This window comes from Gobio gobio (assembly GCF_949357685.1).
Source record: "Gobio gobio genome assembly, chromosome: 11".
Taxonomy (NCBI): domain Eukaryota; kingdom Metazoa; phylum Chordata; class Actinopteri; order Cypriniformes; family Gobionidae; genus Gobio; species Gobio gobio.
The window spans coordinates 50,630,679-50,702,767 of NC_137104.1; the positions used below are offsets into that span (position 1 = coordinate 50,630,679).

At 41.3% G+C, this 72,089-nt stretch overlaps 2 protein-coding genes across 4 annotated transcripts; both read right to left on the reverse strand.

Moving 5' to 3' along the window:
• Positions 1-3,919: 3,919 nt before the first annotated feature.
• Positions 3,920-37,494, reverse strand: LOC307134292 (E3 ubiquitin-protein ligase TRIM39-like). Of its 3 annotated transcripts, XM_079829910.1 has the most exons (8): positions 37,369-37,466; positions 36,555-36,639; positions 35,532-36,103; positions 35,333-35,419; positions 19,991-20,224; positions 19,761-19,899; positions 4,906-4,941; positions 3,920-4,629 (listed from the first exon to the last, which is right to left on the reverse strand). In XM_079829910.1, exons 2-8 carry the CDS (start codon positions 36,625-36,627, stop codon positions 4,082-4,084), a joined length of 1,689 nt encoding a protein of 562 aa, XP_079686036.1. In that variant the 5' UTR covers positions 36,628-36,639; positions 37,369-37,466; the 3' UTR covers positions 3,920-4,081. The 3 variants fall into 3 exon arrangements, with proteins under 3 accessions (XP_079686036.1, XP_079686034.1, XP_079686035.1); XM_079829908.1 differs by lacking the exon at positions 36,555-36,639 and having other exon boundaries at positions 37,369-37,494; XM_079829909.1 differs by having other exon boundaries at positions 35,532-36,639.
• A 9,644-nt stretch (positions 37,495-47,138) lies between these two features.
• Positions 47,139-61,505, reverse strand: LOC307134294 (E3 ubiquitin-protein ligase TRIM39-like). The gene is made up of 7 exons (XM_079829912.1): positions 61,408-61,505; positions 59,570-60,141; positions 59,371-59,457; positions 58,239-58,472; positions 58,009-58,147; positions 48,425-48,451; positions 47,139-47,944 (listed from the first exon to the last, which is right to left on the reverse strand). The coding sequence occupies exons 2-7, from the start codon at positions 60,137-60,139 to the stop codon at positions 47,397-47,399; spliced, it is 1,605 nt and encodes a 534-aa protein (XP_079686038.1). The 5' UTR covers positions 60,140-60,141; positions 61,408-61,505; the 3' UTR covers positions 47,139-47,396.
• Positions 61,506-72,089: the final 10,584 nt, after the last annotated feature.

Consider the following 72,089-nt stretch of genomic DNA (forward strand, 5'->3'; position numbering starts at 1 on the left):
GACTCGCTCTCCGGCTTGCGCCGTTAGTACTTTAAATGTAATTTGCGCCCACTACACAGTCCGCACCACTGCACATCATTACAATGAATCACAAAAAGAGCTTTTCTATGTAGGAAATGTGCCCACTTTACAGTCTGCACCCCTGCACCCAAGCACTTTTCACACAGGGCACTCGCGCCACGAGCGCAATGAATGTGAGGCGCGCGCCCACAGCAAAATCTGCGTCTCCAAACATAAACACTATCCCCACAGTGTTACAAACACACAGTGTTACAGCACAAAGCAACCGGGTTACTGGGTCCCTATTACTAAGCGGCCCACCCCCGAATCTAATTCAATCCTTGGCTTCATGAGCCCAGGCCTGGCAGGCCCTTCCTGGTATATCAAATTGGGTGTTGAACATAATAAAACGAGGTTACTCACTACAGTTTGCTCGCAGACCCCCGCGTTTTCGCGCCGTGGTCGAAACCTCAGTAAAAAGCAGAGTGAGTCACGTGCTCCGCGCCGAGGTATCGAAGCTGTTGGAAAAGGGAGCGGTGGAAACCGTGCACCTGACATAAAGTGAGTCAGGCTTTTACAGTCGCTACTTCCTCATCACGAAAAATTGGATGGTGGCCTCAGGCCCATCCTAAATCTCAGACATCTGAACAAAGCGCTTATGACTCGCTCGTTCAAGATGCTGACAGTGAAACAAATCCTCGCGCACATTTGCCCAGGGATTGGTTTTTCACAGTCGACCTGAGAGATGCCTACTTTCACATTCAGATAGCACCCCGTCACAGGCCATTCTTGAGATTCGCCTTCGAGGGTCAGGCTTATCAATACACAGTCCAGCCATTCGGGTTATCCCTGGCGCCTCGCACTTTTACGAAGTGCATGGACGCAGCCATAGCCCCACTGAGGCTGAAAGGCATGCGGATACTCAACTACCTCAACGATTGGCTTGTCATAGCCCAATCAGAGGCACAGTTGACGATACACAAGTCCTGGCTCCTCAACCATCTAGAATGTTTAGGTCTCAGGATCAATATCACCAAGAGCTCAATGTCTCCCGCCCAGAATGTATCCTTTCTGGGTACAGTCATAGACTCAATACAGATGAGGGAGCGTCTTACGTCACAGCGTGCCCTCTCTATTCAGAGCATGGCGTCGTCATTCAAAGCTGGCGCGTACGTTCCTCTCAAATGTTTTCAGAGGATGCTAGGTCTTATGGCATCGGCAGTACTGAAACTGGGTCTATTACACATGCGCCCCCTTTAACGCTGGTTGAATTCCCGCAATCCGGCTCGCGCATGGCGATCAGGCCAGTTTCGCATCAAAGTGAACCACAGCTGTGTCAAAGCTCTGGCTCCTTGGAAAGTGACCACTTGTTATCAGACAGGTGTTATTATGGGTACAGTTACGAAAAGGAAAGTGGTCTCGACAGATGCGGGCGCCCTACACGAGGGCAAGCCAGGCTCTGGCCTATGGGCAATTTCAGAGAAAAGGCTTCATATAAACTGTCTATGAAAGCGGAGAGATGAAAGCGGTCATCCTACGCTGAGAGCTTTCCTTCCGTACAGGGTCACCACGTCCTGGTCCGAACGGACAACATGTCAGTGGTATCCTATATAAATCACCATGGCGATCTGAAATCAGGCTCTCTACATTCCATGGCGAAACACCTCCTTTTATGGGCAGAGCACAACCTGAGCTCCCTGAGAGTGGCTCACGTGCCAGGTATCCTGAATCAGGGTCCGGATATGTTATCCAGAGGTGGCATTCCCCCATGGGGAGTGGTCCCTTCACCCACAAACGATTCAGTTGATTTGGAGCACCTTCGGCGAAGCGAAAGTAGATCTTTTCGCCTCAGAAGACAATGCTCACTGCCCAATATTTTTCTCCAAACGCAGAGATGCGCTGGCCCATGCCTGGCCCAGACTCCTTATGTATGCTTTTCCTCCAATTGCGATGTTGCCACAGGCCATCAAAAAGATCAGGGAAACCGAATCCACAGTGCTTTTAATAGCCCCGTTGTGGAAAAACCAAATATGGGTCTCCGAACTGACTCTCATGTCAGACACAGCCCCATGGCCGATTCCGCTGAGGAAAGACCTCCTCACGCAGGCGAGAGGGAAAATCTGGCATCCCCGTCCCGAACTGTGGGCCCTCCACGTATGGCCCATCAACGGATACCCGCGAACCTTTCTGAAACAGTTCTGAATACTATTTCTGAAGCTAGAGCCCCCGCACCAGGCGGCTCTATGCACTGAAATGGTCGGTATTCTCTAACTGGTGTACAGCACGAAACCTTGACGCACACTCGTGTGAGGTAGCAGAAGTGCTCGCCTTCCTTCAAGAGCTAATGGACGCGGGTCGTTCCCCCTCCACGCTCAAAGTATACATTGCCGCCATAGCAGCTTATCACGCTCAGGTCACGGGACAATCACTGGGGAAAAGCGAGCTTATTGTACACTTTCTTAAGGGGCCAGAAGGCTGAACCCGCCTCGCCCCCCCTCAGTCCCTATATGGGACCTTGCCACAGTGTTAGAAGCTATGGAGGGCTATGAGCATAAAGCACCTCTCACTCAAAACCGTTTTTCTGCTGGCGCTGGCCTCAGTCAAGTGAGTGGGTGATTACAAGCACTCTCCGCGAGTGCTTCCTGTCTTGAGTTTGGGCCTAACGACTCCAGGGTTGTACTCAAGCCTAGACATGGTTATGTTCCTAAAGTGCTTTCTACTCCCTTTAGGGTACAGGTCATTTCTCTTTTGGCCCTGCCCGCGTCGCAAGACGAAAAGGACGCAAATCTGCTCTGTACAGTTAGAGTGCTGAGACTTTATCTAGAGCGCTCCGCCCCTTTCAGGCAGTCGGAACAGCTCTTTGTGTGCTTCAGTGGCCGCACTAAAGGATATGTTGTCACGAAGTAGAGACTCTCACACTGGATAGTAGACGCTATCTCAATGGCTTATAAGTCTAAAGATCTCATTTGCCCTATAGGCATTAAAGCCCATTCTACCAGAGGCATGGCCTCGTCGTGGGTATGATCATGTGGCATACCGCAGGAAGATATCTGTGCGGCAGCAGGCTGGGCCTCTCCGTCCACTTTTATCAGATTTTATAAACTGGAAGTCCCCTCTCTACAAGCTGGGATTCTCTCCATTTAATAGGTATTGCCTGTCATTATTAACTAGACCCGATTTCTTCCGGTCTCCCTGTTATTCATATATGAACAGTGTTCACAAGCATGTGTTATACTACATAACTATGAGGCCCGACTATGTCCGGTCATAGTTTCTATAATCATATGGCCCGATTCTATCCGGCCTATATACTCATTATGCCCTTATTAGAGGCTCACTTTGTTGGCCTCCCTGGAACTCACTGTTACCCATCTTATGTGCCTCAGGTTCTCCTCAGGCCACCATTTGGGTCGGTTAAGCACGCACAGCGTTTTAAATTTGGTTCCCATAACGCAATACGAGAGACCTCTCGAAAGGGAACGTACTTGGTTACTCACGTAACCTCGGTTCCCTGAGAGAGGGAACGAGTATTGCGTAACGTGCCGTGCTTGTGCTTCTCAGGGTATCCCTTCAGTCGATTTTAAACCTGAATGGCAGAACACTGCCTTTTATAGCCTCAGATATGCTATTGGTTCGCTTTCTCAGCCGCCTCGCCATAGGTTCCTGCAGTTGCCGCAGCACAGCCAATCAGCGCACTGCTCGCGCTACACTGCGTTTTACATAGACACTTTATAGAATAAAGTGTTTGCTTCATATTCTCGAGAAAAGGAGTTTTCCCATAACGCAATACTCGTTCCCTCTCTCTTACGTGAGTAACCGAGTACGTTACTAGGGTTAGACTTTAATGTTAAACTTTTACACGCAGTTTCACTGTCGAGTAGAGATGAGAGAAAAAATGACATGAAATTATGAAATATTTATGAAAAAAATAATTTATTGAACAAGCATTATATTTTTACATTAAAATATGTAATTATAGCTGACAAATTAAAATAAAAAAATATCAGCACATGCATAATGTTTTCAGATTTAATTATTAAGATCATTACTTTCATCTCCTGTTTCATATTGGGCTGTAAATTCATTTATTGTATCTGACAGGTGTGATGATCAGAGGAGTTGAGTTTTTACCTCCATCATTGTTACACGGGCTAAAATATGGATAGAGTTTCCCAGTGAAAGACTGAGCAGTGAAAGAGTAGATATGAGAGCTGGACTCCACATCATAAAAGGAGACCAGACCCTCCTCATAATCCACAAACACACCGACCCGCTGCAGCTTCACTCTCAGAGACAGAGAGACACGAGGATCAGCACAGGCCCAATATTCATTCCCATCCCTCAGCCACACAGTCCAGAATCCATCACTGGGTCTCAGTGTGATCTTTCCCTTCCTGTTAATGGATTCTCTGGCCACTCCTAAATCCCATTTAGTCTTTCTCTTCACCTGCACCTCAAAATAAAATCTCCCTGAGGAGAATCCCTCCTTTCCTAGGACATTTACACATCTATCAAATCTCTCTGGTTTGTCTGGTAGTTTCTGTCTAATGTCTCCATCTCTCACTTGTTTTCCATCATCAGACAGGATAAGATCAGGATGAGCTGTATCATGATCCAGAGTCACATCCACTGAGAAAACAGAGAATATGAATCATAACTCAATACACACATTCTGTGATGATGTTTGTAATATTTAATCAGTGTTCAAACACTCAAACACTCACTCTCACTCTCACACTCACTCTCAATCTCAAACTCACACACACACTCACACACACACACACACACACTCTCACACACACTCTCTCTCACACTCTCTCACACACACACACACACACACACACACACACACACACACACACACACACACACACACACACACACACACACACACACACACAGTACCTGCATACTGCTGCATCCTCTTCAGATCTGTAGAGACTAATGACAATAAAACATCATCAGATCTTTGACATGTTTATGTGTGGAATTATAGACGAGATTTAAGGTTATATTTAAGAGTTGAGCTCAATATCATGTTTTATCTGATCAATGTGTGTGTCTCTGCTGATATTCAGAGAATCAAACAGAAACTATTGCTTTGAGCTTCTGCTCTTAAGATTCCTCCTTTTCACAAACAGATTTAACTTTACAAATGTTTGGTGAAATGTTTTATTAAAGCTACACTGTGTGATATTTTCCCCCATCTAGCGGTGAAAAGGTATATGACCATCCAGTGAATTTTAGTTTCTTTTCCTCTCAATTCCGATTTTATTTTAACTCCTACGGTGGCCGATTTAGTCCAAGATTAACATGGCTTCCAGTTCGACCTCATCCACATCCAACACGGTGCCATCGAGTGTTAAAACGCGAAAGGCGAAGCTTGAATTTACGGGTATGTCCCTCTTTGGCTAATGTACTTTCAAGATGGAGGGGCAACATGGCGACCCGCATTCAAACCCCTCACCCGTATGTATTTTCAATGGCATATTATAAACTTACGAGAATACTTTATTATTTGAAAGAAGTAAATATACATTAATGAGCACATATTTTTGAAAGAACTAAGTGTTTTTAGCTAAGAATAAACTAAAAAAGTTACACAGTGTAGCTTTAAGTTATTTTTGTGTCTGATGTTATTCAGCAAATATAAATATATAGATATTAAACTTAAATAATATTAAAATTGAAGCTGTTTGAGCAACAGATCTGAAATTCTCTTCTAAAGAAGAACAAATGTGCATCTCAAACCCTTGATGTCCATCAGTTTGATTTTCTTCTGCTGAAATTATTTTTATCTAAAACATATTCACAAACGCCCACTGCTGTGATTGGCTGTTGTGAGACTTCAGTGTAAACACCAGCTGCTGTGATTGGCTGCTGTGAGACTTCAGTGTAAACGCCCACTGCTGTGATTGGCTGCTGTGAGACTTCAGTGTAAACGCCCACTGCTGTGATTGGCTAGTGTGAGACTTCGGTGTAAACACCCACTGCTGTGATTGGCTAGTGTGAGACTTCAGTGTAAACACCAGCTGCTGTGATTGGCTGCTGTGAGACTTCAGTGTAAACGCCCACTGCTGTGATTGGCTAGTGTGAGACTTCAGTGTAAACACCAGCTGCTGTGATTGGCCCGAATTGAGTACAGTCTTTCAACATCCTCCACTGATTGCATATAAACGGGCGAAGAATTTAAAAGATCTTTTAGTCCATGCACGTTTTCAAGGTCACACTCCCAGTCCGTCGCAGAGATTATTGAGTCCATTGCCAAGTGGTAATTATCGGTGTGGTAACTGTGCTCAATGTAATAATACTACAAAAACATCATTCTTTTGTCATCCTAGAACGGGAAAAAAATTCTGGATTAAATCTGTGATAACCTGTGCATCTACGCATGTTGTGTATTTGATTCGTTGTCCTTGTGGATTGGGGTATGTTGGAAAAACTTCACGTCAGTTAAAACAAAGATTTAGTGAACATAAGAGTACCATCAGGAGAAAAGATTTAAATTATCCAGTGGCAGCACATTTCTTATCTCATAACCATGATGTGTCAACCTTACGTTTCTGTGGGATAGAGGAAGTCAGAATGCCACCTAGAGGCGGAAACATTGAACTGCTACTACAGATACGTGAGTTATTTTTGATTTTTTTTATCTCCTTTGGGGATGAATGATGAAGCATTATATAATGTAATGTTATAATCTCATACTGTTAAAAATATTACTTAATGTGATGGAGACTAGTGTATGATGATGTGTTTTACCATTCATTGAGATATGACGAGTTTATGATGATATGTTCTACCATTCATTGTGATATGATGATTGGTTTTTCCATTAATTGTGATATAACGAGTTCATGAGGATGTGATCTACTATTCATTCATGGTAATATGATGAGTTTAAGATGATTTCACGATGATTTCACGATTAATTGTGACGTGACGATTTTATGTTAATGTGTTCTATCATTCATTGTGATTGGTTTACCTTGACCTCGAGATTGTGATTGGTCAACGGTACCTTTTAAAAGAAACGGAAGTTTCTTATGTTTTTTCATGCCTGAGGAAGATTGAAAGATCGAAACGTTGCAATGATAAAATAAATCATTTTTAATTGCAAGTTGATAGTGTGCGGGACTTTTTGCATTGGTTGATAATTTGACTTTTTTGTCCTGCTCTCCTACGCACCTATCACACACAGGTGTGCGACGTTTATGTGATTGTATTTTATATTTTAAAAATCAAAGTTAGTTTGTATTTAAATACAGTTAAGAGGAATGGTTTTGTATTTTAAAAATACTCAAAATACTTTGAGCCAGTTCACCTCTTTATCAGGAGCTGTTTTCCTGCATCATCTAGTTCAGACCAGACACGCCCCTCCCCCCAAACCCCGACATTCATGCACAACTTTTCTGGAATAATAATGTCATGGTCAATTCTACTTGTTGATTAAAGTAGCTTGTCAAATGTATTTGAAGCATTAACGTTACTGCATGTTAGGGATGGGTGATATCATATGACAAGACATATCGTAGATTCGTAGCGATTATATAAATTGTGTATCGATGGAGCTTTTTCTAAATCGTTTACATTGATAGGCCTATCGGGGTAAGCAAATATATCTGTGCAGCTTTTAGTGGACAGGAAAAAGAAGCAAGGGCAAATGAGTTATTGGGTGTGATGTAATTTGTGTTATTATAACTGCCGCGAAAGGAAATTCAAATTCACACTTGCACGTTGGTAGGCAGTTTTTTGCGCGCTCCGAGACGGAGTGGACCGCTGACCAATAGGCCTTCACTTTTGACTTAAAGGCCTTTTTAATGCGGCAAACGATGGAATTAGCACACCTCTATTCTTGTATTTCATTAACTCACTTTTTTTTAGCATGAATACCCCTATTCAGCTAAGTTGAATCTAATTCAATTTCCAAATTTAATTATGTTCAATTGTTTACACGCCTTTCCTTTTAATCTCTAGAAGCTATAAGGAAGGTCTTCTTTACTTTTACCTTATTTCAGTTACCTTACCATCACCATCTTCCTGCTCTGCATAAGATTACAATAGTTCTATCAATCGTTTCTTTAATGAGTTACACAGGTTCAATCTTCACTCCTCAGTGCCTGGCCTAGTCCATGAAGTATGGTTACCGTGCAAAGGCACTATAGACCCCAGATAAAACTAGAAATGCTTCCCAATGTTTCTTTTCTTTTGACCCTGATGTGTTTGGTGTGTCACTGCTAGCTTTGCTACCAGTCTAACCTTAGGATTATGATCTAACGCAGCATCACTAACAAGTGACACCTGTTTAGCCTGTAAGAATCGGTTTTGGTGCCAAGACAAAAGCTGAGATACACACCTCAGCAATTGAACAATAAAAGTCACTAATCTTGAGAGAAAGATCTCACAGAAACTGTGTGACAAACATTCCTCCCCCCTCCCCATTTTGCCCTCTCCTTGCCCTGTTTCCAAGTCACCAAATGCAGATATACCAGTGATGATGTATCTTGTAAATCTATTGTTTTATCCCTTTCATGTTTGATGTCTTTTTAAAGGTCTCGGTACGAATGGTAAAATGGTCTCAGTTTCACTGCAGTCACTAGTATTAGAAAGATTGGAAAACTAATGAGAATTCAGTCCTCCTTTTGAGGAATTTCTTCAAAGATATCTGATCCACTCCCCCAAAACCAGGTGGGGGTGTTGCAAATATTTACAACCCTTTTGTTCTAGTTGAAGTATTTAAGGCTGGATAATCTAACTCTCAGGGGGAATATTCTGTAGTCAGAACCCCCCGTGTGGTGCAAACTGCATGTAGTGTGCCAGACATGATGACTCTTAAATTATTTTCATATTGCTTTGCAATTGTGTTTTATGTTTTTACGCTGATCAGTTGTGTACCATGGATTCTTGTTTACTTATTTACTTTTCCTGTCTGGCCAAAATAAATGTTAATCTTGATTTATCTTGTATGATTTCGAAATCATTATTCTAGTATGGATCGATGTATACTCCTTTATTACCCCAGAATCTAGTGTTATGATAGATCACACCGATGACGCCACGACTGAAGCATGGGGCGCAGCGTGCGCGATATTCCGATTCCTGACTATCGCTGGATTGGCAAGTTGCAGTTCGTAAATATTATTAAAATTACACTTTTTGTTGAGTGAGCATGTGCAACCACTTAAAGGTAAAATATTCACTCTGCATCCTCTGACTATTTACAGAAGTAAACGTTTTGTGCCCGTGAGCGCGCGGTCCGGACGCATCTGTCTCTCTGCGATATTGGGTCTCTCGATGAACGAATATGAAAACTAGGAAGATACAAAGAAAATCAACGATCTAAATTAAATCGCAACTAATCGTAAAATCATCTGATAAACTCTAAATGTAGTCAGATTTAAAATGAGATATCAATAAATTAAGAGAACTTCACCGAAAGGCTGAAAAGGCTTACACGCAGAATTCCTTTTGACCAAGTCATTAGTATCCGGTTTTTGGGCTAATGGATGGAAATTTACAAGCCGTATCTCCTAGTTAAAACTAAATAGGTAAAACACTCCTTTCTTCCTTTCCTTTCCCTTTCTGATCTCATCTTATTGTTTTATTTCAGTTTGTTTATTTTCTGTCACTCACGTTGTGAAAACCTGCCCGAAGAACCATCTGTATTTTGAGTAATAGTTTGACCACACGTACAGCCCAGTCATTAGCTGACTGCTTGTAGCCTGTCAAAAAGACACTCAAATTCACCATTTGTGTTTACCAACACAGAATCTTAACACCCTACCTTACTAGCGGCATCCATCAGCTATTCAACGCCTTAAGTGGCTCACATAACCATTCACGCGGCCCCCATAGCTGTTCTTCTACACAGTTAGCTTACCAGCTCTGTACAAACTTGCATTTTCCTTTGCCATCTCTCTCTTGTGTCTCACAAAGTGTGCCAGTATGCCTCACACATGCAGCCCTGCCACCACCGGGAACCCCCGTAGACCCGGCAGAGCACGCGATAAAACTCTTGAATCTTGAATCTTGATGGGCATCCTTCAGCCTACGGCAGCCAGGAACCTACAACGGCAGAGAAACGAACGGCAAAACTGCAACACAAGTGTGTCCAGACACCCAGACTGAGATACAAAGACTTGACCAGCATCATCATCTCTTCGGCCACACTCCCACAGGCCTCAAAAGGAAGGTGAACGGACTGATGCTGTAAGTCACAGAGTTCCACAGGGAACCATCTCCCGCTCATCATGAGAATGCACAACGTACCTGCAAGGATGCTGACGGGAGGGAGCTACCGTAGGAGATCACTGGTCTTCAGGAGGCTCTGACAGCTGCTGGGCACACAGAGCAGCTGGATAACGCCACTGTACAAGACCCTGAAAGAGAACGGTTTCTCACAAAGACCCTGTTAAAACAGCCAATGTGGAACTTAAAAAGAAAAGATACTAAAGCTAAGGCCCTTGGAGGCCATCTGCATGCAGCCAAAAGCTGAAGTCCAAACACTGACTCAGCAATCTTGCAGCATTAGAGACAAGCTTAATGTGGTGTGGTCCGGAAAAAAAAAAAACTAAACGGCCCAACCAACTGCAAACGAACCCCCACAAGAAAGAGGTACCCTGCTGAACTTCACACCAGCAGCGCTAGCTCCTCCAGCCCTGCACACAGACACAAAGGGGGGAGGAGCCAAAGCCCTCTGCTTAACCTTTCACCAGCCAGTTTCCTGAAAGCCTCTGCAGCCGCAGAAGGAAAAGGATTAATTCAGACAAACCCAGAAATGGCACGTGAAGTGACACTTAAAGACCTCAAGCAAATGGACAGACACATCCCTGCATTCACACCAAAGCTTGCAGGAGACCACAACGTCCATGCCTACCTACGAGACATTGACCTTCACTTGCAGTCTTCTGATAGAGTGAACCACCAGGATAGACTCTATCTGCTCTGGATCACATCCAGCCCAGAGTTGCAATGCTTTCTGGCTCGGCAGCCAGGAAACCTCCACTTGACTACCAGCAGCGTGACCTGGTCAGCCATGAAATTTCCTATGGCTCTACTACAGACTCAGACAAACCTGGAACGGAAGGAGGACACCAGCTTCAAGAACCTTCTCCTATGACACCAGTTAGTCACTGTGTAGGCGACACAGCCTGCCCCACACAATACCATGCAGCTGACTTGACAAAGAAGGCCTTTACGAACACAAGGGCCCCCATGACCCCCATGACTTTGAACTTTGAAACACAAAAGCCAAAGTGGGCACCAGAAGGCACCCAACATGGCCATAATGCAAGACACCCTCTAGCAAAGTTCCTAGTCAGTGTAGGGCATACAAATTTCCAAGTAGATGCAAACGTGTTCACAGAAACACAAAAGCCTGCATTAGTGAAATTTGAATTTGTACTGTTTGAAAGAGAAATCTTCAAAGCCTCACATGTCAACAACCTAGACACAGCATTGAAACTTACAGACCATTGATATACACTATTTGATTTGGCACTGCTGCGCATTGGTTTCCACGACAAATGGCTTGTCAAAGGCAATGCTAAACCCAGACTGTGAGCTTGCATGGCCGAGCGCCATTCGCTTAAACCACTGTCCACCTAAAGGTTTGATTTTGATCATTATGACACATGACATTACATTCAATATACATGCAGATCGCGAGTGCTGGCTTGTTAGATGCAGATAAAACGATAGCTTGAATTGACATCTCTATTGTAACAGAAACTGTAAAACACATCTTAACGTATTTCAAATGGTATTAGCATAAGGCTACTCTGACTTTAGAAAAGAGACTCTAATTTCAGTATTAAAGCGTAATTCTGTTTTGACAAAAGAATCTCAGCTCAGCAGCATATAAACTGTTTAACCTTTTTCTGATGAAGGAATCTCAGTACAGTGTTATGTAGACATAGATTTGGGTGATCATCCCCTGTCGACAGTGTAAAGGCCTTAGAAATTATAGTCAGATTGATGTCATTTATCTAAACTTTAGCTACATTTACAAGCATAGCTACCTGTTGATCAATACTATGTTTCATTCACTGAAAGAAACATCAGTATTAATTCATGAGATGAATGTAATTCCGTGTGCTTAAACAAGTTTTAACTCAAAACTGTTTATTTACTCGAGACAAGTGCAAGAAGCCTACAGTCCAAAATAGAGAGAAGCACTTGCAGATAGAGACTACATGAGTAAAATTCGCAAATAATTACAGCAGACACATTTCCATAGCAAACTATGACAGAAACATCAAGCTGTATGCTTTATCACTAGTTGACCCATTGAACCTTTAGCTTTGAACTCTTTAGGGTCATGCATTGGTCCCTCACCCTACTCTCAACAACAAGTGTGCCAAAATGTTGCAGATGCTCAGCCCATCCTCTCAGACGGGAGACTTAAAGGACTGACTGGCAATTGCGAGGAACATGGTTCCACCCAGGGCTGCGGAAAGCCTACAGTACCAGAGCCAACGCAACTGGACAATGAGAGAAGAGGACTAACAATAAACCGAGCCAGAGTGCAGCGAGACAGGTGATCAAGGGTATCTCCTCCTTAGCGTCCACCTCATGGATCTGAAACAGAAGGTAAAAACAACCTCACACAGCAGATCACAGAGACCAGCAAGAAGCAGACACATGCTCAAAGCCCACCAACTAGCTAGAGACTGAGGCTCAAACCAGAAACAAAGACTTGAAATGGCTCAGGCGGCTGCTGAACCATGAGAGCAGCTGGACAGAGCAAGCACAGGACCTGTGCAGAACTGTCGCTAGGGCAACCGCCCAGGCACCAGACAAGCCATGGAAGACAGCGCACCCAACCTGCGCACACCACAGGACGTCCCACAGCTGTCGACGACAACGTCCTCCGCCAAACCCTTCACACAGGTGTCAAGCGGAGGCTGCATAAAGCAAGGCAAGTTTATTTATATAGCACATTTCATACACAGTGGCAATTCAAAGTGCTTTACACAGAAATGAAATAAAAATATTCGTAAGATAATTAAAACAGTTATAATAGGAATGAAAATAAATAAAAAATAAAGAAAATATTGAAAGATAAAAATAAAGAGTATAATTAAAAATAAAAATAAAAACAGGGTTAAATTTAAGCATATAAATTAAAATGCAAGCAGTTCGGACAAAGCACGTACAGTGGCACAGCTCATTCAGTAAATGCACAGCTGAACAGATGTGTTTTGAGTCTGGATTTGAAAGTGGCTACTGTTGGAGCACATCTGATCTGTTCAGGAAGCTGGTTCCAGCTACAGCTGGCATAATAGCGAAAAGCAGACTCTCCTTGCTTTGAGTGAACCCTTGGTATTTCTAACTGACTTGATCCTGATGATCTGAGTGATCTGTTGGGTTTGCATTTAATCATCATATCTGCAATGTATTGAGGTCCTAGGTCATTGAGTGATTTATATACAAGTAATAGCACTTTAAAATCGATCCTAAATGTAATTGGAAGCCAGTGTAAAGACCTGAGGACTGGTGTGATATGGTCATATTTTCTGGTTCTGCTCAGAATCCTGGCAGCAGCGTTTTGTATGAGCTGCAGCTGTCTAATGGTCTTTTTGGGAAGGCCGGTGAGGAGACCATTACAATACTGCCGTCCAAAGGCAAAGCGCAGTAACTACACATTTGGTCAAAATTGAGTTAAGACTTGAAATGGGCTTTGTGACATCTGTTCTGTCTTGTGACAAAGTTTGCTGGTTCAATTTTGTCCAATTTTAGAGAAACGAGCGTGTCAAAATTGCAGTAACTACAAAATCCAAGCAAATACCAAGGCAAACCGCAGTAAGTGATGTTACTGCGTTCTAGCTTTGTTTCCCCGTTTTTAAAACAGCAGATACTGCGGTTTCAGCCTTGTCACAATGGGGATTGTAACTTATGCGGTTTGCCCCGATCGTAACACACAGAAACAACAAGCCTACCATGGCACAATCCCGCAGCCAAATGATGGTTGAACTCGCGTTAAAACGCAAATATTCAAAGACTGGTAAGGAAGATCATAGTAAGCCAACTGATAGCTTTATATTCAGTTAACATTGACTAGCCAGCCGCTAGCAAATTTTGACTTACCTGTGCTGCTCTATTAAAGGCAATATCCTCTGACAACGTAATGATAATCTGATTTAATCACGTTGGTGTTTGTTGATTCGGACATCTCTCCGTTTCAGGCAGCTAACGTTAATCCAATTGTATTGACAGGGGTTACTTCTTCAAAAGTTAGCTGGGTCTGGTAAAGTTATCTTGTTAGACAAAGTTACTCTAAAAGTCAGCAGGTGACAACCGGACGAGCGCAGCCGGGCCGACAGCAAGCACACTAGGTGAAAAAGTACACTTGCATAATGTACTGAAAGTACTCTATTTTCACGCACTAATTTCGTAGGCTACTTAATATACAAAAAAAAGGGCCAATCAGTTTTTTGGATTTCACAGATAGGCTAGCTAAGAATACATAATAATTATATTTTAATTATTAATTATAGTTTTAAGGGTGTAGATAGCATAAACAGGAAATTTACATGTTTGAGAAAAGCTTAGAAGTTAGGCTAAAGGGAGAAGAAGCATACGTAAGTTAACTTACTCTCTAACCTCTAATTCTAGGAAATGATGTATGGCCATATTAAAGGGATAGTTCAACCGAAAATGAAAATTCTGTATTATATAAAGTTTATTATTACCATAAACATGTATTAAGAAGCATGAAAAAAGTTGGATGAACACATTTAGTTTGTAGATACTGCACTTTGCCTTTGCAATAGTGTTTTAGTTGTTTAAGGTCATCCAAAGGCAGAGTGCAGTATCTGCATTTTGGGGGTCAAAGATCACATCGGTGGTCATGGTTTTTATCTATTAAAAATTTCTTCCTAAGAAGGCAATACATGAATGCATTACCACTAATCTACCCACAACATGTTTGACTGGCTGGTGTAAAAACTTTAAAGCCAATTTTCTCAGTTTCAGTGTTTGCGTAGTTACTGCACTTAGCCTTTGTAGGGCAGAATAGTCCACCCTACTGGTAATAAAAGCATGAACGAGTTTCTCTAAGTCTTGCCTGGAAACAAAGCATCTAATTCTTGATATATTTTTGAGATGATAGTAAGCTGATTTAGTTATTGCTTTAACATGACTATTGAAACTCAGGTCTGACTCCAAAATCACACCAAGATTCCTGACTTGATTTTTTGATTTTAGACCTTCAGCCTCAAGATATGCGTTCACCTTGAGAATTTCATCTTTGTTTCCAAATGTAGTAATTTCAGTTTTGTCTTTGTTTAACTGAAGAAAGTTTTGGCACATCCAACTGTTAACTTCATCAATGCATTTACAGAGAGAGTCAATGGGGCTGTAGTCATTAGGTGATAGGGCTAAGTAGATCTGGGTGTCGTCAGCATAGCTGTGGTAAGCCATTTTGATATTTTTCATTATTTGGCTGAGTGGCAGCATATACAGGTTGAATAGGAGTGGTGCAAGAATTGACCCTTGTAAGGACAGCTGGACACGACTATTTCACAGTTACAGGAGCTGCTGACACCAGCAGAATAGCTCCCTGAACAGGACTCACCAGAGGAGTACTGCACAGGAAAGATACCAACTCCTTGCCCACACAGCTCAGGCAAGCTCACATCAGCACTGCAACAAGAGCAGAGCAGAACTCAATCCTTCAGACTTCTCGTGGCTGAGAGGCTAACAACCACCTGCTGCCCTCCTGCCACCAGCACTAGGTCAGTCTCAAACCCTCTCACGCCACACAGACCTATAACCACTTTCTGAAACCACTTCCTGAAACCACAAGCAGACACCTGCGCCACACAAACAGACTTCAGGATGACAGGTGACACACCGTCAAGGCACCTGCTGCTTCTACACCTGCTGCACCAGAGACCTGAACTCGGCTACTGTCTGCCTTATCTGCTGTGGAACGACCATCACTCCAGGGGACACAAACAACCAGAGCCCAACACTGCTGGGGTGTGTCTGATCTTTCTGCACCTCCGATATCGCCCGCTGTTGTCCATAGGAGGGGCAACAACTATAGAAAGGGGGGATTATGTAGTGATTGAGGCGAATCGGACACTTAAATTCCTGTTACATTTAACAAATATGTTTTAAATACTTTGTGCTGAATAACAGACCTTCCCCCAACACCCAGAGAAGGATCCTCGGTTACCATGGAAACAAGACTGATAAGATGTTTTACGACACCAAAGGAATGTGGCCACATGGAAAGTCCACAGGGGAAAGACACAGCCTGTAAAACACACGCTTTTGCCTCAAATTATAGACAAACCATCTATAAATAAACAAGCACTCTAGGACCTTGTATGTACACACATAACTGTCTTGTAAAGGTGCATTGTATGTCACTTGTGAATGTCTTATGAACAACTTACTATTTAAGGTAACCTTAAGGCCTGTACACACCGGGACGAATATCGCGCGCGCTTATCGCCAGCGTTTTTCGTGCCGTTTTTCGGCGCATCTTGAGTGTTCACACCCAAGCGATTTTCACTGGCGCTGCGCCGAGTGAACGTGCACATTCAGTCGATGCGCTCGCGGTACACAAGATGGTGCTGCGGCACTTTAAGCCTCTGACACTCGCTTGTCACACAGAAGGAGAAGAGAGACCGTATTTACGTGCTTGCCAAAACCATAGACATATTATGTATATGGACAAAACCATTCACACACTTTTTGCTAACTGGCAAGCAGCATTAGCAGTTCATCTTCTTCTTTGTCTACTTACTACTTCTTCGTCGTATCAATGTGTGCTCGGCAAGACCGTTTTTTGCTTGAGCGCCACCAAGTCGTGTTTTACTCTCACTTCAGCAGCTCCAGGCACGTGAACAAAAGCGCCGATCTCATTGGTCGGACAGTTTTTTACGCGCCGCGTCAAAATAAAAAAACGAACACGAGGCGTTTTTTTTAAAAATGACGCTTTTACGCCTGCCGTTTTGCGCGTCGGTGTGAACACTCACATTGGCGCCCATTGTTTAGTCCCGAGGCGTTAAACGTTGGCGATAAACGCGTGCGAAAATCGTCCCGGTGTGAACAGGCCTTTATATATGTCGTGTCTCCTATCAAATTAATGCTCGCTTCACAACTTACACTTTCATGTTTGTCACGTTCTCGTAAGAGTCAATATGTGTTTGTTGCATTAATTAGAGTATAAATGGGCACAGACCCTTTTGAATCCGGTTTGAAACAAAGACCCATAAATCTCCAGAGGAGATTTTCCCTGCTTGGAAATCCCAACAATCTCATTGGTCAAGTCTACTTCAGGAGGTGGTGACCTCCTGCAGACTTCTTAAGGAGCAAGACACTCGTCCCTCCTCCCTCTCTTCTTCTGTATCACGGACACAACAGGCTGTGACTGTGGGCTCCTGCCCCGCAGGCCGCTCACATGGCAGGCCTCTACCCACACCGAACCAAAGGCCTCACAAGGCCATGGACCAGAAGGCCCAAATTCTGCATGCCACGTGCAACTTCTTCCGCGGATTCGAAGCAACCACGCAAGCTCATCATTTCTTCTTCATCCAATACAGAAGAACTTGACCGCCACATCAAAGCCATCGGACGGAACCCACAAACTTTCTCCTCTGATTTCAGCTCGGACGGTCTTCTACAGCTCAGGCTAAATGCAAGTAAAGTACGAAACAGAAATCGCTGTGTAGTTAGTAAAACTGTAAACTCTTTGTTCAGACAAAGAAGTTTATTAACGATGGTTCTTCCAAAGGTTTAGACTTTCTGCAAGCTAGACTTTCTGAGTTATTTTTCTATAACTCCATCAATCTGTTCTGACCCTTTTCCCTCCGACCACTTTAACCTTACCTCTTATCATGTGTGTATGTCATGTTTGTCTTATGTTAGTTATAGTCTTGTACCGTGATTTAGTTATTAAAGTTTGTGCACAATATATGTTGGTCCTGACTCCGTGCCTGCAAACATATTGTCCCTTTAATGATCGATCTTGCTAATGCGCTCTAAGTGCTTAGGTAAATTAAAAGAAATAACTATTTTTCTGTGACCATGAAAAATATCCTTTTCTAAGAATTAAATTAATAACCAATACTGAATGATTGTAATGTAAATGTAGGTACATCAGTTAATCTAGTTAACTGATTCAAATATTCATAATCAATCATAATGAATAATCATAATGAGGTATGAATAATTATTAATATTTCCCCTAATATTAATTCGCTAATTAATAGCTAATTCGTTACAGAGCTCTCCGTTGTATAATTCTGTGAAACGACAGAGGACGACTGAGTAATTGTTCTCCAAACCATCAAAAAGCAGCGATGAGAGGAAGTAGTTTGCCGAATAATTTGTCAAACACTCGTGATAAGTTTGTGAATAAATGGATTTCTTCAAGTATAAACTCATTTTGAAGATACGTGTGAAAGTTTTTTAGTAGGCCTACACTTCTTAAACCCTAACCAAATAATCAAGTTAAACCCAGTAAACTTGAAATTGTGACTTGTTGTGACATTAGAACAAAACATATTAATGAATAGGCCCAGACAGATTTCAGCCTGATAGGGATGCCTGCACTGAATCGCCAATTTCACATGTATTTTGAGTATTTTCAAAATACAAAATATTGTATTTGTATTTAAATACATTTTCCCACACAGTATTTTGTATTTGTATTTTAAATACATTTCCATGTATTTACGCCCATCTCTGAATTTCACTGCCATTACCGGTTTACAAATGAAATGCGTTACTTACAGTTTGCGATTTGCTGGTTCCAGAACAGTTGGCACAGCCTGATCTTTGAGCAAAAGTTTTGTGTTGTGACTTGTTCTCAAAACAAGTCGCTGATAAATGTACGGTATAAACATGCAAGTCAGCAGTGACGGGACTAGGACATTCGTTGAAAATAAACTCAATAAATGTTTCTCTGACATCGGGATCCTTCAGCCGCAAAGATTATGTTTTTCCACAGCACAACGTCTGCGTGGCATCGCAATCTTGTTATTATTACAAAATTATTATCACAATCTTATCGTAAACAACTACTTTAGATCCACTAGCTGCTCATCGACTGAACACCAGTGGGTTGGACAATGATGTGATGATGTAAAAGTCAGCGTTGTTATCTTCAAACGAAGCTTTTTTAGAGATTGATTATATAAATGCTTTTCTATTGAAGGTTTTCAGTTATGGATCTTGCAGGATGTATTAATGATACAAAGACCTCTTATATGCCAAAAGAAAAAGGAAAATTAGATTTCTCATGTCAATGCCCCTTTAAATAAGTGAGGTATTTAATCTCACTTTATTAAGCAATATATTTGCTGCTGACCTTCGATGATCCATTTCAACTATCATTATAAGCAAAATTACTTTAGATAAACATCACATTTGTGTTTCATTTTATGTTATTTTCTTCTCCTGCGTTCGCAGCACAGCTGAAAGGTTAGTTTGAGCCTCTACTGTACAGACATGAATCTGCATTTCCTTCAGCCTGAGGCTTATTATTACACTTTAGTTGTGAAAATGCCTTTACATTTGCCAAAAATAGATCTCTTGTTTTTTTGTTATTAAAAACAAACAAGCAAGAAAATGTAATGCAATTTGTTTTTCCATAAAAATGAACTAAGTAACAATTAGTTACTTTTTTAGAGACTAATGCAATATTGTAACGCATTACTTTTAAAGCTAACGTTCCCCAACACTGCTGATGTTTAAAGATGATGAATATATGTATCTGTATAGTGTATTTGATATTGTCGCACCAGTTTGTGTGAGTTTCTCCTGTAGAGTGTCCTGCAGTTGAGTCAGAGCTCTCCTCAGAGTCTCCAGACTCTCATCAGTCTTCACACTGATCTCAGGCCAGTTCCTGGTGTTTCTAGAGCTGCACAGGGATGAGTAAATCTACAGCAGGAGAGAGGAGAAATCCTTCAGCATGGGTAGTGTTATGGTGTCATATACTGCATTATCATTGATCAGAGAGATGTTGACTGACCTGTAGGAGGTGGAGGTGATCTTCAGTGTGTGAGAGCTGCTCCAGCTCAGTGTTTCTCATCTTTAACTCAGTGATCTCCTGCTCCAGCTCTTCAATGAGCTCTTCCTCCTGTTTCTCTGCTGCTTTCTGCTGCTCCTCCATCATCTCCAGCAGTTCAGTCTGACATCTCTCAATGGAGCGGATGAGATCAGTGAAGAGCTCAACACGGGCTGCTTTCTCCTCCTCTGTGTTTCTCTGCTCAACCAGGACAATCAACGAATGATTAGTGGTGTTTAATAAGACAAGAGTCAGTGTTACTATTGCTCATACTATACTATAGAGCTCCTGAGGTCACGTGACCCATTCTGTTTACGACGCCATTTAGGCAGGCAAGAACAGCCGCGCCAGCATGAGTTTCAAGACAACGGAGTTCACTGCGCACTTCAATTCAAAAGACATAGATTTTTACATAGCAAAACTTAATAGATTAAACATAACAGATCCCTATAATGCCCCCGGGGTGCTTTTCACGTGTATTGATAAACACTGCATGAAAACACTGAAATCCGGCACTATCCGGGCATGGTATACTCCTGTGTAATTTGATGTTTACCGGATGTATGTGGGAAAAAGCGGATCAGAGTAACACGGAACAGTATATTTCCAGAAAAACCCAGAAACCTCACGTATGCGGACGTATACAGGAATCCGTGAAATTTCACGGACATATACAGCTGAAACACTGCTGGGTGTGCTAGGACTGAAGACTGTTAGGTGTGAAGAAGACCTTTCATATGTTAATGACTGACACTAGGTGCTGGCTGTTCTCAGAGGGAGGGGGGGCAGGGGACGACTTTAGGATTGAGAATTATCTCTGGGCTACTGTAGGCTACAGCAAACAAGCTTTTTGCACAGAAAAAAGAATTCTTAAGGCCCTGAAACACTAAACTGAACTAGCAATGACTAAAGCCGACTGTGGGGTTGGTTCACGTTGCCTGGGTCTGGGCCAAACCATCAGAATGGTGTGTCAGGGCCTTAAAACCACTGCATGAAAAGAGTCTCTTAATCAAATATTTTTTATAAAAACAGTACAAAATAAAAACCCTGTCTGAACATATACGTTCACAAAAAAATCTGAATATGTAATGAAATAAACAAAGAAATGTAATGGAATTAACAAAGGATAATTAACCAAACATTTTAGACTATCCCCAAACAATTTTTGCAAAGTTTTACAAATTGTAGGCAATAATAGAATTAAATAAAGAGGAGATGAAATGTGGAAAATGAAAAAGTTTGTTTTAAAAACACCAAAAACTGATATGCTCAAAATAAAAATATGGAATAAAAAAGAGCAGGGATTCACTTACTCAAGAAACACAGAAACACAAGCAGATCTTTCAGCTCTGCAACTGTTCACAAAAAGTGTCACTCCAAGATTCTTAACTTTAACACGCTGCAAAAAAGTTGGGTTTTGAGGTTTGAAATCCACCACTCACAATAGATGTAGGTGCAACCAATAAGGTTACCAATAAAAATAAGGCAACCAATAAAAATAATCCTAATTTTACAGAAAAAAACTTCAGTTTATTTACAGTATTTTCTTGTAATTTTGAATTATGTTTAAAACGATGTAAAATTACAAACAATATCTAAATAAACAACTTGACTGTTATTTTAAGGATTATATAATTAATGACAAACTACAGTAATTCTCATTTTTTTATACAGGAACATAACTGTATTATTTTTCTGTTTTCATAAATAACAAATTCATGCAAAATTACAAACAATATCTGTAAATTAACAACTGTAATACAATATTTAGCTCATTATATTAAAGATTTATGTTTATGTCCATACTAACAATTTAACATTATTCTTTGTCATTTTGAAGTAAATCTTATTAGTTTTATATTTACACTGTAAAAATAAAAACCTAAAAAAACAGCAGCTACAGCTGCAAAACAAAAACCGTAAAATTAAAGTCAAATATCTTAAGTCAAATAAAGTTAAAAAACTTCACAGAAATTTACATTAAACGTTTTAGAGAAAACACTATTAGTTTACAGATTTTTCCTTATTTAAATTAAGATATTTTAATTTAATTTTCTGTTTTACAGTGAAGGTGTATTTTTACATTCAATTCTGGATACAAATATAACAAAATATATAGCAAACTAAATATCAAACAATAATTGTTTTTAAAGAGTACAAATCTGCACTGCTCTCCAGGTTGAAACTTCTGCCCATACCACAAAACACCATTTGACCAATTAATTAAATATAACAGCAAATAAAAATAAATATACACATTTTCTAACTGTTGTTTAAAACAAGTTTTTTCTATATTTGCAAGGCTATTTGCTGTCTTTCCGTGTTCTTTTGAGCGTGATTGGTCAATCTGAACGTCATCCAGAAATCTGGCCAATGACAGTGCGCGCCTTCAGTTTGAATTATACACCCGTTGGAGTTGGAGTTGATCGTGGCTCGCGGGGACGCGACGCGATCGCGGCTTCTAATCTTCACGTCGGTCTATTAATGGCATTGCATGGACCATTTAAACCTGTTAAAATCTTATTTTGGACGAATTTTGATGGTGGGATGTCGACTGAGAACGAAAAAACATGAATACGAACAGACTAAGGTTTCAATGGCGGACAGCAGACGGCAGAAGGTAACGTAAATCCCTTTATATTGTTTCTACTGCTCATCAAGATATAACGTTAGTGCATTAAAGTCATATGCTAATCGTGATTAACTTACATATTCTGTTTCTGTGTTTTGTTGTGTTGTAATATTGTTAAGATAGGGCTGGGTGTTATGGCGATCTGATGATACTGACTATTGTTAGCGATTTTGCTGTAAACGTTAACATTACCTTTTTATATTGCGGAATGGGAATATAGCGTATATAACGCAGCACTGACTGTACTAAAACTTTTTGACATTTTGACAAGGAAACATGCATGAATGTAGAATAATGAACGGGACATGCATGTGTTTAAATAAGCCTCTCTCAGACAGCATGCGATCCCGAAATCAATTATCTTTCTGTAAAATGCACACAGTTATCTCACACTGCATGAAAACACTGAAATCCGGCACTATCCGGGCATGGTATACTCCTGTGTAATTTGATGTTTACCGGATGTATGTGGGAAAAAGCGGATCAGAGTAACACGGAACAGTATATTTCCAGAAAAACCCGGAAACCTCACGTATGCGGACGTATACAGGAATCCGTGAAATTTCACGGACATATACAGCTGAAACACTGCTGGGTGTGCTAGGACTGAAGACTGTTAGGTGTGAAGAAGACCTTTCATATGTTAATGACTGACACTTGTGCTGGCTGTTCTCAGAGGGAGGGGGGCAGGGGAGGACTTCAGGATTGAGAATTATCTCTGGTCTACTGTAGGCTACAGCAAACAAGCTTTTTGCACAGAAAAAAGAATTCTTAAGGCCCTGAAACACTAAACTGAACTAGCAATGACTAAAGCCGACTGTGGGGTTGGTTCACGTCTGGGTCTGGGCCAAACCATCAGAATGGTGTGTCAGGGCCTTAAAACCACTGCATGAAAAGAGTCTCTTAATCAAATATTTTTTATAAAAACAGTACAAAATAAAAACCCTGTCTGAACATATACGTTCACCAAAAAATCTGAATATGTAATGAAATAAACAAAGAAATGTAATGGAATTAACAAAGGATAATTAACCAAACATTTTAGACTATCCCCAAACAATTTTTGCAAAGTTTTACAAATTGTAGGCAATAATAACATTAAATAAAAAGGAGATGAAATGTGGAAAATGAAAAAGTTTGTTTTAAAAACACCAAAAACTGATATGCTCAAAATAAAAATATGGAATAAAAAAGAGCAGGGATTCACTTGCTCAAGAAACACAGAAACACAAGCAGATCTTTCAGCTCTGCAACTGTTAACAAAAAGTGTCACTCCAAGATTCTTAACTTTAACACGCTGCAAAAGAGGGGCGTTTTGAGGTTTGAAATCCACTACTCACAATAGATGTAGGTGCAACCAATAAGGTTACCAATAAAAATAAGGCAACCAATAAAAATAATCCTAATTTTACAGAAAAAAACTTCAGTTTTTTACAGTATTTTCTTGTAATTTTGAATTATGTTTAAAACGATGTAAAATTACAAACAATATCTAAATAAACAACTTGACTGTTATTTTAAGGATTATATCATTAATGACAAATTGCAGTAATTCTCATTTTTTTATACAGGAACATCACTGTATTATTTTTCTGTTTTCATAAATAACAAATTCATGCAAAATTACAAACAATATCTGTAAATTAACAACTGTAATACAATATTTAGCTCATTATATTAAAGGTTTATGTTTGTGTCCATACTAACAATTTAACATTATTCTTTGTCATTTTAAAGTAAATCTTATTAGTTTTATATTTACACTGTAAAAATAAAAACCTAAAAAAAACAGCAGCTACAGCTGCAAAACAAAAACCGTAAAATAAGTCAAATATCTTAAGTCAAATAAAGTTTAAAAACTTCACAGAAATTTACATTAAACGTTTTAGAGAAAACACTATTAGTTTACAGATTTTTCCTTATTTAAATTAAGATATTTTACTTTAATTTTCTGTTTTACAGTGAAGGTGTATTTTTACATTCAAACTGGTTTTACATTCAATTCTGGATACAAATATAACAAAATATATAGCAAACTAAATATCAAACAATTATTGTTTTTAAAGAGTACAAATCTGCACTGCTCTCCAGGTTGAAACTTCCAGGCATCTGCCCACACCACAAAACACCATTTGACCAATTAATTAAATATAACAGCAAATAAAAATAAATATACACATTTTCTAACTGTTGTTTAAAACAAGTTTTTTTCTATATTTGCAAGGCTATTTGCTGTCTTTCCGTGTTCTTTTGAGCGTGATTGGTCAATCTGAACGTCATCCAGAAATCTGGCCAATGACAGTGCGCGCCTTCAGTTTGAATTATACACCCGTTGTCTTTGGAGTTGCTCGTGGCTCGCGGGGACGCGACGCGATCGCGGGTTCTAATCTTCAACAGGACGGCTTCTTCTGTCCATTAATTGCATTGCATGGATCATTTAAACCTGTTAAAATCTTATTTTGGACGAATTTTGATTGTGGGATGTCGACTGAGAGAACAGACTAAGTTTCCAATGGCGGACAGCAGACGGCAGAAGGTAACGTAAATCCCTTTATATTTTTTCTACTGCTTATCAAGATATAACGTTAGTGCATTAAAGTAATATGCTAATCGTGATTAACTTACATATTCTGTTTCTGTGTTTTGTTGTAACATTGTTAAAATAGGGCTGGGTGTTATGGCGATCTGATGATACTGGCTATTGTTAGCGATTTTGCTGTAAACGTTAACATTACCTTTTTATATCGCGGAATGGGAATATAGCGTATATAACGCAGCACTGACTTTACTAAAACTTTTTGACATTTTGACAAGGAAACATGCATGAATGTAGAATAATGAACGGGACATGCATGTGTTAAAATAAGCCTCTCTCAGACAGCAGGTGATCCGGAAATCAATTATCTTTCTGTAAAATGCGCACAATTATCTCAGAAACCCTGTCATGTGAGGTATTCACTTGATTTAAATAGTCAGTTATGTCTAAAGTAAAGTCAAACAGTTTAAGTTAACTTGGGGAAACCCGGATGAGTGTCATTCTGTGCATCAGTTCTTAAAGGGGCTGCAGCTTTGTCATAATTTTAATAAAACAAAAGAATAGAGAAGACCTTCTACTTCTTTAAGAATCATGTGATATTAATTAATTGAATATCATACAGTGAAGACTTTTAAAGCAGTATTATTCTGTAGCATTTTAATAAAATATCCATCAAAATAAATATATTGTGATATCGTTATTGTAAAATAAAATTTCTCATGTATGTATAATTATATGGTCATAATGCCCATCCCTACTGTCAGCTAGTTTTAAGATCAAGCTTGTCATAAAATGTAACAGTTTTGGAATGAGTAATCTGAGAACACTGTCATGTACACTTGTTCAACAGAGAGGACAGGAAAACACCATACTTGGACTCTGAAAGATTATAGGCAAACCAGGATTTTGGATCTACTGTGAAGTTTTTGTATGGGCCTGGTGAGTATGTTTTGCAAGTCCATGTCCGTAAGTTGATAATTAATATTAATGTTTTATCAAACAAATTAATATTCATTTGTGTGTGTGCATGTTTCTTCCCCCCTCATGATACAGAAGTTTTGGATCCATGATCCTGAAGAACTTTTACAGATGTTGACCCTGAATGTGTAAAAGGTAATCTTAAAAATGTTGTCATTATTTTAATGTTCTCTGTTTTTTTCTGTAATGTAGACACATGCATTTTCTGTGAAGTTGCTTTGAAACAATATCAGGGTTTTTCCTACATTGAACTAGGGCTGCAACGACGCGTCGACGTCGTCGATGACGTCGACTACGAAAATACGTCGACGTGCGTGAAATGCGTCGACGCGTTGGCGGCACATTATTTACGTTCTAGAATGGAACAGAAGATCTAGAATAATGGCAGCTTCTGCTCCCGGGCATAGTGAAAATGATCATTTATCATATAAAGCCAGACCGCGACATTCAAAAGTGTGGGAGTACTTTAAACAGAAGCCGAATAAAACTGTGCTTTGTTCGCTCTGTAACGCCGGTTTCACACTGCGCGCGGTGGCAGAGCCGAAGCTGTACGCGTGGAGAGCGGGAGCTTTCACACTGCCAGTCCGTGTTGCCAAGTCGCTTTTTTCCGCGAAATTGGGCTACTTCTACACTGTTGCCGCGGGCTGTGTCTCATGTCCGCGGGTTGAAGCAAAAAAACACACATATTTAACCCCCCGAACGCGATGTTTACCAGAGAACCTCCCCGAAACGCGATTGGGCTTGTTTTGGGCTAGTTTTGAGTAACGAATGGGTGGGTTTTGTTGTTTAAACCTGGCAACCCTTCCAGTGTTCTCTCCATGGTTCTCTCGCGCAGCTGAACCGTGGCGCGTGTATTGCAACAGACGGTCACATTTTCCGGGGTTCTTCTCCGACCCCAGTACGTCTCGTGCTTTTATTTATTATGGGCTGCATATATCTCCTGTTAATGCGACCTGGTTCCGCTCTGTCCCAAACACATATGCATAATAACTTGTTGTATATAGGTAGTTTACATGATTAAAGTAACATTAAAGTTAAGATATGCCTCTAGCTTTAATAATTTAAATGTGTCTTTGAAGTTTGGGCAAAAACTTCTGGCAGCTTTAGTCGTTGTTTATGCACAAGTATATCTTCAAAATAGACGACTAGTTATACATTAACACTATGCTGAAAGCTCCTGTGTGTGAACCTTTTGCAGACAAATACAAGTGCATTTTCGTTTACTAAGTAAATCATACTCAACTACTATAGTAAACAACTTTTCCTAATTAGGCCTACTCTGTATACATTTTATGATGAATAGTATCATTATATATTATGTTTAAAAAGCTTCTTTTGTTCATATATTTCATTATAAAATGGCATACTATGTACACTACCCTTCCTGAAATACAATTAATATTGTCATCATTCATTGATTTCATGTTAAAATAATATACAAATTCACTACCCTCTTTGAAATACAATAATCAGTAAAAAAGAATAATAAGATTAATCTGGAAAAATAATCGTTAGATTAGTCGACTAATCGAAAAAATAATCGTTAGATTAGTCGACAGAAAAAATAATCGTTAGTTGCAGCTCTACATTGAACATTTTTTGCCGGCCGCCAAAACAAATTTTTGTCCCGCCAAAGCCTTATTTGATGAGTTATTGTGATTTATGAGTGATGTAGAACAGATGAGTGCTGCACTTGAGTTAACTGAGTGACAGAGAGAACGACCAGTGAGCTCCTACCCCGCTCGCACGCTCTCTGTCTTCAAAATAAGCATTCTTAGCTTTCTACTGTTTCACATTTTACGTTAATCAAAATCAAAAGGTCGGAAGACCGAATCCATGTTGCACGTGGCGCTATCAGACGTCTTCCTTTAATTACCGCTGGGTGTGAAATGCGCTCAAAAAACATTGACTGATTCTCTGACCAGCTGACATAAAGCATACTTTAAATAAACAGGAAACAAATCCTATCCGGTTATGAAGTGTTTTCTGTGTCTTGACAAATCTTTCGCGATGTTCTAAAGACGGGATTCACACACAACGCGTCTGCTAATGTCCGATTCGCGACCTAATGACTCCTTTGAACCAAATCATTTTAACGACTGGTTAGAACTGATCTGTCCAACACTGAACTCACGAATTAGTTTAATAATTTACTCAGAACAACACCTGAAATGAGAACACAAGTGTGCTTACACAATTTAGCAAGAGTGGATAGTAAGAATTATTTTTAATTATCAACAGTCTTTCAGCTTATTTATGTGGACAATGTGTAGTAAAATAAATAGCCTAAAATCATTTAGTTTAGACTGGAGTGAGGTGAACCCAGAACAAATTTGTTGTTAGCTAGCTGATTGTATATGGCAGAAAATTGGGCTATTTGTTAATTTTTTTAATACTATTTTTTTAATATTGATATGATTACCAAAACAATTATCAGTAAATAGTGTAAAAATAGTGTAAAAAACAAACATCAAGGTATCAAAATAAGATAAGCAAAAGTTACAAACTTTCTTTGAATTTATTTCAAATTTATTGTCAGTATTGCGCTTGCAGATCAAGTGGGTAGGGTATTTTTTTTTTACCGTGCGTATGTGTGTGTATGGATGACCATGTCTGTCAGCCACCACCGAAGACCATTTTTGACCCAGGAGAAACCCTGAATATGTATTGTGAAAAGCGCTATACAAATACATTTTAATTGAATTGTTTTACTTACTTTTATTGGCATTAACTATATATTATTAATGTATTATTTGGCAGGTCGCAAGATGTATTTTATTTTGTGAGACTTTGCTGAGGAAGTATTCTTTGGCTCAGTCTGAAAAGGCCCAGAAAAGAAACACTATGAAGAACATCACACAGAACCGTCAGAGAAAGAGACGGGTAAGTTAAGAAACCGGTTAAGCTTTTTCCCTCCAGAATGTTACTATACTCCTCTCTGAGTTTTAGTGGTTAATTTACTGTCATGTTTTGCAGTTGCTGGAGACCAGGTCCAGGGTTGCACAAACCAACACAGAACCTGTGGAAGACCGCAACTATAGACCTGATGAAGATGAAGATGAAGATGCTGCTGTTGTTGATGGAAGGCCAGTGTGGATGGTTAGGCTAGCTACTACAAACCAGACTAGACTGACCCACACTACGTGTCACATCACCAGCCCATCATGCCAGTTTGAAAAAATGTTCAAAACTCAAACAACATTGTGTTAGAGTTGGTCACAATTCTTTTATAATTATAAATTTAATATTCAATTGTTCCATATTAGATTGTCTTTATTCCTATGTTTATATACTTATACTTTTATTGGTTCCCATATAAAGAACATTTACATATATTTTATATACACTTTTTAATTTATAGATTTCTTTGTCTCGTTTTATATTGTATACTTTGTATGTTTGTAACTTTTTAGATGTCCATGTTGCTTTTGATCTCCACGTTTTGTATTGTTGTTCCTTTTACGTCGCCTTCCTTTAGAAACATTTTGTTCACTTATCTTTTCCCTCATTCATTTTAATGCATGTTTATAATCTTTTTATTTGGTTATATTGTTTACTTGGAATATTTATGTGTATTTTATATGCACTTTTTTTGTCTTATAAATGTATTGTTCTCATTTTATATTGTTTAATTTGTATATTTATTCTTTTCCTTTTTATGTTCACTGTGTATTTTATTCCTTTACATCTCTGTCTTTTAAATGCATTTTATTCATTTTTTTCCCTTTTTGTTTCTTTACCAATTCATTTTAATGTATATTTATGTTCTTTGGACTGTTTATATTTTTACATTTGTTCCTTTACATTTTCATCCCTTTTAAATACATTTAGTTCACTTGTTTTTGTTTCACCATTGTTTTAATGTTTGTTTATAATGCTGTTATGAATGTTTTTTTTTAATTATACCTTTTTAATAAATATTTCAGACTTTCTCAAATTGTTTTGTGTGTATTTTTCTTTTGGGAGGGAGAGGGGATTATTTTTTATATATTATATATTAATGAGCAAAATCTGCATAGCTGGCCTATAACCAATCAAGTCCCTATGCTACAAAACCTAGCCCACCCTTAGCCTTAGAAGTAACCAATAAAGTCACTTGACTGGGTTTTCAATCCGTCCTGTCCTCCAATAGCAGTCTGGGTTTTGGGAGTGGTTTAAAAAAAACAACCAATCCAGTTTGAGATGAAGGACTAATAGGGGGTGGAAGGCAAAGCTGTTTAGAGGTGTGAAAATGTCTCCTGGGAAAAACTTGATGGGATTATTTGCCATGGCAACAAATGGCTGTAGCATGGGAGTATACGGGCACAACATACATCCGATTTGGTACCATTTCGGATGAATACGGACATATACGGATCCATGGAATTTGACCTATCCGGCCAGTATACTCCTGGATTCTTCCGAATTTCAGCAGTGTATACAGGAGTATCCTGGTCCGGATACACCTTTTTTCATGCAGTGTCAGTAAGCCTCTCATGTGAGGTATTCACTTGATTTAAACAGTCAGTTATGTCTAAAGTAAAGTCAAACAGTTCAAGTTAATGTGGGGAAACCCCCCCGGATGCGTGTCATTCTGTGCATCAGTTCTTAAAGGGGCTGCAGCTTTGTCATCATTTTAATAAAACAAAAGAATAGAGAAGACCTTCTGCTTCTTTAAGAATCAAGTGATATTAATTAATTGAATATCATACAGTGAAGACTTTTAAAGCAGTATTATTCTGTAGCATTTTAATAAAATATCCATCAAAATATATATATTGTGATATCGTTATTGTAAAATAAAATTTCTCATGTATGTATAATTATATGGTCATAATGCCCATCCCTACTGTCAGCTAGTTTTAAGATCAAGCTTGTCATAAAATGTAACAGAGTTTTGGAATGAGTAATCTGAGAACACTGTCATGTACACTTGTTCAACAGAGAGGACAGGAATCCACCATACTTGGACTCTGAAGAATTATAGGCAAACCAGGATTTTGGATCTACTGTAAAGTTTTTGTATGGGCCTGGTGAGTATGTTTTGCAAGTCCTTGTCCGTAAGTTGATAATTAATATTAATGTTTTATCAAACAAATTAATATTCATTTGTTTGTGTGCATGTTTCTTCCCCCCTCATGATCCAGAAGTTTTGGATCCATGATCCTGAAGAACTTTTACAGATGTTGACCCTGAATGTGTAAAAGGTAATCTTAAAAATGTTGTCATTATTTTAATGTTCTCTGTTTTTTTTCTGTAATGTAGACGCATGCATTTTCTGTGAAGTTGCTTTGAAACAATATCAGGGTTTTTCCTACATTGAAAATTTTTTGCCGGCCGCCAAAATTTTTTTTGTCCCGCCAAAGCCTTATTTGATGAGTTATTGTGATTTATGAGTGATGTAGAACAGATGACTGCTGCACTTGAGTTAACTGAGTGACAGAGAGAACGACCAGTGAGCTCCTCCCGCTCGCACGCTCTCTGTCTTCAAAATAAGCATTCTTAGCTTTCTAATGTTTCACATTTTACGTTAATCAAAATCAAAAGGTCGGAAGACCGAATCCATGTTGCACGTGGCGCTATCAGACGTCTTCCTTTAATTACCGCTGGGTGTGAAATGCGCTCAAAAAACATTGACTGATTCTCTGACCAGCTGACATAAAGCATACTTTAAATAAACAGGAAACAAATCCTATCCGGTTATGAAGTGTTTTCTGTGTGTTGACAAATCTTTCGCGATGTTCTAAAGACGGGATTCACACACAACGCGTCTGCTAATGTCCGATTCGCCACCTAATGACTCCTTTGAACTGAATCATTTTAACAACTGGTTAGAACAACTGATCTGTCCAACACTGAACTCACAAAGCAGTTTAATCATTTACTCAGAACAACACCTGAAATGAGAACACAAGTGTGCTTACCCACTTTAGCAAGAGTGGATAGTAAGAATTAGTTTTAATTATCAACAGTCTTTCAGCTTATTTATGTTCATAATGTGTAGTAAAATAAATCGCCTAAAATCATTTAGTTTAGACTGGAGTGAGGTGAACCCAGAACAAAGTTGTTGTTAGCTAGCTGATTGTATATGGCAGAAAATTAGGCTATTTGTTCATTTTTTTAATATTGATATGATTACCAAAACAAACAATTATCAGTAAATAGTGTAAAAATGAGGGAAAAAAAACAAACATCAAGGTATCAAAATAAGATAAGCAAAAGTTACAAACTTTCTTTGAATTTATTTCAAATTTATTGTCAGTTTTGTGCTTGCAGATCAAGTGGGTAGGGTATTTTTTTTTGTGTGTGTGTGTGTGTGTGTGTGTGTGTGTGTGTGTGTGTGTGTGTGTGTGTGTGTGTGTGTGTGTGTGTGTGTGTGTGTGTGTGTGTGTGTGTGTGTGTGTGTGGACTGGTAATCATCACGTTATGGGGACAAAATGTCCCCACAAAGATAGCAATATCCGAAATCCTCATCCTTGTGGGGACATTTTTAGGTCCCCATGAGGAAAACATCTTATAAATCAGACTAAGTGATGTTTTTTGAAAATGTAAAATTGCAGAATGTCTCCTGTGAGGGTTAGGTTTAGGGGTAGGGGCAGTGTAGGGGGATAGAATATACGGTATGTACGGTATAAAAACCATTACGCCTATGGAAAGTCCCCATAAAAGATGAAAACCAAACATGTGTGTGTGTGTGTGTGTGTGTGTGTGTGTGTGTGTGTGTGTGTGTGTGTGTGTGTGTGTGTGTGTGTGTGTGTGTGTATGACCATGTCTGTCAGCCACCACCGAAGACCATTTTTGACCCAGGAAAAACCCTGAATATGTATTGTGAAAAGCGCTATACAAATACATTTTAATTGAATTGTTTTACTTACTTTTATTGGCATTAACTATATATTATTAATGTATTATTTGGCAGGTCGCAAGATGTATTTTATTTTGTGAGACTTTGCTGAGGAAGTATTCTTTGGCTCAGTCTGAAAAGGCCCAGAAAAGAAACACTATGAAGAACATCACACAGAACCGTCAGAGAAAGAGACGGGTAAGTTAAGAAACCGGTTAAGCTTTTTCCCTCCAGAATGTTGCTATACTCCTCTCTGAGTTTTAGTGGTTAATTTACTGTCATGTTTTGCAGTTGCTGGAGACCAGGTCCAGGGTTGCACAAACCAACACAGAACCTGTGGAAGACCGCAACTATAGACCTGATGAAGATGATGATGATGCTGTTGTTGATGGAAGGCCAGTGTGGATGGTTAGGCTAGCTCAAACAACATTGTGTTAGAGTTGGTCACAATTCTTTTATAATTATAATTTTAATATTCAATTGTTCCATTTTATATTTTCTTTATTCCTATGTTTATATACTTATACTTTTATTGGTTCCCATATATAGAACATTTACATATATTTTATATACACTTTTTAATTTATAGATTTCTTTGTCTCGTTTTATAATGTATACTTTGTATGTTTGTTCCTTTTTAGATGTCCATGTTGCTTTTGATCTCCACGTTTTGTATTGTTGTTCCTCTTACGTCGCCTTCCTTTAGAAACATTTTGTTCACTTATCTTTTCCCCCATTCATTTGAATGTATGTTTATAATGCTCTTTGTTCTTTTTATTTGGTTATATTGTTTACTTGGAATATTTATGTGTATTTTATATACACTTTTTTTTGTCTTATAAATTTATTGTTCTCATTTTATATTGTTTAATTTGTATATTTATTCTTTTCCTTTTTATGTTCACTGTGTATTTTATTCCTTTACATCTGTCTTTTAAATGCATTTTGTTAATTTTTTTTCCCTTTTTGTTTCTTTACCAATTCAATTTCACGTATATTTATGTTCTTTGGACTGTTTATATTTTTACATTTGTTCCTTTACATTTTCATCCCTTTTAAATACATTTAGTTCACTTGTTTTTGTTTCACCATTGTTTTAATGTTCGTTTATAATGCTGTTAAGAATGTTTTTTTTTTTTATATATACCTTTTTAATAAATATTTCAGACTTTCTCAAATTGTTTTGTGTGTATTTTTCTTTTGGGAGGGAGAGGGGATTATTTTTTATATATATATATATTATATATTAATTAGCAAAATCTGCATAGCTGGCCTATAACCAATCAAGTCCCTATGCTACAAAACCTAGCCCACCCTTAGCCTTAGAAGTAACCAATAAAGTCACTTGACTGGGTTTTCAATGCGTCCTGTCCTCCAATAGCAGTCTGGGTTTTGGGAGTGGTTTTAAAAAAAAAACCCAATCCAGTTTGAGATGAAGGACCAATAGGGGGTGGAAGGCAAAGCTGTTTAGAGGTGTGAAAATGTCTCCTGGGAAAAACTTGATGGGATTATATGCCATGGCAACAAATGGCTGTAGCATGGGAGTATACGGCCACAACATACATCCGATTTGGTACCATTTCGGATGAATACGGACATATACGGATCCATGGAATTTGACCTATCCGGCCAGTATACTCCTGGATTCTTCCGAATTTCAGCAGTGTATACAGGAGTATCCTGGTCCGGATACACCTTTTTTCATGCAGTGAAAGGAACGGATAGCTTTCCTGTCAGGACACCTGTAGCACCAGCTGTGCGCAAGTTACAACTAGCCTAGTTTTGATGTAAATGGGCACTAAGTTACAACTTATGCACTCATAAATATTTTTGCGTTGCACCATTAAACTTAGTTGAAGCCTAAATCTACGTATAAACTAAATATTTACAGAAGCCTCCGATCAGGAGTAACATTAACTGATATTATAGCAGGCAGACTGAACTGCATCAATACGCTCTTGTTTTACATGACAGACTTCGGGTGCGTCTCAATCAGCTCCTGGTTCAGTAGTCAGGACACTGATCAGGGATCAGCCCATTGCCTTATGTCCTGATGAGTGCCCTGACTACTGAACCAGGAGCTGATTGAGACGCACCCTTCATATGATAATGCTGACATACAGGCCTACATGCGCTTACATTTTAAGAGAGAAAACATGTGAATGGATTAACGTTATATGCTTGCGTTAACACAAACCCGTCCAAAACAAATGGGAACTTATTTTTATAACGGCGCAATGACGGCTGCTTATATACATTCATAATGATGATCGACAGGACTGGCTCCTCCTGGATCTGTGTAGAGAACTTCATATAATGACATTATTTTAAACTCACTTTTCTGACTTCTGCTGAGTGTTTGACGTCTTGAATCCTGTCCTGGATCATCTGCTGCACGTCTTTCTGTGTCTTCATCAGTTGAGTCTATAGACACAGAACAACACAATATGTTTTCAAAACTGATTCATTTATATTAAAGAACATGTGATTCTTCATGATAAGAGCATTTAAAATCAGTTTTGTCAGTAACTTCTACCTTCTTCTCTTCACACTCCTCTTCTATAGGAACAGTGTTGTGGTTCTTGTGATCTGTCACGTCACACATTAGACACACACACGTCTGATCATCTCTACAGAACAGCTCCAGAGGTCTCTCATGTTTCTTACAGATATAGTCCTCCAGATTACTCACAGGATTGATCAGTTTGTGTTTCTTTAAACCTGCCACTCTCAAATGACGCTCCAGGTGAGTTTCACAGTAAGAGCTCTGACACACCAGACACGACTTCAGGGCTTTCAGCATTCTTTCCTCACAGAGGTCACACACAACTTCAGGTTTTTCCAGAACTTCAGGTTTTTTCTCAGGATTTTTCTTTCTATAGTCATCTACAACTTCTCTGAGTGTGGTGTTAATCTTGAGATCAGGTCTGTGCTTGAATGTTTCTTTACAATATGGACAGTTGCAGGTCTGGCTGTTGTCCCAGCACTTATTCAGACAGGTCTTGCAGAAGTTGTGTCCACATGAAGTGCTGACTGGATCAGTGAACACGTCCAGACATATAGAGCACTGAAGCTCCTCCGTCAGTCGCCCGCTGGAGGAAGACATCGCTGGAGAGAGAAATGAAGAAGAGAAATCACTACTAGTCTAAAGTTTGGAGACACTTGAAAAACACAGAATTCAAGTTTCTCATGCAGAGACATTTTGTTTGAATTAAGGATTCTGTGTAAATTATTGAAACGATGATGATGATGATGATGATGATGATGATTTTATTATAGGCAACGGATGAGTTAGAGCAGATAGAGAAGGAAAATAATCAACAAGTTTAAAAGAATCCCATGATTCACCTCATGAATTTGGTCAAATATGATTTCTCAAATATATAAGAGATCATGTATAAGCTGGTCATTACTGCAAAATGAACCCAGACAAGCTGATCAGAGCCTTAATGTGCAGTAGTACTGTATATTACTGAACTGTATATTTTAAATATCACCATATGAGAAGAGTTAAAGTTATTCATGCACTAATTCATTATTTTCTGGGTTATTGATTTACATGGAGGATCAGACTCAATACTGCGTCTCCTGGTTTTTCTTGCTTTTGTTGATGTTGGTGTAGATTCTGCCATTGTTCTTTCCCTCTTCAAGCCATTTCAAGAAATAAAAAAAAAAAAACATATTGTATTTCAAAATATAAATTATGACCAATAGACTGATAAGATCAATCTAAGCCCATTCGCTCCTGTATTTGTTCACTGAAGTTTAAATGAAATCTCACCTCAAAAGTCAGATTTGGAGTTATACTTCATATTCTCTCATGAGCATTTAATAAATATTTCTATTTAAGTGTTAAAATCTCATTGATTGTGAGGGAAACACAATCACTCATACAGCGAGAGACTCATAAACTCACTGAACAATCTGAACTATGACCTTCTGTTTACATCAGAAACAGCAAATAGGTCATATAGGTCATATGAATAAATATATATCTCCACAAAATAAACATAAATATTGTGTGACCAAGTGTAGCTTGAATGAATAAGTGTAGTTTTAATCTTTAATATAAATGTGATTTTAGCAGGTTTGTCAAGTCTGTTTGCAGTTAATTTTACTTCCTGCTTCTTTAGTCTTTATGTAATGTGACAATCACAGAAACACCAAACTTTGCTTTACAACCAATCAAATTACTAACTTTTAATACAATTCTGATACCATTTCAGTGCAGTAAACAACTAAAGAGGTCGAGTATTTGACATGATTAAACCTGGTTCTGTTCAACTTATCCCAGTTTGACATAAACCCACTAAACCAGATCACTTCCATTAGAAACCTGTTCAGCTCAATCTCTCTTATATTTCTATCATTACCTGTGAGGATCAGATGTGTCCACAAGACTCTTTGAGTGGATCAATAAATATTCTGTTGTTTGAAGAGGTTGATCGTCTCAGGCGTCCATATTGTGACTGATCAAGTTGGTTTACTTTCTCTGAATCTCTATCTGAACTACAGTGATGTCAGAGCTCCTCCTGTATTTCACACATTTACATTAGTCCCTGTATTCGGTGTGTTGGGTTCATGTGTGTCTGTTTGTTGTGGCCACTGTTGTTTGTCCTTAAGGGGAAGGGTACGGAGCATGTTACCCAAAGTGCGATTAAATCGCTCTGTTCCCCCATTGCCCATGCGGTGGTAGGCTGTCGTATGGGATTTTGCCACACCGGCCAGACGAAGAAGCTCTGCAATCAAATTGCTCTCGAGATTGGTGCCCTGATCGGAATGTATTCTCTCAGGGAAACCGTAAACACAGAACACAGTGTCCCAGAGCTTCTTGGCGACTTGCTTTGCCATCTGATTGGCACAAGGGAATGCATGGGCAAGTTTGGTGAAATGGTTGGTGACCACTAGGACATGCACAGAATGCTGCTTACTGTCCTCCGCCGACCATAAATCCATGCAAACTAACTCCATCGGGGCAGAGCTCTTGATGCTTTCTAGGGGCGCACGAGCAGCAGGTTTCAGCGACTTCCCAAACACACACCTCTGACAGCATCTGACATGTGTCCTAACATCCCTCTCCATATCAGGCCAGTAAAATCGCTGCCTTGCCAGTTAGAGAGTCCTGAGCGGTCCTGAGCTTGATGACCTGCCAGATTGTGTATGCCCAAAAATATTTTTTCCTCTAGACTCAGACGCAACACATATTTAGATCTTCTCTGTTTGGACACGGGATCTCTCGTCACTCAATACAACATCCCATCACAGATTTCCAACGTCCCATTGCTTGAACAATCTGAGGACCTTCGAATCTTCACCATGCCTTTCCCACCTAGATGGTCGCTTCCTGGCTGCAAAAAAAGGTAACACCTTAGAAATGTTGAGAACATGGGCGTAACATCCTGACCACTCGACAGGTGTTGAACGTGTTGGGTCAGATAGAGTGCCCTGGATTCCACTGCATCAATCCAGTCACAGTGGGCCTGACAAAGAGCTCTGATCTCGGCAGATTCACACGCCACCTTGAACATTTGATGGTCCCCAGATCTGTAGCTTTGAGACTGGCAGCTGACCCTGAAAGCATCCTGCACAGAATCCTCCTCTATCCCATTAGCTTCCTGAATCAGGGTGGGATATGGTTCCTTCAGCAGCCTCTGACAAATCTCAGCAGACTTGAACTTGAAAAGACTTGCAAGAGACTGGTCTGGGCAGTATTTGATGAACATCATACTGACTTCATGGCCCGGGTCATAAATGCCACGGCCTTGCCTTTTCAGATACTCATCCGCTACATCAACTGTTTTGTTTAGCCGTATCCAGTATTCCATAGCATCTTCACCTGGCATGGGCAATGTATTGTAGAAATCTGCTAAAGGCATTTTTGAGTAAGTCAGTTCGCTGAAGTGTTGTTTCAGAATGTCAAAAATCACATGGGGATTAGCAGTATGGTTAATAGAAGTGTCGTTACGCAGCTTTATCCTCACCACATCCCCTGCTTTGCCAGGACTTTTTGTGAATGCTCAATCAGCAATCAATTGCACATCAGCAAAGCACTCTCTTAAATGCTGTTATATTGAAGACAAAAAAAAAAAAAAAAAATCAGGTTGCAGTCCAAGGGAATACCTGACCACGGTAAAAGGAGAGTGAATGCAGCTTCCCACGGTGAACGAGCTGACGTCGATCTTCTGACCAATCCTTGAAAGGTCACGGCACCATTGTAACGGACGTTCTTTGTCTTTAACAGTTTGTTAGGTTGGATGCACGTCCATTAACCCTTGTATATTCTGCGTTGTGTTCTTGTTGTGTTGAATGAAGGAAAGACGCAGACCACAACCAACTGCTGGTTTCTCTTTTAATGAAGGCGAAACAGCAAATTTGTTTCCTCTCAGCGAGCCTGGTGCAGACTGTACAAATCAACAAAAAAAATACATAAGGCTCTATCACATGCAGTCTCCTCCACACAACACACAACACACAGGTCTCAAGCTCCTGTTAGCAGATAAACATACAGAAAATCCTGTAGACTAGCACGTGGAAACATGTCTACTTTAAAGCTTGCAAAAAGTCTGTTTACAAGGTTTACGTTCAATTGACACTAACTGCATGTTCGCAACTTCAAAACTAACATTTATACATGCATAAAACAAGGTTTGCATCGTACAAAAACCGAAATAAATGTTTAAAACTGATGAGCAAAATAATACATTACCTCCTCTCAGCTAGTCTGGCGCAAACTGAAAGAAGCGCGTGAATGACGCCACAAAGCCTGCGACACTCTTAAAGTGACAGTACAGGTATTAACACTATTATCTGAATACAACATCCAGCCATAAATATTGGCAATAGAACACATCTTAAACGTAAAGAAAACAATGTTCATTTTGATGGATTTGGTGACATTTCAACCGTAAAAGTAAAGATATAATTTCAACCTGGTTACATTTACACAAATTATGTTGGTACCCAGCTAAAATACAGTAATTGCAACCATAGCTTTTGTATGATAATTGCTTACTGATTACACTGTATAAAAGTGAAGTTATTGATTTTTTTTTAACAACAGTGAAGGTATTGATTTTAATTCATAATAATCATAATATTGTAAGTGTAATATTGTTATTGCCTATTTTGTAGTAACGCTTTTCGGGTTTTGCACTTTGCAGACGGTCCCTTCGCACTTATCTCTCATATTATAAGGCTGGTTTTGAGGAACATTAGGTTGCGGCTCGTTGTCTACGTTATAGAGGTGTCATTTGTGTTTTAACAACGTATAGCTCAAGTTATTCAATCAGGAAGTTCAAATATGTGAATATTGCCAACTTTACTGAACTTATTGAAGTAGCACTGATTTATTTATAGGGTATGAGCTCTGAAGGTTGTGCTGTAATAAGGATTACAATTTTTGCTCTTACTTTTCTTAAAGTGTTCATTGTTTTGTTTTGTTTTTTTTTCAGATAAAAATATGCCACCTTATCCCTTTTTTAGTGCTATATAGCACCAATTTTGGTGCTTCAGTGGTGCTTCAGTGGTTCTTCAGAGGTTCTTCACCGGTTCTTTGACTAAGGTGCTATATAGCACCTCTGACGAACCACTGAAGCACTTTTTTTAGAGTGTAGTGATAAATAAAATAACTCAGAAGCTTTATTTTTAAACAATAATAAAGCTGGAATATACTTACAAAAAAACAGAATTAATGGTAGATTGTTAACAAAATTGAAAACGCGTCGCAGCAGCATTCTCCACCCAAGCGATGTCGTGGAGCCGGGCACAAGCAGGCCGCCCCGCCCATCCAGGCTCCTGCCAAGAGAGGTGGCAAAGGCAGGGGCAAGGGCAAGCGGCCCTGAGACGGGCGACCCGGAGATGGGGAGGACTGCTCTTCTGGAGACGGTGACCGCACCGCTCCATCCCCCGGAGGAGGGCCGGGAGGAGAATCTTGTGTTCCATTTTGTTTCTGTTCCCAAATTTTCAATAAAAGAGCAGTTTCCTCCATCTCCGGGTCCTCAGGGGGCTCGGAGAGTTGTGGCCGGTCAAACGCCGGACCACACTCATCCTCCCCCTTCGCCAGCGGGCAGCAGTGGACGACCTCCTCACGTTCCTCCTGCCCACCTGTGGACCGTTGCGTATATCAACCGACAAGGTGGTCTGTGCTCCCGTCGCATGTCGCAATTCGCCCGCCATCTCCTCCTCTGGAGTCAGAAGTGTCTGAGGTCGCTTCGGGCCATTCATGTCCCTGGTGTGCACAACCGTGTGGCCGACGAGCTTTCACGAGCTACGCTCCCAGGCGAGTGGCGACTCCACCCCCAGGTGGTTCAGCTGATTTGGAGACAGTTCGGGGTGGCACAGGTCGACCTGTTTGCCTCCCCAGAAACGTCCCACTGCCAGTGGTTCTATTCAGGTCAGGGAGGACGAGGAGCAGGTCCTGCTGGTGGCGCCGTACTGGCCCAACCGGACCTGGTTTCCAGAACATATGCTCCTCGCGACAGCCCCTCCTTGGCCGATTCCTCTGAGGAAGGACCTTCTGACTCAGAGACGGGGCACCCTTTGGCACCCGCGTCCAGACCTGTGGAAGCTTCATGTCTGGCCCCTGGACCTGTGACTTACCCCAAGAGGTAGTTAACACCATCACTTCGGCACGAGCGCCGTCTACAAGACAGGCTTATGGCTTGAAGTGGAACCTGTTCATCGAGTGGTGTTCTTCTCGCCGAGAAGACCCCCGAAGATGTTCGATCGCGTCTGTGCTTTCCTTCCTGCAACAGGGGTTGGAGCGTAGGCTGTCGCCCTCCACCCTCAAGGTTATGTTGCTGCAATATCCGCCTATCACAACCATGTAGAAGGTAAGACGGTTGGGAAGCACGACCTGGTCGTCAGGTTCCTTAGGGGGGCGAGACGGTTAAATCCTCCTCGCCCTCCCTCCATACCCGCTTGGGATCTTGCTCTGGTGCTCCGAGCACTTCAGAATGCCCCATTTTAGCCTTTGCAGTCAGCAGAGCTAAAGATTCTGTCTATGAAGACCTCCATCAAGAGGGTAGGGGACCTGCAGGCATTTTCGGTCGACGAATCGTGCCTAGAGTTCGGGCCGGGTGATACCCACGTGGTGTTGAGACCCCGGCCTGGCTATGTGCCCAAGGTTCCTACCACTCCCTTCAGGGACCAGGTGGTGAACCTGCAAGCGCTGCCCCCGGACGAGGCAGACCCAGCCCTAGCTTTGCTCTGTCCCATCCGCGCTCTGCGGGTTTACGTGGATAGAACTCAAAGCTTCAGAACCTCAGATCAGCTCTTTGTCTGTCACGGAGGCCAGCAGAAGGGAAAGGCTGTCTCCAAGCAGAAGATGGCCCACTGGTTAGTTACCAAGCACAAGGTGTGCCCTGTCCGCTCAGGGTGCGAGCACACTCTACTAGAAGTGTTGCATCCTCCTGGGCGCTGGCATGTGGCGCCTCGCTGTCAGACATCTGTAGAGCTGCGGGCTGGGCGACACCCAACACGTTCGCTAGATTCTAAAGCCTACGTGTAGAGCCGGTCTCCTCCTGTGTTCTCACCTCAAACGGGTAGAAGCACTGAGAGGCCCCGGCTCTTGTCGGCTTGCTGCGCTACGGCGCTTATATTCTCCAGAAGCAAACTCTGTGAGTCCTCCCCCGCTTTCGGTGCCGGACATGGCGGAACGTCTGGCATCAGGCCCCTTGCCGCTGAATCCTTGAGAACCGGTATTGGGCTTGGGCCATATGAGTGACCCTGCGGGGATCCCATATTTTCTTCCACGGTCGCTCCTACGGGAAGCCTGTGTCTTTCCCTTGGGAGAGCCTCCTTCGGGGTACGATGTGGGCTCCGCAGCGTTCCCTACTCTAGGGCACGCTTTCCCAGTGTTATCCAATAATCACTGAGCGGGTCATGCGGAACAGCAGTGATGGACTTCCCGGTGTTAGCCCCGTCTCATCAGGTAAGAGAGCTCAGGCGGCTCACACAGGGGCAGAAGCCATGGCGCTTTGGTAGGGATTCCTATTCGTCGGTACTCCGACGTGGCGTCGAGAGTGACCGACTGAATGGGAACGTCTCGGTTACGTATGTAACCCTCGTTCCCTGAAGGAGGGAACGGAGACGCCACGTCCCGTCGCCATGTCCTCTGTACCCTGCTGGGGTGTCTGTCTACCTACACGGCTCCTCAGCAAAAGGAATCACCTTTGTCTCATTTATACCCGCACGGCGTGGCATGAGCACCTGGTGCAATCATTGCATGCCAATGTGCATTGGCTCGTTTAGTTATACTCGAAGTAGACTGGCTCTCGCGAGCGAGATTCCTATTCGTCGGTACTCCGACGTGGCGTCTCCGTTCCCTCCTTCAGGGAACGAGGGTTACATACGTAACCGAGACGTTACATTTGTTTATTTGCTTTGCTGCAACAACGCAACAAAGAAAAAGAACAAATGGTCACGTTAACTTGTGAATGAAATCTTGTGAGTAGATGAGCTAAAATATCATTGAAAAGATCTCACTGGAATCCTTTTTGTGTAAAATGTGAAGGTGGACAAAACTGGTTTAGGTCTGATGTCACAATTATAAAGGTCTTATAAAATATAGCGTTTTACTATGGTCTTACTTCAGACTTTGCAATCACTGCACTTTTGTGTGTTTATTAGTGTCTCAGAAGAGACACTAACAGACCAAAAGAGAATCTTTGTATTTCTCCATCAGACCTGTGTTTGTCAAACCATTATTTTTATATGCAAATAGATTCTCCAAAGAATGCAATTGATAACTTCTCAGCCCAATTGTGCCCAATTCTATATTGTGTAGTTACAAAAATCTTTGAATTGAGCAATGATTTGACCCGTGCTCTCAGTGTTTGCAGTTTATTGAACGTCCACAGCAACTAAGTTTATAACTGGTTTCCAGTTTGGTCTTGTTGCTGGGTACTCAATGATCAGGCCAGCACAGCAGTAGCTGCAGGGCCAATCTAAAGATCAGTGAGATGATTCTGGACAAATGACTCAGCAGAGACCCTCTTGAGACCAGCAAATACAATTATTTTTTAATTCATACTATTTTAATATAATATGATTTCTATTATGATTATAATGTAAATTATATTATAATGGCCAGGAATAGTTTTTAATCTCATGATGATTCAGCATTATTTAGAAGAGGAAAGAATGTTGGGAAAGTATGAGAAGGATTAGAAGGTAGAAATATGGGATGTGCAAGAAGGGAAACAAGACTGCAAAAGCACTATTAGTGTTGAAATGATGGGAAGCAGAATATAAATGGTTAAAGAAAGAATTGTTGAGGAAGAAAACTGAAGTGAAAAAACCTAAAGAGAAAGAACTTCTTTACCTTCTATTTGTGCAAGAATTTAAATGAGAAAAATTACAATGCCCAGTTAAACGAAACCTGATTGCTGTAACTTGAATAGGCTGAATTCAGTCAAGGCCTAACAATTTACATTTCATTGATCTGCAACCCAATGAGAAAGGGGAGGTACAAGTTTTCCATTGCAATGAACCTTGCAAGTGTTAGCGAAATTCCTCTCTGGGAGCGTCAGATTACATGGGACCTGATTGGGGAAGTTATTTTACTGGGAATGTAATGAAAGTTGTGTGTGATGTTAACTCCAGGCATTCACTCTACAGGGGTCACACACCACAGAGATCCAAATGGTCAAGAGTTCAAATGGCACCATAAATACCAAATGACCTGATGCTCTAAACACAGATCTGGCTTGTATAAACAGCATCATTTAAAGAGATTGCCCCAGGGGACCTGGGTGTGATAATGATCATAATACAGCAGATTGTGTAAACACAACTGCAACAGCAACTTAAGGAGCAACTGATCTAGCTGTATTTACACAGTCAGATCTGACCATTATAAATCAGTTTATCTGACCTTTTTCTTTACAGAAACATGATCATGATAATGATACATGTCTTTGTAAACTACAACAAATTTTCTCATAATGGCAGAAACCCTTAACAGGTTAAAGCCATCTACAACAACTATCTGGCTAAAACCATTACATAAAAAATAAGAAAACACCATCTATCTTAATTAAATTTGTGTGAAGTTTCAATATTAAACTATATTTCTCTCTGTGTGTTTGTTTTCCTTTCAGGTGAATGGCTGCCACCCTTCAGACCCAGATTCCACTGGGTCTGAAGCTCAGGACACACTCACACAACTTAACATGTAGGAGATGGGAGTGAAGAGACTTCATGAAGCCATTCACAGCACCTCACAGCACACATAGTTACATGGCCAGTGTAAAAACTGGAACAAAATTATACAACACAGATTATGGTAGGATAGACACCACCCATCTCCTAAACATTTATTTTGGCCAGACAGGAAAAGTAAATAAGTAAACAAGAATCCATGGTCCACAACTGATCAGCGTAAAAACATAAAACACAATTGCAAAGCAATATGAAAATAATTTAAAAGAGCCATCTTGTCTGGCTCATAATCTACATGCAGTGTGTGTGTGTGTGTGTGTGTGTGTGTGTGTGTGTGTGTGTGTGTGTGTGTGTGTGTGTGTGTGTGTGTGTGTGTGTGTGTGTGCCCCAAAGACACTGACACAGCACCACATGGGGGTTCTGGCTACAGAAAGCTCCCCCTCGGCAGCTCTGTTATCCTTCCTTAAATACTCCAACTAGAACAAAAGGGTTGTAAATATTTGCAACACAAACACCTGGTTTTGGGGCAGAGGATCAGATATCTTTGAAGAGACCACTCAAAAGGAGAAAGGAATTCTCATTAGTTTTCGATCTTTCTAATACTACTAGTGACTGCAGTGAAACTGAGACCATTTTACCATTCGCACCGAGACCTTTAAAAGGACACCAAACATGAAAGGGATAAAACAATAGATTTACAAGATACACCATCATTAGTATATCTGCATTTGATGACTTGAAAACAGGGCAAGGAGAGGGCAAAATGGGGAAGGGGTGAAATGTTTGATCAGGGTGGTGTCGCACAGTTTCTGTGAGATCTTCTCTCAAGATTAGTGACTTTTATTGTTCTATTGCTCGGGTGTGGATCTTTTATCTTAGCAGCAAAACCGATCCTTACAAAAACATCTGAGAATTGTGTGTGTAGTGTTTTGAGAAAACGGTTCACATAATTTGCAATTTGTGTGAAATGAATTAAAACGTACAATCTCTTCAGGCGTCACAGAACTTCCCAAAAAGGATGAAGACGAGGATGATGAGGTTTAAATAAAGACGTTAACTTCAGTAAAACAAATGAAAGACGTGTATAATCAGGATTAAACGCAACAGTGTGAACGATACACACACAACACCAGACCGAGAACTGACAGGAACTGAAAGCTGAAGTGGAGCTGATGAAGGTGAAGGATGGCAGGTGTGTGTGATTGTGGAGTGTGTGCAGGTGGAGCCAGGAGGGATCATGGGAAATGTAGTGGAGGTGACAAAGTAGAAAATGACAATGAAACGAAATCAAACAGAAGAACAAACAGAACAGACATAACGCTGACATGAGGACCATTACAAAGTGTTCAGATCACTGAGTTCACTGTTTGGAGAAATGTGTCAAATCGATTGAGAAAAACTGTAATGCCGTGCTGAAGTGACATTTAAAATGTGTCGTATCGTGAAGGTGTGTGTGTGTGTGTGTGTCCATGAGGGCCACCAGCGAGCCAAAAGACACACACCTCTCAACACACATCATGTGTGAAAGTTCAGATGATTGTAGTGATGTCACAGTTGTGTAGAAGATGTTGATTGTGTTGTTGAGCTGTGAGAAAGCATCATTTCACTGTTATTGCAGCTCAACGCTTTAAATATTTACCCAGAGATAGGAAATGTTTTGTAACATTTTATTTTATTTAGTGAGGGAGGATGTGATGACCTCAAAGAATTCACAAGTGAAAAAGACGTAATATTAAATATTATTAAAAATATTCTTGAAATTCAAGTAGTATGCATTTTAATATATTTATATATATAAGTACTTTAGTGATAAATATATTCTTAGTTAAGCTTTTAAGAAATATGCTAAACACAAGCATAATTTAAGTGAAGGTTTAGTGTATTTACAGAACACATTCTTATTTTACTCTTACTCAAAGTATATTTGATGTGTATTTTGTGTAAGAACAGTAAAATGATTGAGCTCAAGCTGCTGCGTAACACTGGTTACTAGAGTTAGACTTTAATGTTCAACTTTTACAGGCAGTTTCACTGTCGAGTAGAGATGAGAGAAAATGCCAGGAAATTATGAAATATTTATGAAAAAAAAATTTATTGAACAAGCATTATATTTTACATTAAAATATGTAATTATAGCTGACGAATTACAATAAAAAAAATATCAGCACATACATAATGTTTTCAGATTTAATTATTAAGATCATTACTTTCATCTCCTGTTTCATATTGGGCTGTAAATTCATTTATTGTATCTGATAGGTGTGATGATCAGAGGAGTTGAGTTTTTACCTTTATTGTTTGGATATGGGCAAAAATATGGATAGAGTTTCCCAGTAAAAGACTGAGCAGTGAAAGAGTAGATATGAGAGCTGGACTTCACATCATAAAAGGAGACCAGACCCTCCTTATAATCCACAAACACACCGACCCGCTGCGGCTTCACTCTCAGAGACAGAGAGACAGCAGGACCAGCAAAGGCCCAATATTTATTCCCATCCCTCAGAGCCACAGTCCAGAATCCATTACTGGGACTCAGTGTGATCTTTCCCTTCCTCTCAATGGATTCTCTGGCCACTCCGGAATTCCAGTCAGTTTTTCCCTTCACCTGCACCTCAAAATAAAATCTCCCAGAGGAGAATCCCTCCTTTCCCAGGACAATTGAATATCTATCAAATCTCAGTGGTTTGTCTGGGAGTTTCTGTCTAATGTCTCCATGTCTCACTTGTTTTCCATCATCAGACAGGATGAGTTGAGGATGAGCTGTATCAGGATCCAGAGTCACATCCACTGAGAAAACAGAGAATATGAATCATAACTCAATACACACATTCTGTGATGAGGTTTGTAATATTTAATCAGTGTTTAATCACACACACACACACACACACACACACACACACACACACACACACACACACACACACACACACACACACACACACACACACACACACACACTCACACTCACTCTCACTCTCACTCTCACTCTCACACTCACACTCACTCTCACACACACACACAAACACACACACAAACACACACACACACACACACACACACACACACACACACACACACACACACACACACACACACACACACACACACACACACACTCAAACACTCACACTCACTCTCACACTCACTCTCACACACACACACACACACAAACACACACTCAAACACTCACACTCACTCTCACACTCACTCTCACACTCACACTCACACTCACACACAAACACACACACACACACACACACACTGTACCTGCATACTGCTGCATCCTCTTCAGATCTGTAGAGACACATGACAATAAAACATAATCAGATCTTTGACATGTTTATGTGTGGAATTATAGACGAGATTTAAGGTTATATTTAAAGAGTTGAGCTCAATATCATGTTTTATCTGATCAATGTGTGTGTCTCTGCTGATATTCAGAGAATCAAACAGAAACTATTGCTTTGAGCTTCAGCTCTTAATATTCCTCCTTTCCACAAACAGATTTAACTTTACAAATGTTTGGTGAAATGTTTTATTAAGTTATTTTTGTGTCTGGTGTTATTCAGCAAATATAAATCTATAAATATTCAACTTAAATAATCTTAAAATTAAAGCTGTTTGAGCAACAGATCTGAAATTCTCCTCTAAAGAAGAACAAATGTGCATCTCAAACCCTTGATGTCTATCAGTTTGATTTTCTTCTGCTAAAATGATTTTTATCTAAAACATATTCACAAACACCCACTGCTGTGATTGGCTGCTGTGAGACTCCAGTGTAAACGCCCACTGCTGTGATTGGCTGCTGTGAGACTCCAGTGTAAACGCCCACTGCTGTGATTGGCTGCTGTGAGACTCCAGTGTAAACGCCCACTGCTGTGATTGGCTTCAGTGAGACTTCAGTGTAAACGCCCACTGCTGTGATTGGATTCAGTGAGACTTCAGTTTAAACGCCCACTGCTGTGATTGGCTGCAGTGAGACTTCAGTGTAAACACCCACTGCTGTGATTGGCTGCTGTGAGACTCCAGTGTAAACACCCACTGCTGTGATTGGCTGCTGTGAGACTTCAGTGTAAACGCCCACTGCCCACAAATGCTTTCATCATTACTAACAATGCAAACACGATGTAAATACAGCAAGTATGTATTTTGTGAGTATTTTGGCAAGTGTCCAGATAAACTTGTGATCGACAGATTCATCCATTATAAAGAGAGCGTTCTTTGAAGTAAAAATACTAGGATTATTCCTCATGAATTTAACCAGGGATGGGCAGTATTTCAGATACATGTATTTAATACTATTTTGTATTTTGTATTTTAAAGCCTTTGGAAAAAATCTAAGTTAATTTGTATTTAAATACAGTTAAGAGGAATGTTTTTGTATTTTCAAAATACTCAAAATACTTTGAGCCAGTCAACCTCTTTATCAGGAGCTGTTTTCCTGCATCATCTAGTTCAGACCAGACACGCTCCTCCCCCAAACCCAACATTCATGCACAACTTTTCTAGAATAATAATGTCATGGTCAATTCTACTTGTTGATTAAAGTATTTTGTCAAATATGTTTGAAGCATTAACGTTACTGCATGTTAGGGATGGGTGATATCATATGACAATACATATCGTAGATTCGTAGCGATGATATAAATTGTGAATCGATGGAACTTTTTCTAAATCGTTTACATAGATAGGCCTATCGGGGTAAGCAAATATATCTGAGAAGCTTTTAGTGGACAGGAAAAAGAAGCAAAGGCGAATGAGTTATTGGGTGTGATGTGATTCGTGTTATTATAACTACCGCGAAAGGAAATTCAAATTCACACTTGCACGTTGGCAGGCAGTTTTTGTGCGCGCTCCGAGACAGAGTGGACCGCTGACAAATAGGTACAGCCCGGTCATTAGCTGACTGCTTGTAGCCCGTCAAAAAGACACTCAAATTCACCATTTGTGTTTACCAACACAAAATCTTAACTTCTTAAGCTTCTAAAATCTTAAGCCTTACTAGCGGCATCCATCAGCTATTCAACGCCTTAAGTGGCTCACATAACAGTTAGCTTACCAGCTCTGTACAAACTTGCATTTTCCTTTGCCATCTCTCTCTTGTGTCCCACAAAGTGTGCCAGTATGCCTCACAATGCAGCCCTGCAGCCCTGCCACCACCGGGAACCCCCATAGACCCGGCAGAGCACGCGATGGGCATCCTTCAGCCTACAGTAGCCAGCAACCTACAACGGCAGAGAAACAAACGGCAAAACTGCAACACAAGTGTGTCCAGACACCCAGACTGAGATACAAAGACTTGACCAGCATCATCATCTCCTCGGCCACACTCCCACAGGCCTCAAAAGGAAGGTGAACGGACTGATGCTGTAAGTCACACAGGGAACCATCTCCCGCTCATCATGAGAATGCACAGCGTACCTGCAATGATGCTGACGGGAGGGAGCTACCGTAGGAGATCACTGGTCTTCAGGAGGCTCTGACAGCTGCTGGGCACACAGAGCAACTGGATAACGCCACTGTACAAGACCCTGAAAGAGAACTGTTTCTCACAAAGACCCTGTTAAAACCGCCAATGTGGACCTTAAAGAGAAAAGATACTAAAGCTAAGGCCCTTGGAGGCCATCTGCATGCAGCCAAAAGCTGAAGTCCAAACACTGACTCAGCAATCCTGCAGCATTAGAGACAAGCTTAATGTGGTGTGGTCCGAAGAAAAAAAAAAAACTAAACGGCCTACCCAACTGCAAACGAACCCCCACAAGAAAGAGGTACCCTGCTGAACTTCACACCAGCAGCGTTAGCTCCTCCAGCCCTGCACACAGACACAAAGGGGGGAGGAGCCAAAGCCCTCTGCTTAACCTTTCACCAGCCAGTTTCCTGAAAGCCTCTGCAGCCACAGAAGGAAAAGGATTAATTCAGACAAACCCTGAAATGGCACGTGAAGTGACACTTAAAGACCTCAAGCAAATGGACAGACACATCCCTGCATTCACACCAAAGCTTGCAGGAGACCACGACGTCCATGCCTACCTACGAGACATTGACCTTCACTTGCAGTCTTCTGATAGAGTGAACCACCAGGATAGACTCTATCTGCTCTGGATCACATCCAGCCCAGAGTTGCGATGCTTTCTGGCTCGGCAGCCAGGAAACCTCCACTCGACTACCAGCAGCGTGACCAGGTCAGACATGAAATTTCCTATGTTTCTACTACAGACTCAGACAAACCTGGAACGGAAGGAGGACACCAGCTTCAAGAACCTTCTCCTATGACACCAGTTAGTCACCGTGTAGGCGACACAGCCTGCCACACACAATACCATGCAGGTGACTTGACAAAGAAGGCCTTTACGAACACAAGGGCCCCCTCCGAAGGGGTTCTCAAACCCCCATGACTTTGAACCTTGAAACACAGAAGCCAAAGTGGGCACAGAAGGCACCAAACATGGCCATAATGCAAGACACCCTCTAGCAAAGTTCCTAGTCAGCGTAGGGCATACAAATTTCCAAGTAGATGCAAACGTGTTCACAGAAACACAAAAGCCTGCATTAGTGAAATTTGAATTTGTACTGTTTGTAAGAGAAATCTTCAAAGCCTCACATGTCAACAACCTAGACACAGCATTGAAACTTACAGACCATTGATTGAATAACATTGACCATTGAATTACATTCGATATACATGCAGACCGCGAGTGCTGGCTTTTTAGATGCAGATAAAACGATAGCTTGAATTGACATCTCTACTGTAACAGAAATAGTCTTAACACATCTTAACTTATGTCAAATGGTATTAGCATAAGGCTACTCTGACTTTAGAAAAGAAACTCTAATTTCAGTATTAAAGCGTAATTCTGTTTTGACAAAAGAATCTCAGCTCAGCAGCATATAAACTGTTTAACCTGTTTCTGATGAAGGAATCTCAGTACAGTGTTATGTAGACATAGATTTGGGTGATGCTCCCCTGTCGACAGTGTAAAGGCCTTAGAAATTATAGTCAGATTGATGTCATTCATCTAAACTTTAGCTGCATTTACAAGCATAGCTACCTGTTGATCAATACTATGTTTCATTCACTGAAAGAAACATCAGTATTCATTCATGAGACGAATGTAATTCCGTGTGCTTAAACAAGTTTTAACTCAAAACTGTTAGATAGAGACTACATGAGTAAAATTCGCAAATAATTACAGCAGACACATTTCCATAGCAAACTATGACAGAAACATCAAGCTGTATGCTTTATCACTAGTTGACCCATTGAACCTTTAGCTTTGAACTCTTTAGGGTCATGCATTGGTCCCTCACCCTACTCTCAACAACAAGTGTGCCAAAATGTTGCAGATGCTCAGCCCATCCTCCCAGACGGGAGACTTAAAGGACTGACTGGCAATTGCGAGGAACATGGTTCCACCCAGGACTGCGAAAAGCCTACAGTACCAGAGCCAACGCAACTGGACAATGAGAGAAGAGGACTAACAATAAATGACCCGAGCCAGAGTGCAGCGAGACAGGTGATCAAGGGTATCTCCTCCTTAGCTTTCACCTCATGGATCTGAAACAGAAGGTAAAAACAACCTCACACAGCAGATCACAGAGACCAGCAAGAAGCAGACACATGCTCAAAGCCTCACCAACTAGCTAGAGACTGAGGCTCAAACCAGAAACAAAGACTTGAAATGGCTCAGGCGGCTGCTGAACCATGAGAGCAGCTGGACAGAGCAAGCACAGGACCTGTGCAGAACTGTCACTAGGGCAACCGCCCAGGCACCAGACAAGCCATGGAAGACATAGGTGTCAAGCGGAGGCTGCATAAGGACAGCTGGACACGACTATTTCACAGTTACAGGAGCTGCTGACACCAGCAGAATAGCTCCCTGAAGAGGACTCACCAGAGGAGTACTGCACAGGAAAGATACCAACTCCTTGCCCACACAGCTCAGACAAGCTCACATCAGCACTACAACAAGAACAGAGCAGAACTCAATCCTTCAGACTTCTCGTGGCTGAGAGGCTAACAACCACCTGCTGCCCTCCTGCCACCAGCACTAGGTCAGTCTCAAACCCTCTTCACGCCACACAGACCTATAACCACTTTCTGAAACCACTTCCTGAAACCACAAGCAGACACCTGCGCCACACAAACAGACTTCAGGATGACAGGTGACACACCGTCAAGGCACCTGCTGCACCAGAGAATTGAACTCGGCTACTGCCTGCCTTATCTGCTGTGGAACGACCATCACTCCAGGGGACACAAACAACCAGAGCCCAACACTGCTGGGGTGTGTCTGATCTTTCTGCACCTCCTATATCGCCCGCTGTTGTCCATAGGAGGGGCAACAACTATCGAAAGGGGGGATTATGTAGTGATTGAGGCGAATCAGACACTTAAATTCCTGTTACATTTAACAAATATGTTTTAAATACTTTGTGCTGAATAACAGACCTTCCCCCAACACCCAGAGAAGGATCCTCGGTTACCCTGGAAACAAGACTGATAAAATGTTTTACGACACCAAAGGAATGTGGCCACATGGAAAGTCCACAGGGGAAAGACACAGCCTGTAAAACACACACTTTTGCCTCAAATTATAGACAAACCGTCTATAAATGAACAAGCACCCTAGGCCCTTTTATGTACACACATAACTGTCTTGTAAAGGTGCATTGTTTGTCACTTATGAATGTCTTATGAACAACTTACTATTTAAGGTAACCTTATATATGTCGTGTCTCCTATCAAATTAATGCTCGCTTCACAACTTACACTTTCATGTATGTCACGTTCTCTTAATAGTCAATATGTGTTTGTTGCATTAATTAGAGTATAAATGGGCACAGACCCTTTTGAATCCGGTTTGAAACAAAGACCCATAAATCTCCAGAGGAGATTTTCCCTGCTTGGAAATCCCAACAATCTCATAGGTCAAGTCTACTTCAGGAGGTGGTGACCTCCTGCAGACTTCTTAAGGAGCAAGACACTCGTCCCTCCTCCCTCTCTTCTTCTGTGTCACGGACACAACAGGCTGTGACTGTGGGCTCCTGCCCCGCAGGCCGCTCACATGGCAGGCCTCTACCCACACCTAACCAAAGGCCTCACAAGGCCATGGACCAGAAGGCCCAAATTCTGCATGCCACGTGCAACTTCTTCCACGGATTCGAAGGAACCACGCAAGCTCATAATTTCTTCTTCATCCAATACAGAAGAACTTGACCACCACATCAAAGCCATCGGACGGAACCCACAAACTTTCTCCTGTGATTTCAGCTCGGACGGTCTTCTACAGCTCAGGCTAAATGCAAGTAAAGTACGAAACAGAAATCGCTGTGTAGTTAGTAAAACTGTAAACTCTTTGTTCAGACAAAGAAGTTTATTAACGATGGTTCTTCCAAAGGTTTAGACTTTCTGCAAGCTAGACTTTCTGAGTTATTTTTCTATAACTCCATCAATCTGTTCTGACCCTTTTCCCTCCGACCACTTTAACCTTACCTCTTATCATGTGTGTATGTCATGTTTGTCTTATGTTAGTTATAGTCTTGTACCGTGATTTAGTTATTAAAGTTTGTGCACAATATTTGTTGGTCCTGACTCCGTGCCTGCAAACATATTGTCCCTTTAATGATCGATCTTGCTAATGCGCTCTAAGCGCTTAGGTAAATTCAAAGAAATAATTATTTTTCTGTGACCATGAAAAATATCCTTTTCTAAGAATTAAATTAATAACCAATACTGAATGATTGTAATGTAAATGTAGCTACATCAGTTAATCTAGTTAACTGATTCAAATATTCATAATCAATCATAATGAATAATCATAATGAGGTATGAATAATTATTAATATTTCCCCTCAGAGCTAATTCGTTAAAGAGCTCTCCGTTGTATAATTCTGTGAAACGACAGAGGACAACTGAGTAATTGTTCTCCAAACCATCAAAAAGCAGCGATGAGAGGAAGTAGTTTGCCGAATAATTTGTCAAACACTCATGATAAGTTTGTGAATAAATAGATTTTTTCACGTATAAACTGATTAGGTTATGGGTCATTTTGAAGATACGTGTGAAAGTTTTTTAGTAGGCCTACATTTCTTAAACCCTAACCAAATAATCAAGTTAAACCCAGTAAACTTGAAATTGTGACTTGTTGTGACATTAGAACAAAACATATTAATGAATAGGCCCAGACAGATTTCAGCCTAATAGGGATGCCTGCACTGAATCGCCAATTTCACATGTATTTTGTGTATTTTCAAAATACAAAATATTGTATTTGTATTTAAATACATTTTCCCACACAGTATTTTGTATTTGTATTTTAAATACATTTCCAGGTATTTACGCCCATCTCTGAATTTAACTGCCATTACCGGTTTACAAATTAAATGCGTTACTTACAGTTTGCGGTTTGCTGGTTCCAGAACAGTTGGCACAGCCTGATCTAGGGATGAAACGATTACCGGTTTCACAATAAACCACGATAAAATTTAATGACGGTTAGTAATATCGTATAAAATTTTATTATCATTAAAACCGCGTGTGATTATCACGGTTGTGAAAACTCGCGGTAAATCTTGTCCAGTCAGCGTCAGTCTGGCGCACCGCTGTTTTCTGAATGAGGAGAAATGGCAGAAGGCAGTGACAGCACTCGGGGGATTGTTCTGCCTTCTAAAAGGACCAAATCTGAGGTGTGGTCATATTTTGGCTTTTACAATAGTCCTGAGGGAAACTTAATCGCAGATGGTCACCCTGTCTGCAGAACATGCCTGAAGAAAGTCGCTGTAATGGGGAAAACACTTCAAAACTACGAACGCAAGGCAAGTGGACTTTGACCTCAATACCAAAACTACGTCTGGGAAATAATAACGTGAAGCGAACGAACAAATTCAGACAAGACTAGGGTGACATTTAAGGGATAATAATCAGGGTTTGACATTAACAACCGCCATTTGCGAGTGTAACGTTATTTCGGCTGCACACTAGCCACTCTGGCTGTTGAACTTATAATAGTCTTCTCAAAAGCCATCTGTTATAATCGCGTTGCGCATTATAAGCACTTACACGTGCTTCTATTGAGTTTATGAATGCAATGTCTCATTATCAGAGGCGTTCAGATTAGCGGAGTTTAGTTCAGAGCGCGCGCCGCTCTCACGCTGAAATCTGCACTCAAAGCAGAGATAAACGTGTGCTGTACGCAGGAGATTCACTCATCATACAGTGGATGACTGTTTCTGTTCTATTTCAGCAGCGAAAATGGTTTAAAACAAACACAGCAGAATCACAGCGCATCTGATATGACTGGCATAACGCAGGCGAATTTAGGGACCGTCTCTAAAGTTACATACAACATTGGTAACGTTATACACGTTTTAAACTTCAATAGCATTTGAAGAGAATGACAGTCATAAAAAGACTGTAAAGTGTTCATCTGGGTGTCAGGTATGATGCACACATTTTGATATTTAATAAAATAAACTGTCAAATCATATGGAAATATGGATATGCATTATTTCACTTGGATACTGTTTGGGCTCTAACACAAAATATGCTAGATTTAAATGTGTCTGATAGAACACTGATGAGAATATTGCTTGGGAATATATTTACAGTGATAATATTAGAGATTATATTTACGACAAATTATTATTATTTATGTGTTATGCGTTGCTATTGATGACGGCCATTAAGGAAGGAAATCCCACAGAATCTAGCTTAAAAAAGTGCTTAGAGCTGCTTTAGTTATTTGTTGTTTGTTGAATTTCAAATATAAAACTTGTTGAAATGTTTTAAGTGTGTGCATCTGTTCTTTTTGAACACTTTCATTTCGTTTGAACAAAACCATGATAATATTGATAACCGTGATAATTTGGGTCACTATAATCGTGATGTTAAATTTCCATACCGTTTCATCCCTAGCCTGATCTTTGAGCTAAAGTTTTGTGTTGTGACTTGTTCTCAAAACAAGTCGCTGATAAATGTACGGTATAAACATGCAAGTCAGCAGTGACGTGACTAGGACATTCGTTGAAAATAAACTCAATAAATGTTTCTCTGACATCGGGATCCTTCAGCCGCAAAGATTATGTTTTTCCACAGCACAACTTCTGCATGGCATCGCAATCTTGTTATTATTACAATCTTATTATCACAATCTTATCGTAAACAACTACTTTAGATCCACTCGCTGCTCATCGACTGAACACCAGTGGGCGGGACAACGATGTGATGATGTAAAAGTCAGCGTTGTTGTCTTCAAACAAAGCTTTTTTTTAGAGATAGAGATCTTGCAGGATGTATTCATGATACAAAGACCTCTTATGTGCCAAAAGAAAAAGGAAAAATAGATTTCTCATGTCATGACCCCTTTAAATAAGTGAGGTATTTAATCTCACTTTATTAAGCAATATATTTGCTGCTGACCTTCGATGATCCATTTCAACTATCATTATAAGCAAAATTACTTTAGATAAACATCACATTTGTGTTTCATTTTATGTTATTTTCTTCTCCTGCGTTCGCAGCACAGCTGAAAGGTTAGTTTGAGCCTCTACTGTACAGACGTGAATCTGCATTTCCTTCAGGCTGAGGATTATTATTACACTTTAGTTGTGAAAAGGCCTTTACATTTGCCAAAAATAGATCTCCTGTTTTTTTGTTATTAAAAACAAACAAGCAAGAAAATGTAATGCAATTTGTTTTTCCATAAAAATTAACTATGTAACAATTAGTTACTTTTTTAGAGACTAACTCAATATTGTAAAGCATTACTTTTAAAGCTAACGTTCCCCAACACTGCTGATGTTTAAAGATGATGAATATATGTATCTGTATAGTGTATTTGATATTGTCGCACCAGTTTGTGTGAGTTTCTCCTGTAGAGTGTCCTGCAGTTGAGTCAGAGCTCTCCTCAGAGTCTCCAGACTCTCATCAGTCTTCATACTGATCTCAGGCCAGTTCCTGGTGTTTCTAGAGCTGCACAGGGATGAGTAAATCTACAGCAGGAGAGAGGAGAAATCCTTCAGCATGGGGAGTGTTATGGTGTCATATACTGCATTATCATTGATCAGAGAGACGTTGACTGACCTGTAGGAGGTGGAGGTGATCTTCAGTGTGTGAGAGCTGCTCCAGCTCAGTGTTTCTCATCTTTAGCTCAGTGATCTCCTGCTCCAGCTCTTCAATGAGCTCTTCCTCCTGTTTCTCTGCTGCTTTCTGCTGCTCCTCCATCATCTCCAGCAGTTCAGTCTGACATCTCTCAATGGAGCGGATGAGATCAGTGAAGAGCTCAACACGGGCTGCTTTCTCCTCCTCTGTGTTTCTCTGCTCAACCAGGACAATCAACGAATGATTAGTGGAGTTTGATAAGACAAGAGTCAGTGTTACTATTGCTCATACTATACTATAGAGCTCCGGAGGTCACGTGACCCATTCTGTTTACGACGCCATTTTGGCAGGCAAGAACAGCCGCGCCAGCATGAGTTTCAAGATAACGGAGTTCACTGCGCACTTCAATTCAAAAGACATATACTTGTACATAGTAAAACTTAATAGATTAAACATAACAGATCCCTATAATGCCCCCGGGGTGCTTTTCACGTGTATCGATAAAGGAACGGATAGCTTTCCTGTCAGGACACCTGTAGCACCAGCTGTGCGCAAGTTACAAATAGCCTAGTTTTGACGTAAATACTAAGTTACAACTTATGCACTCATAAATATTTTTGCGTTGCACCACTTAGTTGAAGCCTAAATCTACGTATAAACTAAATATTTACGGAAGCCTCCGATCAGGAGTAACATTAACTGATATTATAGCAGGCAGACTGAACTGCATCAATACGCTCTTGTTTTACATTACAGACTTCGAGTGCGTCTCAATCAGCTCCTGGTTAAGTAGTCAGGACACTGATCAGGGATCAGCCCATTGCCTTATGTCCTGATGAGTGCCCTGACTACTGAACCAGGAGCTGATTGAGACGCACCCTTCATATGATAATGCTGACATACAGGCCTACATGCGCTTACATTTTAAGAGAGAAAACATGTGAATGGATTAACGTTATATGCTTGCGGTTAACACAAACCCATCGAAAACAAATGGGAACTTTTTTTATAACGGCGCAATGACGGCTGCTTATATACATTCATAATGATGATCGACGGGTCTGGCTCCTCCTGGATCTGTGTAGAGAACTTCATGACATTATTTTAAACTCACTTTTCTGACTTCTGCTGAGTGTTTGACGTCTTGAATCCTGTCCTGGATCATCTGCTGCACGTCTTTCTGTGTCTTCATCAGTTGAGTCTATAGACACAGAACAACACAATATGTTTTCAAAACTGATTCATTTATATTAAAGAACATGTGATTCTTCATGATAAGAGCATTTAAAATCAGTTTTGTCAGTAACTTCTACCTTCTTCTCTTCACACTCCTCTTCTATGGGAACAGTGTTGTGGTTCTTGTGATCTGTCACGTCACACATCAGACACACACACGTCTGATCATCTCTACAGAACAGCTCCAGAGGTCTCTCATGTTTCTGACAGATATAGTCCTCCAGATTACTCACAGGATTGATCAGTTTGTGTTTCTTTAAACCTGCCACTCTCAAATGACGCTCCAGGTGAGTTTCACAGTAAGAGCTCTGACACACCAGACACGACTTCAGGGCTTTCATCTTTCTTTCCTCACAGAGGTCACACACAACTTCAGGTTTTTTCAGAACTTCAGGTTTTTTCTCTGGATTTTTCTTTCTATAGTCATCTACAACTTCTCTGAGTGTGTTGTTAATCTTGAGATCAGGTCTGTGCTTGAATGTTTCTTTACAATATGGACAGTTGCAGGTCTGGCTGTTGTCCCAGCACTTATTCAGACAGGTCTTGCAGAAGTTGTGTCCACAGGAAGTGCTGACTGGATCAGTGAACACGTCCAGACATATAGAGCACTGAAGCTCCTCCGTCAGTCGACCGCTGGAGGAAGACATTGCTGGAGAGAGAAATGAAGAAGAGAAATCACTACTAGTCTAAAGTTTGGAGACACTTGAAAAACACAAAATTCAAGTTCCTCATGCAGAGACATTTTGTTTGAATTAAGGATTCTGTGTAAATTATTGAAACGATGATGATGATGATGATGATGATTTTATTATAGGCAACGGATGAGTCAGAGCAGATATAAAAGGAAAATAATCAACAAGTTTAAAAGAATCCCATGTTTCACCTCATGATTTTGGTCAAATATGATTTCTCAAATATATAAGAGATCATGTATAAGCTGGTCATTACTGCAAAATGAACCCAGACAAGCTGATCAGAGCCTTAATGTGCAGTAGTACTGTATATTCCTTAACTGTATATTTTAAATATCACCATATGAGAAGAGTTAAAGTCATTCATGCACTAATTCATTATTTTCTGGGTTATTGATTTACATGGAGGATCAGACTCAATACTGCGTCTCCTGGTTTTTCTTGCTTTTGTTGATGTTGGTGAAGATTCTGCCATTGTTCTTTCCCTCTTCAAGCCTTTTTAAGAAAAAAAAAAAAAAACATATTGTATTTCAAAATATAAATTATGACCAATAGACTGATAAGATCGATCTAAGCCCATTTGCTCCTGTATTTGTTCACTGAAGTTTAAATGAAATCTCACCTCAAAAGTCAGATTTGGAGTTATACTTCATATTCTCTCATGACCATTTAATAAATATTTCTATTAAAGTGTTAAAATCTCATTGATAGTGAGGGAAACACAATCACTCATACAACGAGAGACTCATAAACTCACTGAACAATCTGAACTATGACCTTCTGTTTACATCAGAAAAAGCAAATACAAAGTAGGTCATATAGGTCATATGAATAAATATATATCTTCACAAAATAAACATAAATATTGTGTGACCAAGTGTAGCTTGAATGAATAAGTGTAGTTTTAATCTTTAATATAAATGTGATTTTAGCAGGTTTGTCAAGTCTGTCAGCAGTTAATTTTACTTCCTGCTTCTTTAGTCTTTATGTAATGTGACAAAATGACAGAAACACCAAACTTTGCTTTACAACCAATCAAATGACTTACTTTTAATACAATTCTGATACCATTTCAGTGCAGTAAACAACTAAAGTAGTTGAGTATTTGACATGATTAAACCTGGTTCTGTTCAACTTATCCCAGTTTGACATAAACCCACTAAACCAGATCACTTCCATTAGAAACCTGTTCAGCTCAATCTCTCTTATATTTCTATCATTACCTGTGAGGATCAGATGTGTCCACAAGACTCTTTGAGCGGATCAATAAATATTCTGTTGTTTGAAGAGGTTGATCGTCTCAGGCGTCCATATTGTGACTGATCAAGTTGGTTTACTTTCCCTGAATCTCTATCTGAACTACAGTTCTGCCAGAAAGACTCGGGAGAATAAATACTGTGACAATTATCCATTTATTAACAACCCAGCAAGCAATAAAGTATATTGGCATAGGCCCCGTCCGTAGCTCGCAATCTGAGGGTCCGGACTCTGCATATCCTGCCTGAAGACGAAGGCAGAGGCGCAGCCGACCCCCACGTGAGGTATGGAAGGGACCATCCTGGTGGTGGTGGGGTGGATGTAGGGAAGGATTTGACTTGGAGGTGGTGGGGAGGATGGCGGTGAATGGGAGCGTCAGCATCTGCGAACTCAGACATGAGTAAGTACCGATCTTTTATACCCAGGTATTTAGCATGTGATTGGATAGATAAAATTAAAGTGACATGACAATTAAGTCTTCCTGGCAGAACTTACGCTAAAGCTTCCATTTCTGCCAGAAAGACTCGGGAGAATAAATACTGTGACAATTATCCATTTATTAACAACCCAGCAAGCAATAAAGTATATTGGCATAGGCCCCGTCCGTAGCTCGCAATCTGAGGGTCCGGACTCTGCATATCCTGCCTGAAGACGAAGGCAGAGGCGCAGCCGACCCCCACGTGAGGTATGGAAGGGACCATCCTGGTGGTGGTGGGGTGGATGTAGGGAAGGATTTGACTTGGAGGTGGTGGGGAGGATGGCGGTGAATGGGAGCGTCAGCATCTGCGAACTCAGACATGAGTAAGTACCGATCTTTTATACCCAGGTATTTAGCATGTGATTGGATAGATAAAATTAAAGTGACATGACAATTAAGTCTTCCTGGCAGAACTTACGCTAAAGCTTCCATTTCTGCCAGAAAGACTCGGGAGAATAAATACTGTGACAATTATCCATTTATTAACAACCCAGCAAGCAATAAAGTATATTGGCATAGGCCCCGTCCGTAGCTCGCAATCTGAGGGTCCGGACTCTGCATATCCTGCCTGAAGACGAAGGCAGAGGCGCAGCCGACCCCCAAGAATAAGTGGAAGAATACTTCCACCTGGACGGAGCCTATCCTACCCCCAAAAATGGTGAAAAATAAAAATAGACCCACCGGTCTTGTATCCTGGGATTCCTACAAAGAAGAAGAATAAGAGTTAACATGTTAAGCGTGAACATGGAACGCCAACTGCTGATGGCTAAAGCCGCTTCATGATTAAACAGAACTTGAATTTATAGTTGTAGATGAGTACTACACGTGAGCAATTCATATCTGCTGCTGCATAACTGTACATTTGGCCATTTTTGTTTTATATAATATATATTTATATATAAAACATGTATAACCACAGAGACAAGGCCGCAGGGCCACGAAGACAAGGCCGCAGGGCCACAAAGACGAGGCCGCAGGGCCACAGAGACGAGGCCGCAGGGCCACACGGCCTATTAGACCACAGAGACGAGGCCGCCGGGTCACACGGTCTGTTAGACCACAGAGACAAGGCCGCAGGGCCACAGAGACAAGGCCGCAGGGCCACAAAGACGAGGCCGCAGGGCCACAGAGACGAGGCCGCCGGGCCACACGGTCTGTTAGACCACAGAGACAAGGCCGCAGGGCCACAGAGACAAGGCCGCAGGGCCACACGGTCTGCTAGACCACAGAGACAAGGCCGCAGGGCCACACGGTCTGTTAGACCACAGAGACAAGGCCGCAGGGCCGCACGGACTGCTAGACCACAGAGACAAGGCCGTAGGGCCGCACGGACTGCTAGACCACAGAGACAAGGCCGCAGGCCGCACGGACTGCTAGACACAGAGACAAGGCCGCAGGGCCGCACGGTCTGCTGGACCACAGAGACAAGGCCGCAGGGCCGCACGGACTGCTGAACCATAGAGACAAGGCCGCAGGGCCACAGAGACAAGGCCGCAGGGCCACAGAGACAAGGCCGCCGGGCCACACGGCCTGTTAGACCACAGAGACAAGGCCGCCGGGCCACACGGCCTGTTAGACCACAGAGACAAGGCCGCCGGGCCACAAGGACAAGGCCGCAGGGCCACAGAGACAAGGCCGCCGGGCCACAGAGACGAGGCCGCCGGGCCACACGGCCTGATAGACCACAGAGACAAGGCCGCCGGGCCACACGGCCTGATAGACCACAGAGACAAGGCCGCCGGGCCACACGGTCTGGTAGACCACAGAGACAAGGCCGCAGGGCCGCGCGGTCTGCTAGACCACAGAGACAAGGCCGCAGGGCCGCGCGGTCTGTTAGACCACAGAGACAAGGCCGCAGGGCCACAAGGACAAGGCCGCAGGGCCACAGAGACAAGGCCGCCGGGCCACAGAGACAAGGCCGCCGGGCCACACGGCCTGCTAGACCACAGAGACAAGGCCGCCGGGCCACACGGCCTGATAGACCACAGAGACAAGGCCGCTGGGCCACACGGTCTGGTAGACCACAGAGACAAGGCCGCAGGGCCACAAGGACAAGGCCGCAGGGCCACAAGGACAAGGCCGCCGGGCCACAGAGACACACGGCCTGATAGACCACAGAGACAAGGCCGCCGGGCCACACGGCCTGATAGACCACAGAGACAAGGCCGCCGGGCCACACGGCCTGATAGACCACAGAGACAAGGCCGCCGGGCCACACGGTCTGGTAGACCACAGAGACAAGGCCGCAGGGCCGCGCGGTCTGCTAGACCACAGAAACAAGGCCGCAGGGCCGCGCGGTCTGTTAGACCACAGAGACAAGGCCGCAGGGCCACAGAGACAAGGCCGCCGGGCCACACGGCCTGATAGACCACAGAGACAAGGCCGCAGGGCCACACGGTCTGCTAGACCACAGAGACAAGGCCGCAGGGCCACACGGTCTGCTAGACCACAGAGACAAGGCCGCAGGGCCACACGAAAAAAGGTAAATAAAATAGACCCACCGGTCTTGTGTCCTGGAGTTCCTACAAAGAAGAAAAATAAGAGTTAACATGTTAAGCGTGAACATGGAACGCCGCCTGCTGATGGCTAAAGGCCACTTCATGATTAAACAGAACTTGAAGTTATAATTTGTAGAGGAGTACTACACATGAGCAATTCATATCTGTTGCTGCATAAATGTAACAGGTTTTTTTTATTTTTTTTTTTTTTATTCCAGAGACAAGGCCGCAGGGCCACACAGTCTGCTAGACCACAGAGACAAGGCCGCAGGGCCACACGCCATCTTTGATATAGTAGAAAGACCATGCTATCATAACGTACCGAGCCGAATTGGCCGGAACACCACCACCAGTAGTTGCATAGGGATTTACCAGAACCATTACTGGAGAGCTTGCTGAGCTTCAAGGATGATTTTAGAATCTGTTTTATATAAGACTTGAATGCAGAAGAACATCATCTTCACCGTAGCTTAAATGCTGGCCTAGAATTTCCGCTGTCGTAGCTGTAGAAAGTCTGATATGAAGAGAAGGAGGTAAACTGCAGCTTTTAAGTCAGTATAAAAGTGGGTCTGAACCAGGCCTTAGAGAGAGGTGCTCCATTAGATAAAAATAGGGGGGGAGTGGTCAGAAGTCTTAGGATGAACGTGAAGATATTTAACCTTAGAAGTGAAGGGACAGTAATTATTCTTCATCTTAGAAATTGTTCATGTGATACCAGAACCTTTAAAGTCATTCTAGAATGCTTAAGTAAAAGAGTAAATAAATTGGGTGAGAAGTGCCGATCAGAACAGGAAAGACCGAGAGTAGAATCAAACTGATTAGTTTCTAAAGTGAATTTCCCTGGACACATGAAGCCGAAGGCTTATAAAACATGGCTTCTATCGGAATATCGGTGTAAGTGGAAGATTAACCTTAAAAGCTTTGAACGTACCTGATGTTTGTTAAGACAAGTAGGTAATCCTAGTTTTACCTTTGGAATTATGGGAGAGTTTAATGAACATGCCTGATGGTTTAAGCATTGCTGAAGAAACCATCTTGACCATCATGGAATCCTGCATTCAAATGCTTCTTGATAGGAGAGACCTTAGTAGAGGATGCCAACTCTGCGCGTTGAGCTATGTTCGTAGCAACACCAATCTGAAAGAATGGCCCATGCACAGGCGAGTTAGAGATCACACATCTTTCCATCTGCAGTTAGGAGGATTCTAAACCCCTGGGCGTAGCTCCCGCTCACATCTTGATAGAACACCATCTAACCGTCAACCTGCTGAGAGAACCCCCAAAAGAAAAAAAACCAGAACAGCATGACAAATACATAACATGCGCATGTGATTGAGAACACCGGACGATGCCCTTGCAAAAGGAAAAATTATGTTTTATATGTTTAAGCTTTACTAGCTAATAAAACCATAACTAGCTATATAGGAACCGACACCGCTACCGAACCTATGGAAGAGATCGAAGCGAAATCTTCATTTGATACCTAAGCCAGGATAATACTGTGTGATTTTAGCCACGTTTGGCAGTATGAGACAATATCGCAATCCTAAAAATTCCTAGAATAAAATCTGATGTCTTTAATAATTAGTTTGACATGTTCCCCAACGCCATGATAATTTAGTGAATTAGTTGATGTAAAACTCCAGACACGTCTTCGTGCGTCTGATTAACATACAGCCTGCTGTAAATGCACTGAGATCCCCCAGGGTAGCATCAGGATCGCAGTCTGAAAAGCAACAAATCACAATGTCTATAAGCGCACCGTGTGTGCCAGCTTTAGTGAAGAGAAAAACTTACTGCGAGAGAACTCGCTGTTTGCGGCGCAGCCAGAAATCAATACGCATATGCAGACTGTGCAACAGTCAATGCTATATTTACTCCCCTGTATATTGTTTTAGTCACGATAGAATTCAGTGTGAGTGTAACTGATCACAGGCATGTCTTTTCTGTAGCTCAAACAGTAGAGCATGGCACCAGCAACGCAGAGCCGCGGGCCCGATTCCCAGGAAAAGCAAGACCCGAAAACGCCAAATGTGCACCCTGAATGCAACTCAAGGTGCCCGGACAAAAGCGTCCACCAAATGCATAAATGTAATGTCCGTTGGGCACTCGAATACAATGCCCAATTGGAGGCGCTACACAAAACAGAAAACACACAATCAGGATTGAATGGTTCAGAGCTTGTTCACCGCTAATTCTGCCTTCCAGTGCATACGTTTGACCAACGAATAGTAGAACATCCAATAGATCATGATTCGGTGTAGTCAGATTGACCACAGCAGTTTCCACTGAGTTTATCTGAACTGAAGCATCTGGCAGTTTCATGCGTTTATAAAGGAGTGCACTCTGCTCACTATATTCATAAAAGATTTGAATAATTGTATTCCCGTGCTGCCATTTAGATGCTGTGCGATGCAATCTTATGTTAACAGGTCGGATTGAGTAAGGAATTAAATTAGTACTGCTATCGAATATCAAGTCAACCTTGTTTTGTATGCAAACCTTACCCAACATATGATGCTGAGAGTACAAGCGAGATACACATTTGTTTTATTCATGAATGTAGCCATGGCGTCCTAGCACGGAAGACCAAGGGAGACATAACACCAAATTCTAAGTTTCTAGAAATATAAGGGTGATTCTTCAATTGGGGGCTATTTTGCCATCTTACATTTTGATGAATGAAATTTGGTTGAATTTTGTTAAAATTATGTCAAGACAATGTTTACATGCTTTGATGTAAAGATATAAAAATGGCCACGACTGAGCTTAAATGTAATTTGAGTATTTTATATCCATTTGCCAACTGGCACTGCAAAACGTCATTACCATCACAACATCAAAAAGTATCATAATGCAAAGAATGTATCAAGGAGATAATTTAAACTCATTTATCTTGCAAACATTGTTAACCTTCAACAATACGTATAAAAAACGAAATGTTTCCATTCAGCGAATTACATATATTTTCTTGTTCTCACCATCAAAATGTGTTTTTCTGTGTTCATCAAAGCACACTTTTGTTTAATTTCTGGAAAATTAATTTGAGATGTTTTTTCTTTGAATAGGTGGATGAGTATTTCATTAGGCTTTCCATGTAGCACCTGAAGATTGAACATAAAACAGCACCTTTATATGAGCACAGAACGCTACAGATCTTCCTCATAGGGAAGGAAGCCATATCGAATCACGAAAGGAAGCCGGTCCAACGCTTGGTGCCCCGTATGTTTGAGCAAAATATGTACTCTGCTGGATGACAGCCAACACTTCAAGCTTGAAACTTTGTGACAGTTAAATTGCATATGTGACGAACTCACAACACTTGGAAGATGAATCTAACGCCATTGAATCAGACCGGATCAAAGCACTGATGTCGGTGCTGTACCTAAATATGCTTATTTGCTCAGCATAGTTTTTAAATTCAATTTTAGTGATCTGATAACACTGAACCCAATCGCGATTTCAGCTTAACTTCAGTTCAACATGAAGCCCCGATTAAATGGGTGCATGTTGCTTTAAAACCCGTGTTAATTTTCCTTGCATTCGTAGGGAGAATGATAGAGTCAAAATATGCTGTGCATATCTGTTCTGTTTCAGTTTTATAACAAAATACTATCTATAGCGGTAACCGGTGTCATAGGAATCATTTACGAGCACTATGGGCACAAACGAGTCACAACGAGAGATCACGTTGCACGAGCAGACCGGCAAACACCTGTGCGCGTCTCACACGATGCATGTGTGTGCTCTATACAGATATGCTTGCGGCAAAGTTGAAAAAGAGTAATATACTACACCCAATCGGCATCGGAATGCATAACCATATGCATATCACTGTGATAAATGCTGATGTAGTGATGTCGCCAGAATGGTGATGAAAACCACAGCCGTGTCTTTGATAACATGCCCAGATAGTCCTCATGAAGCGATTGATCTGAGTCTGACGTGAGACTTGCTCTTGTTAGTGAAGCACTCGCGTCTGTTACTGCGGTAACCCATTGAACAGAATGAAAGGCTGACATGGACTTAGAACGCCACTGTAAACACATTATTAGTTATCGTAGGACCAGCGATCGACCACTACGGAACGCCCGGATCGTCAAGTGAATGGGAGCGTCAGCATCTGCGAACTCAGACATGAGTAAGTACCGATCTTTTATACCCAGGTATTTAGCATGTGATTGGATAGATAAAATTAAAGTGACATGACAATTAAGTCTTCCTGGCAGAACTTACGCTAAAGCTTCCATTGATGTCAGAGCTCCTCCTGTATTTCACACATTTACATTCGTCCCTGTATTCGGTGTGTTGGGTTCATGTGTGTCTGTTTGTTGTGGCCACTGTTGTTTTTCCTTAAAGGGTATATTGCAGGTTTTTTTTTTTTTTAGATTAATATATAACCTTTTATGAAAATACCATATGAAAAGGTAATGCAGGATTTAAAATGTTTTAAAAAGACATAAGAGCACAAATTTAGTAGATAAAGTGGCCGTTTCGTTGGCCGCTTGGAAAAAGCGCTTTTTTTTCAACATCGTGTCATATTACGTCACGAGAGGGAGTCGCTCACCAAGGTCTGCGTTGGCTCTGTGCAGAATAGGTTGGTATTCAGTAGAGTCTGTGTATTTTCGGTAGTTTTTCTATTCCAATTTATCATTGTCATGTTAAATTATTGTGTCCAGCCTGTCTGGACATCGAGTCTACAGGTTTCCTAAAAAAAAAGTTAGGAATTCAGCATGGTGGCGTTTTGTGCAAGTGAAGAAATGGGACTTCCCTTTGCGCATCTGCTTCGAAACACACGGTGGTGTGTGTAGTGCTTTAGACCGGAGGATTATCATCCTAGCGATATGATGGAGTCAAACATTGTTTGCATACTCATGTAAAGCCGGCTACACACTGGCTACGTGACTTGAGCGTGGCGTTTTCTATGTCTTTACACACCAGAAGAGTGTCTGACGCGGCGCTGCTGCTGCCAGGTGACGTACAGGGAGGGCTATACTTCATACAAAGACCACGGGTGCGTCTCAATCATGGTCTCAATGAGCTCCCTAGTTCAGTAGTCAGGATACTGATCAGGACATTATAAGTCAATGACTCCCTGATCAGTGCCCTGACTAATGTCATTTATTAATATGTATTCCTGTCAAAATGACAATCAGCTTTTCCTTTTCTATTTTGCCTGGAAACGCTTCCAACACGCTTGCGTGCCGTGAAAAATATGCTTCTAGCATGCACTTTCGGCGTGGCTCGAGCCGCACGTGTCACGCAGCCAGTGTGTAGCTTGCCTAAAGGATGAATAAACATCCACACGCGATGCTTCTTTGCCGTCGTGTTTACATTGATGAATACAAAGTGTACATTAACACAACTGAATACAGTCTCACACTTTTTCGCAAAAAAATTCTGAATTATGTGCTGGTAATGTAAATATTTTATTCATGCCATGTATGTACATTCAAGTTCACTCAAATATCATAACGTCATACGCATCCACACACTATCAGTGAATCGGCATGAAACCGTAAACACAGAACACAGTGTCCCAGAGCTTCTTGGCGACTTGCTTTGCCGTCTGATTGGCACAAGGGAATGCATGGGCAAGTTTGGTGAAATGGTCGGTGACCACTAGGACATCCACAGAATGCTGCTTACTGTCCTCCGCCGACCATAAATCCATGCAAACTAACTCCATCGGGGCAGAGCTCTTGATGCTTTCTAGGGGCGCAAAAGCAGCAGGTTCCGGCGACTTCCCAAACACACACCTCTGACAGCATCTGACATGTGTCCTAACATCCCTCTCCATATCAGGCCAGTAAAATCGCTGCCTTGCCAGTGAGAGAGTACGGTCCTGACCTTGATGACCTGCCAGATCGTGTATGCCCAACAATGTTTTTTCCTCTAGACTCAGACGCAACACATATTTAGATCTTCTCTGTTTGGACACGGGATCTCTCGTCACTCGATACAACATCCCATCATGGACTTCCAACTTGTCCCATTGCTTGAACAATCTGAGGACCTTCGAATCAGCAACATGCCTTTCCCGCCTAGATGGTCGCTTCCTGGCTGCAACAAAAGGTAACACCATAGAAATTGCTCTTGACTCAGCTGTAGCTCCTGAGCGGAGAACATGGGCGTAACATCCTGACCACTCGACAGCTGTTGGACGTGTTGGGTCAGATAGAGTGCCCTGGATTCCACTGCATCAATCCAGTCACAGTGGGCCTGACAAAGAGCTCTGATCTCGGCAGAATCACACGCCACCTTGAACATTTGATGGTCCCCAGATCTGTAGCTTTGAGACTGGCAGCTGACCCTGAAAGCATCCTGCACAGAATCCTCCTCTATCCCATTAGCTTCCTGAATCAGGGTGGGATATGGTTCCTTCAGCAGCCTCTGACAAATGGGCTTCGCGAAGAGGTCGCGACTCAAGGCATCAGCCACCACATTTCTTTTCCCAGGCAGGTGTTTTAAGGTCAAAGGAGTAAGACGCCAGCTTAGAGACCCAGCGGATTTCACATGCGTCAAGCTTTGGCTTTGTTAGAAGGTAGGTTAGTGGATTATTATCCGTCCAAACTGTGAAGCTACGGCCTTTTAGCCAGTGGCTAAACATTTCACATACACTCCACTCCAATCCATGAGCTGGATACTTCCGTGACGCACGTGTCTGCAAGTGTCTTGCTTGCAAAAGCAACCGGTCTGGCCTTGGACTCTCCTCATGGCACTTGAGAGAGCACTGCTCCAAGTCCGTTCAACGAAGCATCGACTGACAGAATAAATGGCTCGTCAAAGTCTGGAGGAGCCAGCACAACACATCCCAACAGCATGGTCTTCAACCGGTTAAAAGCGATTCCACATTCCGCTGACCAGTCTGCAGGAGTAAGCTTGCGATAGGCACCTAGGGGCTTCTTATCTCTAGCTGACCATCCCCTCCTCTTCTGTCCAGCCGTAAGTGTGAACAAGGGCTTCGCAATGGAGGAACAGTTTGGGATGAAATGCTGGTAGTAAAATACCATGCCAAGGAAAGATTTGATTCTCCGGACAGAAGGCGTGCACTCATCGTCCTCCATGAGGTCTTGTACTGTCATCTTGGTGAGGACCTCCACTTTGGCAGGATCGACGGCCACACCCTCGCCATTAATGACATGTCCAAGGAATCCGACTTGTTCTTGAAGCAGATAGCACTTCTTCGGAGCCAGTTTCTGGTTATTCTCCCGCAACCTCTGGAACACTGTACGGAGCCTGGACAGGGCCTCATCCTTTGACGATGCAAAGACAAGAAGATCGTCAAGATAACACAGGAGTTTTGTGAAGTTTATGTCCCCAAAAAGCCCAATCATCATCCTCATGAAGGACGCTGGACTGTTACACAGTCCCTGTGGCATGCAGTTATATTCATGCAGTCCAAGGGGGGTTGTGAAAGCTGTGTACTTCTTGTCGTCTTCGTGCATTGGGATGTTGCAGAAGCCAGAAGTGAGGTCCATCGTACTAAAGAGGCAATTGCCACCAAGAGCAGCCAGGCAGTCAGACTGGTGCGGCAAGGGATGGGCGTCCTTTAAGGTCCGGGTATCAGTGCAAATCCGCAAGCCACCGTCTTTCTTCCACACCATCACCAGTGGCGAAGCATACTCGCTTGAGGACTTGCTAATAATCCCCTTTTCCTCCATATCAGTGA

What these genes read in the sequence shown, in the direction of transcription:
- LOC307134292 (XM_079829910.1), bottom strand. Translation starts at nt 36,627, where the DNA reads ATGGCAGAATCTACACCAACATCAACAAAAGCAAGAAAAACCAGGAGA. An exon ending in TATTGAGTCTGATCCTCCAT is followed by an intron (nt 36,104 to 36,554) that starts GTAAATCAATAA and finishes TTCTCTCTCCAG; the next exon opens with CGATGTCTTCCTCCAGCGGG. An exon ending in ATCACCTCCACCTCCTACAG is followed by an intron (nt 19,900 to 19,990) that starts GTCAGTCAACAT and finishes CTCCTGCTGTAG; the next exon opens with ATTTACTCATCCCTGTGCAG.
- LOC307134294 (XM_079829912.1), bottom strand. Translation starts at nt 60,139, where the DNA reads ATGTCTTCCTCCAGCGGTCGACTGACGGAGGAGCTTCAGTGCTCTATA. An exon ending in AGGAGTGTGAAGAGAAGAAG is followed by an intron (nt 59,458 to 59,569) that starts GTAGAAGTTACT and finishes CTGTGTCTATAG; the next exon opens with ACTCAACTGATGAAGACACA. An exon ending in GAGGATGCAGCAGTATGCAG is followed by an intron (nt 47,945 to 48,424) that starts GTACAGTGTGTG and finishes CTGTTTTCTCAG; the next exon opens with TGGATGTGACTCTGGATCCT.